Source organism: Brassica napus, chromosome C7 (genome assembly GCF_020379485.1).
Source record: "Brassica napus cultivar Da-Ae chromosome C7, Da-Ae, whole genome shotgun sequence".
NCBI classification, from domain to species: Eukaryota; Viridiplantae; Streptophyta; class Magnoliopsida; order Brassicales; family Brassicaceae; genus Brassica; species Brassica napus.
Genome location: NC_063450.1, coordinates 22,526,826 through 22,587,773, shown reverse-complemented (window position 1 = coordinate 22,587,773; position 60,948 = coordinate 22,526,826). Strand labels below are relative to the sequence as shown.

Genomic DNA, 60,948 nt, shown 5'->3' with positions numbered 1-60,948 from the left:
AATTATAGGGGAAATCGAAGGGGATGAGAGTTCTGAGGTTTAGATCCAAAAAGGTCGGGTTTTGCCTTATAATTCTGTTCGCAAACGCATCGATCGATGCGTTTTTTCACATAAACGCATCGATCGATGCGTTTATAAAAAAACATACAGGATTTTCCTAGAATATTCCGAGGAAGGCTTCAGATTTTGTTCCATCGATCGATTGTTCAATCCAATCGATCGATCACATTCTTACGGCTTTCGTCCATCTGGTGATCGATCGATGCGTTTTTCAAAACAAACTCATCGATCGATCCAAAAACACAAGTTCCTCGGAATTTCCTCGGAATATTTCGAGGGAATTCCGAGGAAGCTTTGAGATTTTGTTCCATCGATCGATTGTTCAATCCAATCGATCGATCACATTCTTACGGCTTTCGTCCATCTGGTGATCGATCGATGTGTTTGTCTAAACAAACGCATCGATCGATTTGTTTATAAAAAAACGTACAAGATTGAAACCCCAAACACTAGTTCCTCGGAATTTCCTCGGAATATTCCGACGGAATTACGAGGAAGACAAGGGTTTCCTCGGAATAGTCTGAGGAAATTCCGAGGAAATAGGGGTTGTAAACCGAAAAAAACGTTTTGCGGTTTGAATAACACCTACATAACCCTTATTAAGTGTCTTACGTTACTTATGAAGTCTAAAATTTGTTCCTTACCCCTTAATTAACACTTTTCCGATTGTATGAACGAAATCCCACAACACAAGAGAAACACTTAATTATACGTTTTAATGAACGGTATAGGGAATACTTTCAATTAGTTTTGAAATTTGTTATTTCATAGTTTATGCTAATCTATACAAAGAATCCTCAATGGTATACATTACAATTGTATAAGAAATGAAAAACCCCAAAAAAAATTGATGTTTTGAAACCCCAAACACTAGTTCCTCGGTATTTCCTCGGAATATTCCGACGAAATTCCGACGGATAGTAAATTATCCGTCGGAATTTCCTCGGCATATATTTTCATTTTACCGGGCAAATATTTCGCGAAAATTGAAATTATAATTCCGACGGATAATATCCGTCGGACCCTAGGTTTTATAACCACGAGCCACTTCTTCTTCCCCATTTCTCTCTTCCTCCTCTGCGCGACTCCTCTCTTTTTTCTCCGGCGATTTCCCCCTGAAATCCGACGATATCTCCGGCGATCTCCCCCTTTTCTTAGACAAATCATGTAAGGACCCTATCCCACTCTCTTAGGTTCTATTTGTTAGGTTTTTGTGGAGTTTTGATAGATTTTTGTTAAGGTGATTGGTTAGGACTGTGATTTTTGGTTGTATAATAGATTTAGAATTGTGATTTGGTTGAATAATTTGTTTTGTTGAATTGATTTATAATTTTTTTATAATTTTTTTTATTTTTTTGTATTTATAAAATCGATTTTAGTATATAAAATCAATTTTTGTATTTTACAAAACGATTTTTCTATATAAATTCGATTTTTTGGATTTTACAAAATCTTTTTTGTATATAAATTCGATTTTTGGGATTTTACAAAACATTTTTTAATATCTATACAACTTTTTTTGTGATTACAAACTATTATTTGGGATTTAAAAATATTTTTGTATTTTACAAAACAATTTTTCTATATAAATTCGATTTTTTGGATTTTACAAAATCATTTTTGTATATAAATTCGATTTTTGGGATTTTACAAAACATTTTTTAATATCTATACAACTTTTTTTGTGATTACAAACTATTATTTGGGATTTAAAATATTTTTGTATTTTACAAAACAATTTTTCTATATAAATTCGATTTTTTGGATTTTACAAAATCATTTTTGTATATAAATTCAATTTTTGGGATTTTACAAAACATTTTTTAATATCTATACAACTTTTTTTGTGATTACAAACTATTATTTGGGATTTAAAAATATTTTTAATATATATATATTATTAAAACTATTTTTTGTAATTATTGAACTATTTTTTATTTATCAAAACTATTTTTTTATTAGAACTATTTTTATATATTTATTAAATATTTTTAATATCTAAAAATCTTTTTTTTGATTAAATTATTTGAGACTTTAAAAAAAAAAAATTTATATATTTCTGTATTTATTAAATATATTTTTTTAATTTACAGGTCTCATGATGATCAGATCCGGCCTCGACAGCGTCGTGGTCGTGGTGGTACGGGGAGCCAGTCTCGGGATTCCAGCCATTTTCAGGATTCCCCTTCGCCCCACAGCTCCAACCAGACATCTCCCTCTGCTGCACCCGCTCCTGCTCCTCTCGCTCCCGCTGCTGCATCCGCTCCTCCTCCTCCGGGTCCTCCGGGAGTGATGAGTGTTGCGGAGTTGGTTCAACAGCCCGGTCGTGACCATCTTCCGTATCTCACTCCATATCCACATGGACAGGGTCAAACATGGTAATTAAACATTTTTTTCTTTAAATTTGGATTCATTATTAACCGTTTGTTCTTTTTATTAGGTTCAACCGATCCGGGAACGGGATCAGCGCATGGATCAACCGTATGATGTACTCGGCCCTCGACAGTGGACATCCGACTTTCACTCACTTCCCTACCGCCAAGCAGGTTCTGTGGTTTCGTCAGTTTGCGGTAAGTATTCTAATTTTTTACTTATATTTTTAATCTTTAATATAAATTTTCTACTAATTGTGTTTTTTTTCAGCAAGAGTTCAACTGGAATTCCGATGAGACGCTCTTTATCTATCACCACTTCGTCCATAAAGTTATGGACAACTATGGGAAGCAGATCCACGAGTGGAAGAAGAAGTGGGAAATCAATAAGGTTCGATTTAATTTATTAAGCAATTTTTTAATTTATTAAAATATTTTTAAATTTATTAAACTATTTTTAAATTTAATAAACTATTTTTTTTTTATTATTAAAAGGTCCCAAAGTCGATGAATGACACGGTCTGGAAGGAGTTGTGTGCGCATTGGGATAAGGAAGAGACGAAAGAAACTTCTTCCACCAACTCCACCAACCGCAGGAGCGACCGTAAAGGGAAGGACATCTACAAGCATAACTTGGGTGCTCAATCTATTGCCACTCTGGGAGATCGCATGGTAAGTTCAAACGTGTTTTCTTCAATTATTTGAGTTTCAGAATTTTAATTTATTATGCATTTCTTCTAATTTCTAATGTTTCTTTAATTTTTTTTTTTTCAAGGCGGAAGAAAATGATGGCGAACCAGTTGTTGATCTCGCCCTAATGAGGAGGGCGTATACCAACAAGAAGACCGGCCAGATTGATGACGGTCTTGTGAGGGACGTGGTCGACCTGGTCCAAACTCAGGTGGTAGACGAAGTGTCTCAGCTTCAAACCGAGGATGACGCTTCGACGGCTTCGACCAACTTGTCCCGGTTTCGAATCAACGAAATCGTTGAATCCGTAAGTTTTTTTTTTTTAAGTTCAATTCATTTATTTTTTGGTTGAAATTTGTAAATTTGGCTATTTTCTATTCAGTCGGTTCCAAAGAAGAAGAGACGTTTGGTCGGTTTGGGTCGTCGCACCCGGTCGGTTCCTCCTTCTTCTGCACCACCGCCTTTTGTTGATCCAGAAGTACTTACGGCTCAGTTGAAGGACAAAGATGATCGTATATCTTTGTTAGAGACCCAGATGGCGGCTCAACAGGCGGGCTATGAGGCACAGAGGAGGCTGAACTAGTAAATGATGGAGATGATGCAGAGGAAGTATCCGAACGAAGTGTTCCCGGACGTGCCAGACCTGTAGTTTTTTTTTTCCAAAAACTCGGAATGTTTTATTTTTATTGGTCAAACTTTGAATATTAATTAATATGATTTCAATTTTAATTTTAATTTCCTATTTTCGAATTTAAATTTAAGAAATTTTATTTTTTTAAAAAAATTAATTATATTTTTTACGCGATCGATCGATCCGTTTTTGGACATAAAGCCATCGATCGATCGATGATACAAAAAAACGTTCGGAATATACCGAAGGACAGGTTCCTCGGAATATACCGAGGAACTTTTCCCTCGGTATATACCGAGGGACGTTTCCCTCGGAATATTCCGAGGAACCGGTCCCTCGGTATATTCCGAGGAATATGTCCCTCGGTATATTCCTATCGATCGAGGTATATATATTCAAAAACGCATCGATCGATGAACGTCCGAGGAGATATCCCGACGAAGCTCTCCCTCGGTATATTCCGAGGACTTTTCCGACAAACATGGGATCCTCGGAATTTCCTCGGAAGTTTGTTTCCTCGGAATTCCGTCGGAAAATTTCGATGGATTTCCGAGGAAACATGAAATTCCGAGGAATTATTTCCGACGACTTGTTTCGTCGGTATGTCGTCGGAATAACGATATTCCGACGAAATTCTGACGATTTTTTTCCTCAGAATCCTTGCTGTTTTCTTGTAGTGGAGCGATTCATCGTCGATAGAGAGAGAGAGAGAGAGAGAGAGAGAGGCGGAGTGTTCGATCTAGACGAGATCAACTCGAGGTAGAGGATTGAATCGAAAGCGACATTAACGAGGGAGAGTGAAGAAATCGTCGAGGGAAAGAGAGAAAGGAGAAAACGCAACTCTTCTCTTGTTTTAACACGCGTCTCTCAAGACTCGGGTCTTCCTTCGCTTAATCAAGACTCGATGCTCAGAGGTAAATCATATATATGTTTTTTTAAATTATAATTATACCTAAGATCTGTCTTAAGATCCACCGTTAAACATGGTCTAAGCCCAAATGAATAAGAAAAATGTTATGTACTTGTTATGTGAGATTGGATATACTGTATCACTACATAAACATACTTGAAATTTATGCTCAACATTTTTTTTGGGCGATGACGATGATTAACTGAAACATTAAACAAGTCATCCGTACAGATTTTACTTGACATACAAAGTGATGGAGCTATCATATTGATGTTTGAGATGGAGTATCCTAATTCCTAAGTCTCTCCTACTCCGTCAGGTAAGCTCTTGCAGCAATTGTTGTATATTTCTTGTAGAGTTTACAACAATTTTGAAGGTTTATATATGTTGGTTACAATAAGTTTTTCTATAAGGTTAATAGCGAAATCTTTAAAGCTTTTCTAGGAATAATCGTGTCTTTAATGAGATTGGATTGTTTGAACACTACAGCATTTGAAAAGGGCCTGTGTCATGCGTCCCCACTTCCTTTAAGAAAAACAACAATGAATGGTTAAGTCTTAATCCAAAAAATGTTTTGGCCAAAAAATCATAACATAAATGAATCTCTTTTTTAAACCTAGAATTATGACACGGTTTGTCAATTGTAATTCTTTCAAATCTATTAAAAATCCCAATGGATTAAAAACCAGCCTTATGAAATGAATCAATGCAGAAACAAATAACCATAATCCGTAATTCGAAACCATCAGGCGTTTAACCGAAAACAAAACATAGAAAACGACAAAGATCCATCCGTCAGGAGCAAAAAAAGTGGAAAATAAAGAGATAGTACGCATCGACAAGACTTGTCCATCAGATCATAACAAACTCAGCCTTACCAACCGCCTGACAGCTGTCCGTTTCAACGTCCACCGCTAGTACAATCCCTGGAGAAATGTCCCGACTCTCCACAGGAGTAGCAGCTTCCTCCACCGCCGCCACCTCCTCTACCTCCACCGCCGTATCCTCCCCCTCCTTGGGAACACTCTCTCGCCATGTGACCTGGCTCACCACACTTGTAGCAGTCGCCTCCTCCTCCTCGGCCACCACCACCACCACCTCGTCCACCGTAACTTCCACGGCCTCCACCTCTTCCTCCGTATCCGTCGCCGCCAAAGCCTCCGCGTCCTCCAGATGAACCACGGCTGGTACCTTGGACTGGAGCGCCATCGGGTCCGGTCACCTCGATGGCTTTGGTACGGCCACTGTTGTTGTCGACCTCAACAAGGAACTCGACAGATTCTCCTTCAGCGAGGCTTCGGTATCCCTCAGATCTGATGGAGGACTGGTGAACGAAGAGATCTTCGCCGCCGTCTTCGGGGGTGATGAAACCGAACCCCTTCTCGGCAGCAAACCACTTGACCGAGCCCCTGCGCTTAGCACCGCCGTTGTCGTTTTCTCCACTCATCTTCTCTCTCTCTCTCTTTCTTTCTTTATTTCTTTGTCTACAAAACGAAGCCCTAGATACCTATTAACCCTCTATTTATATACTTCTTTAATGCTAATGACATCACCGTCCTCCAAAACTATAAAAGCCTGCTAATAGCCCATTAATAACGTAATGAGATGTAGCCCAAAAAGGCCCAAATACACCTCGTCGTTTAGGGTTTCATCTCTCCGAGTTTATATATAAACTAAACCATCATCTAACGCAGAATCTCTTCTCGTTGGCCGTCATGGTAATGCTTCAATCACACTAGTTACCATGTTCTTAGCTTGTAACGTGCTTCTATGCTTATCTTATTGTTTTCTTCTTCTTTAGGTGAAGTACTCGCAAGAACCCGACAATTCCACCAAATGTAAGAACACTTGCTTAACTGATTATTATCTAGCTTTCACACTGTTATTGGGTATCTATAGTGATTAATTTCGTTTCGTTCGGTACGTTCCTTTAGCTTGCAAGGCGAGAGGAGCAGATCTCAGGGTCCACTTCAAGGTAAATTTCTAGTGCTTATGTTAAATCTTAGAAATGAATCTGATTAGCGTTTACTATAGGAGATTAGGACAAAACCTGATTAGCAAAAAGCAGGGCTCTGTTTTTGTACGTAACAGAGTTCACGTAAATGTCAGGAACATCGAATTGGTCATCGTGTTTGGGTGAACCTACGTTTTTTTTTTAATATCTGATGGGTTCAGTTCATGATGGTACATTTTAGCTTCTGTTCTAGCTCAAAATATCAACTTTGTTAATTGTTGTATCAATCTATATATAGTAACACCACCCACACTCGTTTATTGAAATGATTATTGCTATAGCTGATTAAAAGTTTGCATTTGTAATATTTAAACATTACAATATGCTTACGATGTTTAAGGAAACGAACACTAGGTTCTTTTACTGATCTGGGTTAATCTGATATTGTGAACAGAACACTAGGGAAACAGCGCATGCCATCAGAAAGCTACCCTTGATCAAGGCGAAAAGGTACTTGGAAGATGTGATAGCTCACAAGCAAGCTATCCCCTTCACACGTTTCTGTCGTGGTGTTGGACGTACTGCTCAGGCAAAGAACAGGCATTCAAACGGTCAAGGTCGTTGGCCTGCCAAGTCTGCTCAGTTCGTTCTCGATCTTCTCAAGAATGCTGAGAGCAATGCTGAGGTGACTTTGAACTCGTTACTGTTGACTTTGTGTTACTGAGTTGGCGCTTCTTTAATTTACTAATAACCGATTGATTATTATCAGGTCAAAGGGTTGGATGTTGATGCCCTTTTCATTTCGCACATCCAAGTGAACCAAGCAGCAAAGCAGAGGCGGAGGACATACCGTGCTCATGGAAGAATTAATCGTATGTTCTCTTTGCAACTGCTTTTTATTTCCAACTTTTGTTTATTTTTCGCATTGTGCTGACTCTTTTTCATCTGCAGCTTACATGTCAAACCCATGCCACATTGAGTTGATATTGTCAGAGAAGGAAGAGCCTGTGAAGAAAGAGGTAATGTATCAATCTCAATGCCCAACCATCACCCGTTGATTGATATGCTTTTCTCATGTCGTATCTTGTTTAATTTTCAGCCGGAGACTAAGTTGGCCGCCAAGTCCAAAAACGGAGCCTCGTCTTGAGCCTAGGGACTGTAGTTATCGTGTGGTCACATTGTGTGATATATTTTGTTCACTTTTATTACTGCAAGACAACGCAGCCGATTAAAAAACTTAAGAATATGATTATTGAATTTTGGATAACAGAAGCGTTGACTTTATTTACAAATCATTACAAAATCGTGAAGTTAAATCTTCAAACGTGGCTCGGTGTGATTAAAGCTTTCAAACATTATTATCTGACAAATAATTAATCATTTTCTGCTGTTATAAGTACGTGGTGAATGTCAAGTCTCATGTTCCACGTTACAACAGTTGAATAAATGATGCAATAAGCGATCAATCCAAGTCGTTAATTAAAATGGACTTGTCGTCGCTGATTATACCCGGCTTGACGGACGACGTAGCGGCGCTCTGCCTCTCACGAATCCCGCGCTCAAACTTTCGTGTACTTTATCAGGTCTGCTGGCGGTGGAAGACATTCCTCATGAGCGAGCATTTCACCGCCGTTCGAAAGTTGACCGGAATGGTGGAGGAATTCATGAGTGTTTTGGTGGAAACCGTGCCTGGCAAGAAAGTGTACTGGGAAGTTTTCGACAGCTCGGGGAACAAACTGGGACAGATACCTAACGTCCCTGGGCCAATGAAGTGGGGATACGGCGTCACGGTGCTCGGTGGCGAGAAGATTTTGTTCATCGGTGGATATACGGGGATCCCCGGAGGCTGTGTGACCAATAGAAACACTCCCCTTGCTTCGGCTGATGTTTACGAGTTTGATCCTGCTACTAACAGGTCTTCTTCTGACTCTCTTCCATTAGTTCTCTTAGAAATCTGATCAATATGTGACATACATTTCTCTAAAGAAACATAGAGGTTATCTTTTCTTCAGGATTCTTACACAACTGTATGGTAGTAGAGTGATTTGAGTCTGGTGTTCAACTGATTTCTTGATATCTTGTTGTAATGATATAAACAGATGGGGGAAACTGCCGGACATGAACATTACCACGTTACAACTTTGCATTAGCTGAAGTGGACGGCCTTTTGTATGTGGTTCGAGGCTATACCAATGATGGTTATTGCCTTCTCAACTCTGATGTATACAACCCGGAAACTAACCAGTGGACCCTTATGGATTGTCCACAATTCAGAAATATCAGTGGCTTCGCATTCTCCTTCAATTCCAAACTCTACGCTATAGGTGGGAACAAGAAAATGCCAAGAATGGACACTGATTAAACTAAGTTTCTTACTCGTACATACATTATGATGTTCTTTTCAGGCAATGGATCATGCACCGTCGACATATATGACCCCAAAACAAAGAAATGGGAAGAGTTAGAGTTGGCGAAATCAATGTCGGTCTATTCCTACACTGTTGTGAGGAACAAAGTGTATTTCTTGGACAAGGACATGCCTGGACGTCTGGGGGTGTTTGATCCAGAGGAGAATTCATGGACCACGGTGTTTGTGCCTACGGTGGCGGGAGGTTTCCGGTTTGGAGTAGGGCAATGGAACAATAAGGTTCTGTTGTTTTCAAGGCTTTCTGTACACGAGACCATAATGAATGATTTTGATAAAGAGAAAGGGTCCAAGTGGAAATATTGTAGTCAGATTAAACCATCTGGTTCTCACTTGTTCAGCGTTCTCATCAACTTCTGATTTCCCCCTCTGACTTCAATCTTTTCTCTAGTGTGCGTACGTGCTTAACGTTTTGTGGCTGGGTCTTGTGTGTCTGGCAAATGCCCTCAACTTTGTCAACCTGATTCTTATATATGTTAGGTTTGTAATGTACCACTAAACTTGTGTGTGTGTGTATAAATCGTACAGGGGCGACTCGACCCTAATCGAAACGATTTCTTAAAATCCGATTAATACACGATTTAAATCAGTTTAAATTGTTTTCAATAAATTAAAATCGATTTGTATCCATATGAATTGGTCTAAATCTAAAAAAAGTAATAATGTTTGTAAAAATCCATAATTTTGCTTAATTGTTTTTTTTTGTTTTGTATATCTAATTTTGATAATTCATAAAATAATTTTATGATTAAATCTAAAAACTAAAATATCTTATATTTAAAATAAATCAATAATTCTTTAACGTTTAGGCTTCGTCTACCCCAAATAATCGGTCTAGTAGCTACTCATCTACAAAACGATTAGTTATAGCCTAGTGATTTTTTAAACATTGGCTTTTCTATTTTTCATTCTTGATTATAGTGCAAAATGTCTGGTCTTATAAGAGTTATAACCAGTGCTGATAAATATGGAAACGACAGCTGAAATGGGACCATAAGATAGGCTCGTTAGCCAATGGTGTGTTATGCATGAGATCATCTATGATACTAACACCAAGCCTTTTTACGATGATTAAAACTGTTAAAGGTTTGGATGTTGATGCCCTATTCATTTCTCGCATCCAAGGGAACCAAGCAGCTAAGCAGAGGCGTTCCGATTAAAAAAAAAACGTGAAGATATGATGATTGGATTTTGGATAAGAAAAGCGTTGACTTTATTTACAAATCAACGGAATATCATGAAATAATCTGAATTTGATTAGAGCTTACAAACATTAACGTAGAAATAATAAATCATCTTCAATTGTGCTTATTTATCCACGAAAACACTTGTTCAACGTAATCTAAGAGGTATCAATAGAATTCCTCCCCTTGCTTCGGGTGAGGTTTTCGAGTTCAGTCCTGCTACTAACAGTTCCGCCATCTGAATCTCTCTTCTATTAGTTCTATTGCAAATCTGATCAAATATGTGACATACATACACATACATCTTCTCTAAAGAAACATAAATCTTTTCTTCAACTGATTTCTTGATTATCTTGTCTGAATGATATCAACAGAAACCCTCCCCTTGCTTCGGCTGATGTTTACGAGTTCAATCATGCTACTAACAGGTCTTCCATTTGAATTTATCTTCTCTTACAAATCTGATCAATAATGTGAAATCCATCTATGCATCTTGTCTAAAGAAACACAGAGGTTTTCTTTGAACTGATTTCTTGTCGGAATGATATCAACAGCTGGAGAAAACTGGCTGACATGAACATACCACGTTATGACTTTTCATTAGCTGAAGTGAACGGCCTTTTGTATGTGGTCCAAGGCTTTAGAAATGGTGGTTATTGCCTTTTCAACTCTGAAGTATACAGCCCGCAAACCAACTAATGGAGCCTTATGGATGGTGAGTATTTACCATCAGCTGCTTTGCTTTCTCCTTCAAGTCCAAACTATACGCTTTAGGTAGGAACAAGAAAATGCCAACAGGGGACACTAGTTAATTAACCAAGTTTTTTTTTTTGAATTCTTACATAATTGATGATGATCTTTTCAGCCAACGCATCCAGCATCATGAACATATATGACCCTAAAACGGAGACGTGGGAAAAGTTAAGTTTGAAGGAGTTATTGTCGGTCAGTTCCTACACTCTTGTGAGGAACATAGTGTATTTCTTGGACAAGGACTTGACTGGACGTCTGGGAGTGTTTGATCCAGAGAAGAATTCATGAACTGATGACTTTGTGCCTGCGGTAGAGGGAGGTTACCGGTCCGGATTAGGGCAATTGAACAATAAGGTTCTGCTGTGTTTTCACGGCTTTCTGTACGTGAGACCTTAATGAATGATTTTGATAAAGAGGAAGGATTCAAGTGGAGAGATTGTGATCAGATTAAACCATCTGGTTCTTACTTAATACACGTTCTCATCAACTTCTGATTTCCGTGTGTGTGTGTGTGTGTGTGTGTGTGTGTGTAACGTTCTCTGGCTCCATCATTCGCTGAACGATGCCTCTGACGTTAATGGCCCTCTGTTTCCCGCTGCTCGGTTTGATTTCACAAAATCGTAAATTTAATTAGGAAAAGATACTTTATACTCTCGGTAAGTAATATTTTTTCTCTTTTTTATTGAATTATGATTATATATTTATATCAAGTCTCTTCCAAATTTTCAGATATAATAGATGAACACTAAGAGGACTACAATTTCATCCGTCTGGACATTGTTCTCGAACCAGATTTGTTATTATTGTTCTGTCTCTTTGTTTTTAATCCATCTCAAATACCTTTCTTGGTATATATGTCTCTATGTAATTTATTTACTTATTTCAGTTTTATTTTTATATGGGATGAAAAGGGTCAACACCTTAGAAGAAGAAAAGAATCAAAATCGCTACATGTGGTTTTGGATAGAAGATTATAAGTTTCTCAGGCTATTCCTTTTTCTATTTATTTATTTATTTATTTATTTTATTCTTCAGTTTTTATGTGAGAAATTTCCCTTCGACACGCTCTTAAATTTAGGTTTTAAGCGGTGAAAGTAAATATGAAAAGAATGAGTATAGAGAAATAACATGAATAGAAAAGAATATTTATTTTATTTGTTCAATACTAATTATGATAAGAAATGTTTGTGTTTACTAGTCTATTATTATAAGAAAATGTTGGTCTCTCTCCTGTGAAGACACCTCAACATCTACGTTAGAAAGTCGGAGGCTGAGAACGCGACACGTGTCCATACAAGCAATCCGCACCGTTTCATTAAACTATGTGTTTCGTGGACTTTTATTTGTTCTGGGCTTTAAATTTGTTCAATTCGGCGAGCAGGCAATAAGTGTCTACAATTGTAAACGCGGTTCTGAGCGTAGCTTTCGTATTAGGGTTTCCGATTAGCTCTTGTCAAGACAGAACCAGAGTTATAGAGATTCGTTTCAGCTTCTTCCCAACAATTTATACCAAGCGGTGGAACTCCGATTATAAAAGGTAAGTTTTCCTACTATTACAACTATCTCTCACTCTCTCTAAACAAGACAGTTAACGCAGTGATCTTCTTTTCCAATCTTAAGACCGAACGATACTCCTCCACCGTTCAAGTCCGGTACAGATTCTGGGAGGCCAGAAACGTCCCGGCGCGCCCAGAACGCATGGGAGTCGATATGTTGCTGCTTGATTCCCTGGTATGTTATGTTCCTCCGCTGTAGTTTGTTTTGTTCCTCCAGTGGAGTTCATAACTAGATTGTTTTTTTTTACAGTATCGACAGCGTTCTACAGCAGAAGACAGCATTCTAGATATCAGTCGCGAGTTTGAGTTTGTGGAACAAAGGTAAATATCCCTAAAGCTCTAATTAGTATGCCTAAGATATTTGATCCCTACTCGAGTTATATCGGAGACGGCAGATGGAGAACGAATGTTTTGCATTTCTGTGTTTTTTTTTTGAAAAAAATCATCTCACCAATCTTTTCCTGTAAATTTGAGAGTTTCATCTGTGGTGATAATCATGGATTTTAGATTAATTGGGTTCTCGTTTACAAGTATATGCGTCATTTATTCCATTCCAAGAGACGTGTACTCTATTTATTATCTCCGTTTGGTGATTTTAATCTTAAAGTTCTGTTTCAGATTTGATGATTGATACATTCAGTAAAAAAAAAATGTCTTAGTTTGAATAGTTTATCTTCAAGTTTGTTAGTGCTTTCAACTGTTATTTACAGTTTGAAGTCAAGGGAGTCTCTAAACTTTTTATTCATACGCTTTCTGCAGCAAAAGCTCCTGCAGCGCTTCCACCATCAAGATATGTGTTTTGTATTTTTAGGTCATGGGTTTTCTGCAAGTACTCCTCTACACAACAGCATCACGAATTGAGGGTTAGTCTCCTTTTTTAGGTGTACTTGAGAAATTAGAGAACCGACCGGTTAGTGAAGAAGCTTAAAGTCTAACACAAAACAATAAATTTGATTTCTGCAGTGTAATCTCAAGATGAGGTTGATGGTTCTGAATTGAGTTTTTCCATGAGCATCTTATATTTCGCACAAGGCATGAAAGTTTATGTTTTCATGAAAATCTTACTTACTCAGCTTTGTATAAGATATTGAAAACATGATCTGTAATTTGGTCCTCTGTGATTCCTTGAACCAACCTATTGGTTTTCGTTCAACCTCTGTCTTTTCCTGAGCTAAAACCTTATTTTGGCATTTTTTTCAGATTTATAGGAACTTCTGCCCGGAACATGGAAAACCTTGACAGTACACCGAGGCTGAAAGCTAGCTTCAATTTGTACAAAGAACGCTGGGGTAGAAACATCTGTCTCACATTGCACCAACTACATTCGGTGAGAATACACTTTCTCCTGCAGAATTTTCCTTTTCCTTTTGTGAACTAAGCCCTCAAGAAAAAGAAAAAAATACACAATGGAATCCATTGGTTTGATTCACTTTCGTACAAAATTTCTCTATTCTCTGTGGATTTGAAGGTTTTTTTTTTTTGGTTTAGCAAAGAAACTGATCGTAGCTTTGTTTTGGTTCCTTGACAGGGATACGACGGTTGATGCTTTAAACACCTTCGTCTGCAAAACTGGTACCGGGAAACATGTTCCCAGAGCTCTATTTATCGTTCTCAAGCCCACTGTTGCGGTTATGGTGCGTTGAAGTTTTGAGCTAGAGATCTCCCTCAAATGTCTCCATTTTTTCTTTCATAACCCAAAGTCGCCATTGCTCTTTTTGCAGGTCCACCTAACGAATCTAGAACATATTAATGAGAACCACATGCATTAAGGAACATAAGGAATTGGTAATGAGGAATCTGGCGAGCCAACCAGCAGCACGAAGAAAGGAGCAAAATGTGGTGGCGACGGAATCAGAGCAGATACACGTGTCACACATAATGTGTGATCTGTTTGGATAATGTCGATGTAAACATCGTTAGGATTCTGGTGGGATGCAAGCGAGTGTTAGTAAAGGAGAAAATTTTAGGGCTTAAATATTTGGTATCATGCAGTTTTGATATTCTTCCGTTTTCCTTCGGATTAACGAGAAAATCTTTTTCAACTCTTATTAGTTAGTGACAAACACTCGAGTTGCTATTTCTTTGTGGTAATTATTTTCAACCGTCTAGATTGACCTAGTCTCAGTTTGGTCTTTCATATATTTTATCTGTATTCTTATAACCTTATAGAAAGGTTGGTGATATTATTTTTAACTTTGGGATCAATATATATACGTTTGCATTTCTTATATAGTGTTCTAAATTTATAAATCCTCTCATAAACAAAAAAAAAATCCATGCAAACATAATCACTAGATTCGTATTATACATAAACTAAACAATGATTTGATGAAGTAATAAAAACTATGAACTAGAAAATTTACATGGAGAATTTCTAGATTCGTGTACTATAATTTTTACATGAACCATTTTCAGATTTAAAAATCCATGCAGACATAATCACTATGTGTTTCATGCAGACATAATCATCTTATAATTGTTTATTAATACATATATTTTCAAATTTTAAATAGAACATCGAATTATATATATATGACAAACAAAATAAATTATTGAAAACAGTGAATATTCAATTTTATAATATGAAATCATATTATAAAAATATCCAAAAGCTAAATCTCATGTATATGTCTAATTATAACATATTATAATATTTAAATAAAAACCCGCGTAGTGCGGACACAAATCTAGAATTCAAGTAACCTTTTAAGACTTCATTATAACATAAATACCAAAACAAACAACAACAATTGTTTATAATAGAAATTCCTAACATTTTCCCGAAGAAATATAATAACTTTGACACATGGTTCTTCTAAATTAAAACCTCATTCTCCAGTATTTTATAAACACTCGCAGAAAATGGTATTAGAAAACTCGATCTCATTTTCTTTTGATCGAATCCGATTGATTTATGTATTTTATAATATTATAAAACTGAAAAATTATAAAAGCTTACAATTCAGGATTAAAGCAGCAAAAATACTAAGAATTCAATTACTTTTAGTTTTATAGTTGAAATTTGGTATATGCAACATAATCATACTCACACACAACTTAACATAAGAGAAAATTGCGAAATTGCCAAAATACTACATTCATAATACCACTTTTCATGTTTACACTAATCACTTTTCCCATCGCTTTTAAAGAGGGAAAAAACATTTATAACATTAGGGTTAATTAATTTAGACTTAGGGTTTAGAGTTGAGGGGTAGGATAAAGTTTTTGAAATGTAAAATTTAGGATTCTAATAAATAAATAAATACTTAAAATTATATAAAAATAGTTTCAAAAGAATTTTCAATTTTCAAAAAGAAATTTTGAAAAAAAAATTCAAAAAAAAATTTTTATAAAAAAGTTCGAATTTGAAAAAGCGTAATTCGAAAACATTAAAAAATAATAATTCATTTAAATAACTATTTATTATATATATAGAGAAAATGGTATAAGAATCTTTTGTCTCTTAATGAATAAGATATTTTGAAAATGTCTCTTTATTAGTGGTAAATATGAAAATTCCCAAAAAAAAAACTTACACAAAATTATATATATTTTTTTAAACCCGGTCTATCAAATTCCGCGCGTAGCGCGGACCGACCATAGTTTCTTAGATTTAAATGAATGACAAGGAATTATATCTAACAAATATTCTTAATAAATAGTATAATTTATAAGGTATTAATAGGAATTGATTATTCCCATTAATTCCATATGTCACCATTTAGATCTGATGTTGAAACTAAGAGATTTTTTTGTCTGTATGGATATTATATTTATCGAGGAAAACTTTTATTTTTACTAATATCAATAACTTTGAAACCGAGCAGAGCTAGATCAATCTACCTCCATTTTTTTTTCCTTTCTTCTTCCCATCACATTCGCTTGGATAAGAAGATGACTATGCTGCTGCTGCTACTACTACTACTCTTCTTCAACATTCTTACTGAACGATGCCTCTGACTTCAGTGGTCCTCTGTTTCTGGCTGCTCGGTTTGATTTCACCAAACCGTGAATTTGATTTTGAAACTTGACTCGGTTTGATTATAGTCTACAAACATTAATATAGAAATAACCAATCATTCTCATGTTGTCAATATTACAAATCCCATAGTCGTCATCTTTGAAAGTAAACAGTTGACTATGATTAGTTTAGCAAGATATAACACTTGGTCAATGTATTCCACGTTACAACAGTTGAATATGATGATTACTGTTTTTTATATAGTAATTTTTCTGAATATAATAAATGCATGCAATGGACTTGGAGCATTAGAATCCAAGTGGTAAAGAACAAGTAAAATGGAGTCGTCTTCGCCGATCATACCCGGCTTGACGGACGACGTGGCGGCGCTCTGCCTTTCACGAATCCCGCGCTCAAACTTCCGTCTCCTTTCTCAGGTATGCCGGCGATGGAAGACATTCCTCAGGAGCGAGCATTTCACCGCCGTTCGAAAGTTGACCGGGAGGATGGAGGAGTTCATGTGCGTTCTGATGGAAGATAAGCCTGGCACAAGCGTGTACTGGGAAGTTTTCGATAGCTCTGGGAACAAATTGGGACGGATTCCTAACATCCCTGACCCTGGGCCACTGAAGTGGGGTTACGGCGTCACGGTGCTTAACGAGAAGATTTTGTTCATCGGTGGATTTACGGGGAGTATTGGCACTCCCCTTGCTTCCCCTAATGTTTACGAGTTCAGTCCTGCTACTAACAGGTCTTCCATCTGAATCTCTCTTCTCTTACAAATCTGATCAAATATGTGACATATTTGTTCATGTCGGAATGATATAAACAGCTGGAGAAAACTGGCAGACATGAACATACCACGTTACAGCTTTTCATTAGCTGAAGTGGACGGCCTTTTGTATGTGGTCCAAGGCTTTAGCAATGATGGTTATTGCCTTTTCAACACTGAAGTATACAACCCCAAAACCAACCAATGGAGCCTTATGGATGGTCCAAAAATCCAGGTCGCCATTGGCTTCGCATTCTCCTTCAAGTCCAAACTCTACGTTTTAGGTATGTAGGAACAAGAAAATGACAACAATGGGTTTAACTAAGTTTTTTATTTATTTATTTTTGAAATAATTGATTATGATCTTTTCAGACAATGGAACGACCACAATCGACATATATGACACCAAAACGAAGACATGGGAAATGTTAGAATCAGATGAATTAACGGCTGTTTATTCCTACACTGTTGTAAGGAACAAAGTGTATTTCTTGGACAGCGAAAGGCCTGAACGTCTGGGAGTGTTTGATCCAGAGGAGAACTCATGGACCAGGGTGTTTGTGCCTACAGAGCCGGGAGGTTTCCAGTCCAAATTAGGGCAGTGGAACAATAAAGTTCTGCTGTTTTTACGGGGTTCTGTTGGTAAGACCATAATTAATGATTTTGATAAAGAGGAAGGGTCCAAGTGGAGAGACTGTGATCAGATTAAACTATCTGGTTATCACGTCTACAGTGTTCTCATCAAGTTCTGATTCCCCCTTCGACTTTATCCTTTTCTCTAGTGTGTGCGTCTGGCCACAATTCCCCCTCAACTTTGTCAATGATATTCCTACATGTTTGGTGTGTAATGAACAAACATTAAGTTTTGATATGGTTTGTATTTACAATTGTTGGTTTGAATATTGGGCATGTGCAAAAAGTGATCTTTTGTTGCGAGTTGTACGAAAAGAGTAAGAGATTCTCAGAAATCATCAGGGGGTGTGAATCTCGCCCTTAAGAATGCAATTGCTAGTGACTATGAAACCATTGACTTGACCAGTCTGTGTTCAACTCATCATAGATAGTGTCATATAAATAAACAACGTGGTTAAGGATGAACCAAGTTGGTGCGTGCTCGTTGCAAAGACAAGTATCGTAGTAGCTGACAAAAAAAATCTTAAATGACAATAACAAAAGAAAGCACGATTACTCTTCAAAAATCTTTACTCGTAGCAGACGGACTCAACATGTAGAAACCATAACCCAACAACAAAATGTTCAAGAAGGAGACTTCATCTACCATTGTAAATTACTAGGCTTATCTTCCGCGCCTTACTCATTTTTTAGCCGCACTGGTACAGCTTTCTCCCTTGCTAAATCCCGATGCATCTGATGTACCACACGCCCTTAGAACAGCTTCATTCTACAAGAGAACCTCAAAAGTATTAAAACTACTAGTGTTGAAGAAGATACAAGGAAGCATATTAAGAGATATACAAGTTTTGCTAAAAACTATTCGTACTTTGGTTAACTATAACATTACTAAAGCTGAGATACTCTGTTCTTAGTTTGACAGAGAGATAGTAGAAACGTAAGGCCTATCAAGAACAAGATCTTGACAAGCATCAATGATTACAAACAACGCAATTGGCTTTTAACACACACAAGTTATTACAACTAATCAAACATGAGGAAATTAAATCATACAAAACTGAGCAAAACCTATTAACCAGTTTTGCAATGAACAATTTCAACAAGAAAGAAAAACCAATGAACACAGTCCTAATCTATCCTTATCCTAAATACTGAAGATTCTGATACATAAACCCTAGAAGATGGAGAAGGAGAGAGTTACCTGCCAAACGCGACGGAGGCGGGTTTTGGCATTGGCTTTACGAGTAGAGGTAAGCTTGATTCTCTTCCAAATGAGCCCACCGGAATCATGCTTCTTCACAATCTCCATCACCCGTGTTCCCCAAAACGCACCCATGGCCGCCGCCTCTCCTCTCCTCTCCACAGTAGACAAAGCAAAACAAAAGGGTCCCCTTGGATTAGTTTGAGCATTGGATCAGCCCATTTGTTAGTAGACTAGGAGGCCGGCCCATTTATAATTACAGACTTACCAAATTTTGCTAAATACTTACCATGTTAGACTGTCAGTTCCATATATATATATAGCATTTTGTGGACAACAATTGTGCCTAGTAGTTTCTATCTTTAGGTCCATTGTTAGTGATGAAAGATTTTGGAAACTAATTGTGTGTTGAGCAAGTTAGGTTAAATAACATGCTGTCTCATGGAAGTAAGAGACGGGTGGGTCTTACAATTAGTTAACGATGTGGAACTGTGAAGACAAAAAGGATTGAGGTATGAATGGGGTGTACTTTCATCTTTTAATCTATATATCTCGAATTCTCAATTCATGTTATCTACAAAAATAATCCACCGGAGAAAGAGCACTACTGTTTTTTAAAATGCTGAAAACAACAACAACAACAACATATGCTCTCATCTCAAAAATAACTCTTAGGTGAAAAACCCAAGACAATACAACAAGATACAACGCTCTTTGAATTTACCACGGCTTAAGGTCACCAACAGGACCAGCGGTCCAGTTCAGTACCTTCTCACCCGCTTTCAAGTATACACTTCCGTCATGTGGTAACTTCCTGGCTAACCCGTTTAGTATCTGATGGAACGCGTCCCCTGGCTGCGCCGGTTGAGGGAAGAGCATGGCTTGTTTCATCGAAGGATTCGCCAGCAGTCTCTGTTTCCTTAAAATCACTTCCGTTGGTATTGAGGTCAGGATCGTGTCTAGCTCAGGGACGTCTTTCTCCGCGACAAAGACTCCTATTTCTTCCCAGGGGATGGCGTCTGCGAAAGGTAGAACTATGTCGTCCGCTATAATAACTGGAATGCACCCAAACACAACCGCTTCAACCAGCCTCGGGCTCCACGGAGCCCATCCTAGAGGACATAGACAGAAGATGGATCTCTGCATGTCTTCGTAGTATGTTGTAGGGTGGTCTGTTGAGATGTCGAATAGAGGGTTGTTCTTGAAGTTTTCCCACACCGCTGCTCTTGCGCCTCTACACAAAGAGACAGAAGTTTAACATTCAGCAGACTTCAAAACAAATTTGATCCTACATGGAAGCTAGCTTTCTAATGAAGAATGGTTACCTTGCGTAATAGCCACCTTCTGGGTCGTTGTTAACATCGTAAAACAGACCACGGAAGTAGACAAAGATAGAGCGTGGAACGTCTGGAGGAATAAGATGGGCCTGCATCTTCTGCGGTGGTGCAAAAGGAGGAATAGTGATGGAGCCTTGGTCCAAACACACATGGTTCCTCTGACCAAACGTCTGAACCAAAGTAGCACGCTTGAGTAGCGGAAGTATCCCTCTTTCAATGGCCTTTTCTTCCTGTTTAACATCAAATCTCCACTCAAATCACAGCACTATATTCTACAATCTTATCCAATAAACTCATATGCAAATCTACCTGGTAATGGAAGCAAGCTCCGAAGTCATGAGGCACAACAAAGAAGTGATCAGCACCTTCAGTCTTATTCCAATAAGGCCAGTTCGACGAGATGAGCTGTATAGCGCTTCTCATCATACGCGGCGACTTAAAAGGCAATGGCAAGCCCGTAGGAGTGAGATCGCAAGTGGGGTAGATAGGAGAGTAGAACCAATCAGCTTCATCGGGGTTAAGCGTTCGGACAGGACTAGATAAAAGGAACCTGTGCATAAAGATCTCAGCGGCGAACATGTGGGTGAGACAACGAGGGTCCTTTTGAAGTAGCTTCTTGTTGTACTTGCTTGGGAGCTCGTATACGTAGACTTTAAGCTTCCCCACTGGATTGTCCTCCAATACATCACCAGCACTTCCTGCGAGGGTTTCAAAGATTCAACCTTTTTCAGCAAATCAAATGATATGTCAACGAATTTGAACAAGGAAAGCAAAGAAGAGGTACCTGAGATTCGCTCTGTTCGAACATTGTGTTGAGCGGAAGAAGCGGAGAAGAAGAGGAAGAGGAGAATGGCGGAGAGGGAGGAGCGATTCGTCATTGTGGGTGGGGCTGGTCTGCAGAGAGGAGGAGGAGGAGGAGGAGAAGGGATTTAAGGGAAGAGTATCGTTGAGAGGTCATGGGGGGAGTGGTTGACGAGTTTACTTCGAGATTAGGTTTTAGGGTTTTTTTTATTAAGGAAAGGGAAGAAGCTAATTTGAAAGTGAAACGGAGAAGATGATAGAAAACGAAATAGCTTCAAGTTACAGTTAAGTTGATTTTTTTTGCTTGTCCTATACGATTATGGTTTGATTAAATGTCCAATGGGCCTCATAAAACCTACTAGCCCATTGTATAGCATACGTCGAGCTCAACGGACTTACAAAACTCATTAGTCACTGATAATAGGTTTAGTTAGCTATAATACTTGTAACAAGAGCCGTTTCTGAAGCCCAAAAGGAATGAGTTGGGTTCCAAGTGCGAGTGATGTTAAATTGTTAATGACTTGTCTGTGTAATAATATCCTAGATGGTTTATTGTGTGATGCGATGCCAAGTGAAAATTGATTTTTTTAAGGATGTGTTTTATATGTGAAAAGAATAAAGAAAACTAGCCACCGACTTTTAGAGTTGAAAAGGCGTTGATCACTGCTCCCTTTGTCAATGATATGTAAACCATATTCTTGTGGATTGATTGATACCACACGTATCTAACATCTCAATCAATCCACAAGAATATGCAATCAATCATTACTCCATACGTTTTGGTCTCATCCATCGTCACAGTCTTGCTCCTCCTCCTCTCCCGCCAGCCACCGTCTTCTCTGTCATCTGTCACCGTTCTCGTTCGATCCGCCTATTGTTGGATAATTTCAAGTCTGCTGAAACTTAACATATTATTAGATGTTTAATATGTTAAGATAAACACAATAAGTAAACCTAGAAATAGAAAAATGAAGTTTATATTTATGTTAGATTTGTATTTTCCATATCCCACATGTTAAAGGGAATTGCTTTTCATATAAATAAAGATCTAATGGAGAGGTGTTCCAAAAAAATCAAAAAGATTAAGAAGAGATCTAAGAGAAACATTGAGAATTTTAGTACGTTTTGAGTAGTTTCTAAAGCTAATAAAGAAAAGTTGTTCTTTATAATTCTTGTGTTTCTAGAGATCTTTGAGATTTGTGTGGACGAATCGCACCACCAACGCCAGTAGATAATAGTGAGGCATTCTATCGGTTCAAAAGATTTTACACCGATAGAGGAGGAGAGGTTGCCTCAGCTAAGTTCAATCTAGGTTGCACCGATAGAGGAGGATAGGTTGCCTCAGCTATGTTCAATCTAGGATGCACCGATAGAGGAGGAGAGTTAGCCTCAGATGAGCTCAATCTAGTTTGTGAATAAAATTGGATTGAAGCTATGACAGGCGAGTTGAAAACTATCACAAGAAACAAGATATGGGAGCTTGTAGATAGACCGACTGGTTCTGAGAAGAAAAGAGAAGAGGATCGAGTTTGTGTGTTACACAAGAGGTTGCATGTGTTATGCCAGACACCAAGAGCATGGAATGTGAAACTTGATCAGGTTCTCAAGGAAATGAGATTTGAGAAGTGCACAAAGGAACCATCAGTCTATCGCAAGACTGAAGGAGGAGACATCTTGATCATAGCCATCTACGTTGATGATCTATTTGTGACAGGAACTTCGTTTAAGGTGATTAGGCAATTCAAGGAGGAGATGTCTAAGAAGTTCGAGATGTCAGATCTAGGTAAGCTAACGTACTACCTTGGCATAGAAGTGATTCAAGGAGCAGACGGAATCAGAATAAAACAAGAGAGGTATGCTCAAGGAATCCTGTGTGACACAAAGATGGAAGCGTGTAAAGCAACTCAAATTCCAATGGAGGCGAATTTGAAGATCTCAAAAGATGATGATGAACGAGAGATAGATGCTACCGAGTTTAGAAGAATCATAGGCTGTTTGAGGTATCTGCTTCACACAAGACCCGACTTGTGTTACGCAGTAGGTGTTCTTAGCAGATACATGCACAATCCGAGAGACTCTCACAGACAAGCCATCAAGCACATACTGCGGTATGTGAAAGGAACAACAAACTTCGGTCTGTTCTTCAAGAGAGATGGGTCAAGGAGTGTCGTTGGTTATAGTGACAGCAATCACAACATTGATCTCGATGACGGGAGGAGCACGTCAGGTCACGCATTCTATTACGGTTCATCACTGATCACTTGGACGTCGCAGAAGCAGCAGACGGTTGCATTGTCATCACGCGAAGCAGAGTTCATGGCAGCAACAGAAGCCGCGAAGCAAGCTATATGGATCAAGGAATTGTTGAGTGAGATACTAAGCAAAGAAGGCGAAAAGGTCAAGCTTAGGATCGACAACAAATCAACCATCGCTCTAACGAAGAATCCAGTTTTCCATGAAAGGAGTAAGCATGTACTCAAGAAGTATCACTTCATTCGTGAATGTGTGGAGAACGGGCAGATCGAAGTGGAGCATGTGCCGGGTGTTGAGCAGAAGGCCGACATCCTTACCAAACCATTAGCAAGGATTATGTTCAAGCAAATGAGGAGCTTAATCGGAGTTCAAGAAATTGATCTCTCTAATTCAAGTTGGAATTAAGGGGGTGAATGTTGGATAATTCCAAGCTTGTGGAAACTTAACATATTATTAGATGTTTAATATGTTAAGATAAACATAATAAAGAAACCTAGAAATAGGAAAATGAAGTTTCTATTTAGGTTAGGTTTGTGTTTTCCATATCCCACATGTTAAAGGAAATTGTCTTTCATATAAATAGATATCTAATGGAGAGGTGTTCCAAAAAGATCAAAAAGATCGAGAAGGGATCTAAGAGAAACATTGAGAGCTTTAGTACGTTTTGAGTAGTTTCTAAAGCTAATAAAGAAAAATTGTTCTTTATAATTCTTGTGTGTCTAGAGATCTTTGAGATTTAACCTATTCATTTTCTTATATAACAAAAATGTTTCACAGCTGAAGTTTGACTCTCTTTCTCTCTCTCTCCATTGGTTGTGGGTTTTGCAGAGAGAGGAGTTAAGATAGTGGAGTGTGCATGCGTGATTGAGTTACCAGAGCTGAATGGAAGGGATAAACTAGGAGAGACGCCGCTTTTTATTCTTGTTAACAAGAATAAACCTTAAGGAAATGGGGGTTTATTGAATATCAAAAATGTTAATTTTAATTTGACCGATCCTCTTTGTTGTTTTCAACTTGTCATAATTGGCTCAGGCTACAAATTTGGCATTTCTCATGCCTGGATCATTTGATTGTTTTCCATGGGAGGTTTACATAACACACTTCTTGGTTTCTTGGTTAATAGAAAACTTCTACTAAAATGAGATTTTTCTATATTTCAGGATATCAAAAATTTAACTAATGGTCTGACTACAAGTACCTATAAAAAGGGTTCCTAGACCCTTTAACAAAGATTCAATTATTCAAGACTTCGACTGTAGAATTAGATAGTCATTTGCTCGTCTTTACTGCATACTTCATGATTCTGTAGTATAACAAATAATCCTACTTAAATCTTAATAAAAACTAAATGATCTCCTATTCTAATCTGTGGATTCTTTTGTTGTTTTCATATACAACTTACACACATGAAATAATCTAAATAAATTGTTACTTTTTATTTTTCTTCTTTAAAAGAACAATCTAATTTCTTTTTTTTTAGAAACAAAGAGTGTGTTTGTGCATTTTTCCTCTTTTATTATAGTTTATTTCTTTATTGATTTTTTTTTTCCAATAACTGGAAGTTGATCTGGGTCTTAGCCCCAGACCGGACGCACCAGTTGTTGATACTAAAGCATAGCGTAAATCCGCATTCCCAACGGAAATCAAGTTAGGAGCCCACCGATTCCAAGCATTAAACCACTACCATCCCTTATATATTAAAACATGAGTATTAGAATTAATGCTTTCACACCAACTTGGACACGTGTCAATTACAGAGACACTCTCACAAAGAAATTACCTTATTTTCCGTTTCTATTTAATGCTTTTTCAGGAGACCGAGTTCTCTCTTCTTCCTTCGTACACACCTTTAACTTCAAACCCACTGTTATAAAAGAAACCTTCGGAGAACAACGTGGTGTATGACTCAGGAAACAAAGACCCAGTAAGTGACCAACAGTATAATCCACGGGAACGCTAAGGTTCGAAGCTCCCCACGACATTACGGGTGGAGAACGATATCGGATGACGGTGTGTCGATATTCAGAGGGTTGCGTGGAGGCTATTGCTATGAATGCATGTAGGGAGCAGTTAATAAAATGTTTATCAGAGGAGCTGAAGGAGAGATACTGTCTCGAGTGGTGGATCAAACTACTCTCTGCTCATGGTATTGATAACTACGCAAGAGTTATGTATGTGATGGTGAGAACAGGTGTCCGGTCTGAGAGTATCATTGCTTCTCTGACGCATTACTCTCGAGAATCACTAAAAGGTTTTGTTGATTGAACTGTCAGGAGTAGAGGGAGATCGTTGAAGCCATTGTAACTCTTCTGCTGAATGACGAGAGAGGATCAATCATCCCTCTCAGTTTCCTCTTTGGAATGTTAAAGATCAGAATTACAATTGACATATCGACACAACGTCATCCGATATCGTGATTCTCGAGAGTAATGCGTCAGAGAAGGGGAGATACTGTCTCGAGTTCTCATTGCTAGAGTATTTAACTATATCACCATGGTCATCACCATGGTTCGTTGCTGAAAGTGGGAAGGATCATGGATGCGTACTTGGCTGAGATCGCACGAGATCCATACCTGAGTCTACAGAAGTTCACAGCCATTATAGAGAGGTTACTTGATTACGCACATATGTAAGCCATTTTTTTTAAACACATGTAAGCCCTTTCAAATATAATACACATGTTAATTATTTCAATCCAAGTTTTATATGTTTTATTTCAAATGATGGTTTGAGTAGTATTTTGTTATGAGTGTTTGATCTGCATGGACCTTTGCAAATAAGCATTAGATGGCTCCTAAACTTTCACATAGCTGAATTTGGCAAAAACGTGTTCATGTTATATGAATTTCATGATAAGGTCATGTTGCTTGGTCATAGTGATACTTAGAGGTATCAAGCTCTGTCTCAAGCTTTGGTTTTACAGTATCGAGCTTGATTTCTTGAACGTTGTTCTTGAACGTTTCTTCTTCTTCTTTTCTGCCTCTGTGTTAGTAATGATTACTCTGTCTAGTAATGATTACTCTGTCTAACGTTGTTCTTGAACGTTTCTTCTTCTTCTTTTCTGTTGAAATTTTGTCTTCAATGTGTCAAACTATGATCATGATTGAACTATAAAGAGTATATAAGAGTATAGAGAGTCCAAGAAGAGATACGAAAACAGAATACGCTCCGAAGCTTGGTCATAGTGATACTTAGACTCGTGACAAGAATAAGCCAGTCTATGATCATGCTTGAACTATAAAGTGTATGATTACTCTGTAACGTTGTTCTTGAACGTGACTTCTTCTTCTCACATAACTTTGTTCTTTACTGTGTCAAACTATGAGCATGCTTGAACTATAAAGATTTTAGAAGAGTATAGGGAGTCCGAAGAAGAGATAAGAAAAGAGAAGATGATAATGTCCCAAGAAGAGGTAAAGAGTACTCTGTTACTGAAGAGGACAACATTACATGAGAACTCCGTAAATTCAGAAGAGATAAAGACTTGTGAAGTTATAAGATGATAACGTTACATGAGTTTTCTGTTATTCGACGTACCATTAGTTTGTTACGTGAGAACTCAGAAGTATTATGACAGTAAACCTTGAGGACTCCGTAACTTCAGAAGGCAAACAGAACGGAGAAGTTGTAACTTTTGATTTTGGGTTTACCGAACCGAACCGGTCGGTTCCGAATTGGAAATCCTATTGCAATCTCCGAACATAACCAAATCATTGGTTGCTGGGCAAGGCAAAAATATATGATAATCAACTAACATAATCAGATATGGTAATATAATTAAATCAGAATGTGCTGGCCAAGGCAAAAATATTTCATAATCAATTCGATTTTAACGGGGAAACTAAGTTACAAGCCTTAGGGTTTTACTCTTATATAAGACACACGTACGCAACCATTCATACTCATCTCAATAACGCAAAACCTAAATACTCTTCCCCCATTCTTCTATAATGGCTGCGATAACTCTTGTGTCTGATTTGAAACCGTTCAAGACTATGTGGAAGATTAGGGTTAAGATCATTCGTTTGTGGAAGCAGTACTCGGCTGCCGGTGGCCTAACCATTGAGATGGTGTTAATCGACTATAACGTAAGCATCATATACTGTTCATGTTAGTAATATTCAGTTCGCTTAATGTTTCATTGTCTAAAAGTTCAAAATTTGATTTGTTTTTTTAGGGTGTTAAGATTAACGCTTCTGTGAAAAAGGATCTGGTTAATCAATTTGATTCCTTCCTTTCACAAGGAAGTTCAAATATTCTCATTAACTTTTCACTCAACCCCTCTTGTGGTTCATACCAAACAACCATACATCCATACATAATTGGTTTTCTGTCGACAATACATGTGAGGAGTTGTGATGATTTTCCCGATGCCCTAACTGGCTTTGAACCAGTCAACTGCAGGGGCATTCTAAATAGTACACTCAATACGGACTATTTGGTTGGTAAGTTATCTAAATATGTAATTTTTTTACTAATAGGAGTTTATATTTCAATTGTACATATAACTCATAGATTTGTGTTTGCAGATGTAATTGGTCAGATTGTTGAGTTGACCCCAATTGAAGTAGCATCAGCAAATGGGAAAGAAACTCATAAATTGACTTTGGAGCTTCGTAATGAAAAGTATGACGCCTCTTTATATATTCTTATGTATTCATATGTCATGATTTAAAGTATGTTAAGATTTGATAATTTATATCTTATGATAGGGATGAACGGCTGCCAATGGTGTTGTGGGGTAACTTTGCTACCGATGTAAGTGATGCTATTCAAGGACGTGGTGAGAATGCCATCATTTGTGTTTTGAGGTTTGGGAAAATTAAAGTTTGGAAAGGTATTTTACCTCCTGTATATTATTTGTTTTCCTCATAAATAAATATGAATCTCTGTATCTTCTATACTAATTTAACCATTACAATTTTTTAACTGCAGACGAGCGTAGTGTTCTGAATGCGTATAACGTATCTGATGTGGAACTGAATCCATTGACACCAGAAGTGGAGGCCTTTGCGTCGTTGTAAGTTCACTTGCTTTATAAATACATATATGCTTATACTTAGTTTTAATTTTGGATGTTGTATTGTTCAGTGATTTATAAACGTTATTTTTTTTTAGGTTGCCGAAGGACGAACTTGCATTGGCAATTGTTGAAGCTAAACCACTAGCTTTGACTACTGGGGTTGGGGATAAAAATGATTTTCTGGTGAACACTCCTAGGAAGACCATCTCAGTTGGTTGAATCTAACCAGGGTCGTTGTTAAAACTTGATAAAAGTGTGTTTATTTTTATAATTCGGAAACATCTCTATATATGTTATAGTATACATCGTTCTAATGTGATATTTATTTTATTATGAGTATTCATCTAGGTTGAACAGTGTATTGTCATGTGCACAATAGCTGCAATTGAATCCGACATGGGCTGGTATTACTTGAGTTGCAAAGTGTGCTCGAAGAAGGTTTTGAATGTGCCGAATGACAACATCGACGAGCAAGGAGATGAAGATGAAATGGGATTCCATTATTATTGCGTCAAATGCAAGGTGAAGAATTCAAGGTTGATGCCAAGGTAATCATTATATAGAAAATTAAATCATGTTGTCGTTCTGTGGAGGACCATGCAATTCTTAATATCATCTTATTGATTACAAAATTTTAGATACAAGTTGCATTTGGTGGTGCTAGACAATACCGGGAATTCAAAATTCCTACTATTCGATGCTATTGCAATGCAGATACTAAATCATCTTTGCAATGAGCTGACTGGAAGTAATTTTGAAGAGGTAAAGTGGTGTATATCATATTATGACTGCTGAGTAACGTAACTTCTATTATGTATTCTAATATTATATATTTTTTATGTACAGATGCAAGATCCGGAGGATATTCTGTTGGCACTGAAAGATTTAGTTGGTAAGAACTATCTTTTCAAGATTGGCATTGAGAGATTGGCATTGAGAGAGAGAATTTTCTCTACAAGAATGGCACTTACAAGGTCTTGAAAATCGTCACGAACACTGAAATGATTACCGAGTTCGAGGAGTTCAATCAACCAAAGGTATTGTAGTATATTATATTTCTTACTTTCTTGATTTTATTACGGTAACTACCTCTCTTTTAACTGTGTTTTATATTTTTGTAGGGAGCTTTGACTACTTTGGCTATTGAAAACTCGGTTATTTCAGATGCACCAGAGGTAAAGTCATATATATTGTAGATAGTTAATAATATTGTTTTCCGGTTGATTTGTATATTTTAAAATTGAAAAAAATGTATTGCAGGGCTCCTTCATGTTGAATTATCAGTCTTCCCAGGAATGTGGGTAATGAAAGTAACTCCCGCTAAATGCCGAGGAGGAACCGTGATTTCCTTAGAGGAACACGTTGAAGAGAATTCAGTGACAAGGTATCCGTCTCGAGCTCGGATCAAGATTGAAAAGGCTGACAAAAGTGGCTGAAGAAAGGCTAATTGGGAGGCATTTTACAGAAGCTTTCGCTATGTTTTGATTTTTTTTTTTAAACAATGATGCAATTGTTATAAAAGGAACCAGAATTTTATTGTATCGCGGGAATTTAAATAAGGGCAAAATTTATACCCGTAGAATTTATAACACTGATAGAAAGAGTTTATTATAGAGAGAAGAGAAGAGTGAATGATGATCTTACAAATGATCGAAATCGATCGTATATATAGAAAAAAAATTTACTGTGTAAATAGTGCAGCGGACCCCACATCCTTTATATTTTCAACATATTCGGCGCTGTCTCTATATGACTTTCATAACACTCCCCCTTGGGGGCCGGTGTCACTATCCGCTCTCGCTTAACGTCTTTGTTGCCTCGTTAAAAACCTTTCTAGGAAAACCCAATGGGAAAAACCATAGCAAGGTAAAAAGAGTACAACTACGTAAGCTCCCCCTCGATTAAGCAGTCATATATCCTTCTGATTACGCATTCCAATGTTATGGACATGTTTTCTGAATACTGAAGTCGGAAGTGATTTTGTGAAGAGGTCAGCTGCATTGTCGCATGATTGAACATATCTTACTTCAATCTCTTTATTCTTCTCAAGCTCTTGCGTGTATGAGAAGAACTTCGGGGGTATATGTTTGGTTCTATCGCTTTTGATATATCCTTCCTTTGTTTGAGCAACACATGCCGCGTTATCTTCATATAGAATAGTTGGCTCCGTATTTTCGTCAATCCCACTGCTTGAACAGATGTGTCGGCTTATTGATCTTAGTCATACACATTCTCTACTTGCTTCATGGAGTGCAATGATCTCAGCGTGATTTGAAGAAGTAGCAACAAGTGTCTGCTTCTGAGAACGCCAAGATATGGCGGTGCCTCCAATTGTAAAAACATATCCTGTCTGGGATCGAGCTTTGTGTGGATCTGAAAATAACCTGCATCTGCAAAACCAATCATTTGACCTTTTGAACTTTTAGGATAAAACAAGCCTAAATCAGTTGTTCCTTGAAGGTAACGAAAGACATGTTTAATTCCATTCCAATGTCTTCGCGTAGGAGACGAACTGAATCTCGCTAAAAGATTAATGGCAAAAGATATGTCAGGTCGAGTACAATTTGCAAGATACATAAGAGCTCCAATTGCACTTAAGTATGGAGTTTCAGGACCAAGTATTTCTTCATTTTCCTCAGATGGTCGAAACGGATCATTTTCAACATTAAGTGATCTAACGACCATCGGGGTGCTAAGAGGAGTTGCTTTATCCATGTTAAAGCGTTTCAATACTCGTTTGGTATATGTAGACTGGTGTACAAATATACCCTTTTGAGAATGCTCAATTTGTAATCCTAGACAATATTTTGTCTGCCCGAGATCTTTCATCTCAAATTCTCCTTTCAGATAGTTTGATGCCTTTTGGATTTCGTTTTGAGTTCCAATAATATTAAGATCATCAACGTACACCGCGATTATCACAAATCCGGATGTTGTTTTCTTTATGAAAACACAAGGGCATATAGGATCATTCGTGTATCCTTCTTTTGTTAAGTGTTCGCTGAGACGATTATACCACATTCGTCCAGATTGTTTTAACCCATATAATGATCTTTGCAATTTTATTGCACATAACTCTTTAGGTTTGGAACTTAACGTTTCTGGCATTTTAAATCCATCTGGGATTCTCATATAGATATCAGTATCTAATGATCCATATAAATATGCCGTAACGACATCCATGAGACGCATTTCTAAATTTTCATTGGCCGCTAGGCTCATCAGGAATCTAAATGTGATTGCGTCCATGACAGGAGAATAAGTTTCCTCATAATCAATTCCTGGCCTTTGAGAGAAACCTTGGGCTACGAGACGAGCTTTGTATCTTGTAATCTCGTTTTTCTCATTTTTTTTTCGGACAAACACCCATTTGTACCCAACTGGTTTTACATCTTTGGGTGTGAGCACAATAGGTCCGAATACATTTCGTTTGTTAAGCGAATCTAATTCGACTTGAATTGCATCTTTCCATTTTATCCAGTCATGTCTCTTTTGACATTCATATACAGACTTTGGTTCTGGATCTTCGTTTTCTTCATTTATTTCCTTTGCTAAAAGGTATGAGAAAACGTCATCAATATCATCCATCTCATTTCGTTTCCATATCTTTCCATTATGGATGTAATTGATAGAAATCTCATGATTTCCTTCAGATTCAAGATGCTTTATATTGTCATTAGATTCACAATTTTCTTCGTCCAAAATATTTTCTGTTATTTTGGGAGTATCATGCTTTTCACATTCCTTACGTTTTCTAGGAAGTTTATCCTTTGAACCAATAGGTCTACCGCGCTTTAAACGTGTTCCTGATTCACGTGTATCAACTGCCGTTCCACCATTTTGTGGTATTTCAATACGAGCAGGAGTATTTGCAGCGGGTATATGTGATTTAGTTACCATTTTGGTATCAGCAAATGCATCAGGTAGCTGATTTGCTATATTTTGTAAATGCATGATACGTCGAACTTCTAGTTCTGACTGTTTCGTAGGAGGATCAAGGTGTAATAACGATGGTACACTCCATTTGATCTCTTTTCCTACTTGTTTATTGTCTCCCCCTAGAGTTGGGAATTCTTTCTCATTGAAATGACAATCGGCAAATCGTGCCGTAAACACATCACCAGTTTGTGGTTCTAGGTATCTTATTATTGATGGAGAATCATAGCCAATATATATTCCCAACCGTCTTTGCGGTCCCATCTTTGTACGTTGTGGTGGTGCTATTGGAATATAAACCGCACAACCAAAGATTTTTAGATGAGAGATATTTGGTTCTTTTCCAAATGCTAACTGTAATGGGGAATATCTATGGTATGCACTTGGTCTTATCCGAATTAGTGCTTCTGCATGCAAAATAGCATGTCCCCATACAGAGGTTGGGAGTTTTGATCTCATGATCAATGGCCTTGCAATTAGTTGCAGCCGTTTAATTAATGATTCTGCCAAACCATTTTGTGTATGAACATGAGCAACAGAATGCTCTACTTCAATCCCTGATACCATACAATAATCATTAAAAGCTTGGGATGTGAATTCACCAGCGTTATCTAATCTAACTCTTTTAATTGGATAATCTGAGAACTGTGCTCTTAATTTGATTATCTGAGTTAGAAATCTCGCAAATGCCATATTTCGAGATGATAACAAACAAACATGTGACCATCTACTCGATGCATCGATTAATACCATAAAGTAGTAGAATGGTCCACACGGTGGATGTATTGGTCCACAAATATCACCTTGGATTCTTTCCAAAAACTTTGGTGATTCTTTGTCAACTTTGGTTGGTGATGGTCTTATGATTAATTTCCCAAGAGCACACGCATCACATGTCATTTTATTACTTTGGTATATATCTTGGGTTTTTATTGAATGACCATGTGAGCTTTCAATGATTTTTCGCATCATTGTAGTGCCTGGATGACCAAGGCGATCATGCCATAATGTAACATCTTCTAGATTTCTTTTTATCACAAGATGTGATTCTATAGCATCAATATAAGTGTGATGCAATCCAGAAGGAAGTTCAGGAAATTTTTCCAGTACAAGGCCTTTGCCTGATTTTTCAGAAGTTATATACAAATACTTCTTTCCATTCTCAGTTGCAGACTGAGTGTTATACCCTTGACGGTATATATCTTTGAAACTCAGCAAATTTCTCTTAGAGTTTGGAGAATATAAGGCATTATCTATGGAAAACTTTGTTCCATTAGGCAACATAAAGTTCCTTGCCAATTCCTTCGATCAGGTCTGTAGGACCTGATATTGTGTTTATAGTCATTTTTACTGACTTTAAAGTAGAGAAATATCTCTTATCCTTCAGTATAGTGTGCGTTGTGCCACTATCTGGTATGCAAACTTCTCTACCAATTTGTTTAGTTGTTGTTCCATTTGCTTTCTTATCAATTTCTGTAACACATAGTTAATATCAATAAAGAAAATAAACTTTCATAAGTAAACATATTATGCATCAATAACAAGTACACAATAATTATACATTAGATATTTTGAAATACAACATTATTCTGAAAGTGAAATACATAATATTTTATGGCATCACTAGGCATTATTAAGCTTGATCAGTACAAGCACTTCAATTATTTTGATGAGTGGCCTCGTCGAAATCTCCCATAAAGTCAGAGGATTCGAGGTATGTCGATGTTGTACCCACAAGGTGTTCATTGAGATTTACTTCCTTTGCCTTGCCTTTAATAGATTCTTGGTACAATTGGCATAGATGCCGAGGAGTTCGACATACTTGAGACCAGTGTCCCTTCGATCCACATCTGTAACAGACGTTCTCATTTTTATGAGTAGGGTTTTCTTGGGTTTCTTTTCCTTTTACCCGATCAGATCGATTCCATGTGTTGGATCCCCTTCCTCTTGGGTTGTTACTCCTTTCATGGTTGCGGTTAAATCGATAACCACGACCACGACCAAAACCACGATTGTGACCACGGCCACGACCACGCCCACGATAGGAATAATTTCCTTTTTCCGGATTTTTTATATCCGTTGCATTTACCTCAGGAAATGCTTTGGTTCCCGTGGGTCGGGCATTGTGGTTTTTAATGAGGAGTTCATTATTTCTCTCCGCTATTATAAGCGCCACAGCGAGTTCAGAGAACCTCGTATACCCACAATTTCTATATTGTTCTTGTAGAACATAATGATTTTTGTGGAACGTTTGGTAAGTTTTCTCGAGCATTTCTGCTTCCGAGACAGGCTTACCGCAATAATCTAATTGCGCCGCTATTCTCAATATAGCGGAATTGTACGTTTCCACTTTTTCAAAATCTTGAAATCGTAGATTTTTCCACTCATCGAGTGCATGGGGGAGAGTAATTTTCTTTTGGTTATCAAACCTCTCCTTCAGAGCTTTTCAAAGATCTAAGGGATCTTTGGTTCTCGCATAATCATGCGTAAGATTTTCATCTAGATGCCTTCTCAGAAATATCACGGCCCTAGCCTTTTCATGAGAGGTTGATATATTGCCTTCTCTTATTGTTTCGAGTATTTTCTCGGAATCTAGATGAAGCTACATGTTTGTGACCCATGCCGTGTAGTTTGTGCCAGTTACTTCCAATGCCGGAAACTGAAGTTTCTCGATTTTTGCCATTTGTATTTCTAATGTACATAAATAAAAACTATTAGAATATTATTGATATTAAAAGGAAGCGTTTACATTAATCATGCAAGCAATTATAAGGAGAAGCGATGTAAAAAAAATTAAACCGATATTCATCTTAAATTCACTCGGAGTAAATTCTCCAACGAATAAACCATAAATAGAAACACAAATAAAAATGGCATATAAAAACAAAAGTGCGCGAATCATCTTTCTTGAAATGAAAAATCGGAGGAGAGCGATTTGAAATTTTTGAGAGAAGATGATATGTTTTGGATGATGAAATGGAGTGAAAATGAGTTGTATTTATAGATGAAAATTACTGTTCATGACCGTTGGAGAAAGGGGAAATTTTGAAAAAATTTCTTTGTGACCGTTGGGGTTAAATCGAATGCACTAAAAATCAGTCTGAAAATATCGTATTAAATGGTCAATCAAATCTATAAAATTTCATAAAAGAAAAAATTATGACAATGAAATATTTATGTTATGACAACAAATCATGCGACGGCTCAGCCGATCAATGCAGAGTAATAAATAAATTATACGGCGGCTCGGCCGACCAATTAATAATAAACAGAATATAAGGCGGCTCGGCCGACCAATAAATAATAAACAGAATATAAGGCGGCTCGGTCGACCAATAAATAATAAACAGAATATAAGGCGGCTCGGCCGACCAATAAATAATAAACAGAATATAAGGCGGCTCGGCCGACCAATAAATAAATTAAATTGCTAGTAAATAATATAGGCGGTATTCTGGCCATTATAACATGATATAAATAATAGTAGAGGCGGTATACCGACCATTATAACATGGTATAAATGATACAAATAAATTTTAACGAATCGCAGAGTGATCGTGCTGATAACGTGTTATAAAAGGAATCAGAATTTTATTGTATCGTGGGAATTTAAATAAGGGCAAAATTTATACCCGTAGAATTTATAACACTGATAGAAAGAGTTTATTATAGAGAGAAGAGAAGAGTGAATGATGATCTTACAAATGATCGAAATCGATCGTATATATAGAAAAGAAATTTACTGTGCAAATAGTGCAGCGGACTCCACATCCTTTATATTTTCGACATATTCGGCGCTGTCTCTATATGACTTTCATAACAGCAATTTGTTTTTGGGGTTTTTTTTTGTTTTCTTTTGAATTGTGGGAGATCTCTCTTTGCTACCATCTCTGTTATTCTTAAATTAATAGAAAGTATCTGTTTCATTAAATTTCTTTGTCATTTTTACATAATTTGTCGTATGCTAGCCATGGTATTGTTTAGTACGTTAAAAACGGATTTTTGCTTTATAAGCAGTCTATTCCTATTAACTGCATTGGTATAGTTATGAAATATGCGTTTAGCGAAAAAGATATCTCAATCTTGATCGACCAATGGTAATTTTTGGGATTATCTTTAGTATAATTAACTTTTTTTTCCTTCTGAAAACTAAGCACATTGTCATTGTTTTCTATAATAGTGTCTCTAATACGAATTACAGAGGCTTTCGCTATGTTGTGATCTTTTTTTTAACAATTATGTAATTTATTTTGGGGTTTTTCTTTGTTGTCTTTTCAATTTGTGGGAGATCTCTCTTTGCTACCATCTCTGTTATTCTTAAATTCTAAGTAAGAATCACAACAAAGAATTATTTTCCATAATAGTGGCTCTAATTCGAGTTGGACACTACGTACAACATTACCAATGTTCATAAATTTAAACAATTGATAATGCATAAAATACACTATTTTATAGTTCGAGCAAGTAAAATCAGTTTGGTTCATACCGTTTATAAAGTTATGAACCATATAATTCATATAACATGAATCCAAATAAGTACATATAGTCTTCAGGTTATGACCATAAAATCAAAAACTTCAACCATATTAACGTCGCCAATCTATATCCTCCTCATTAACACCCGAAACAATCAATCCAAAACTAACTAATATTCAAATTAATCAGATTCAATGCTTTTTTATCTTGCAAATTACAAATTTAATCATTTCATTCCGCACAAGGCGCGGATTATCACCTAGTAACACATTATTGCAGATAATTTAACGTAGGTTTTTTATTCTTAAAATATTAAAAAAAAATTTGTGTGGAAGCCCCCTTGCTCAATGGTTTGACCAAGGATTCATTAATTCTTATACACCAAGAGGTCTGGGTTTTAATTCCCGAAGAAGACGGAATTATGCGAATTAAAGGAGAAAAGGCTTACAAGAGATCTGCAGCATGACGCAAGTAGTACCGTCAAGCAAGGATCCCATATGGCGGCTCAGGTGATGCAATCAGGCGTGAATACTCGTAAGACAGGTAGAATTGGTGGCTGTAGAATCGTCTGTAATATTTCTCATAATTGTAATAGCATAATTATCCAGCGTTAAAAAAATATATTAAATTTTCTATTTTAATGGTTTGGAAAAAGAATGAACTGCTAAAACAAATAAATTCAATTTATTTTAACTTTTCTGCCACAAAAAACACCAAATGATAACAATTTCAGCAAGAAATAACAACAATAATACAGAAAATCTCTCCAATAGAATACTTGTGGAGAATAATAGAGAATATAAATTTGTAATCATTTCGATAATAGTTTTAAAAATTAAGTAATTACTAGAATTTGTAATTTATAATCAAAACTAGGACAAAAATGTTTTATTACATAGTTTCCAAAAAAGAAAAAAAAAATTAGATGTAGTTTTCAAAATTTAAATCATAAATAAAGCATTTTTAAAATTATTGCAAAGAAATATCCGGAGAGCCACCAGATGAGAAAGCGGCTTCCGCATCACCATAAGTTTTGAACACTCTGCTTATCTTAAAGCCATACGTTTCGCTTGGACACCACTTTGATTACACTTTCCTAAATTGATGGATATTTTCTCCAGATCTCCAGCTTTGCACAGACACATGAGACTCTGTTTCTTAGGAAAAACATGAACAAACCATCTTCACTTCATTTGTTACTCATAGCGATGCTCATAACCGCGACAATCACTTTGATGAGTCAAGCTACAGGTAACGTCCACCCTCTTATTCTAATTCCAGGAAACGGAGGTAACCAGCTAGAGGCACGACTGGACCGAGACTACAAACCAAGCAGCATCTGGTGTAGCAGCTGGTTAAACCCGGTCCGTAAGAAGAGTGATGGATGGTTCAGGCTATGGTTTGATGTATCAGTGTTATTGTCTCCCTTCACCAAATGCTTCAACGAACGAATGATGTTGTACTATGACGCCGATTTAGATGATTACCAAAACGCCCCTGGTGTCCAGACCCGTGTTTCTCATTTCGGTTCGACCAAATCACTTCTTTACCTCGACCCTCGTCTCCGGTATAGTACCTTCAAACATTTAGAACATTTCTAATTCCACTGTTTTCATAAAATAAGAAAAATGCTTTACGCCTATTCCATTTTTAACTAAAAAAAAAATTATTCTATAGAGAGAATAATTCATTTATTTTTTTGTTTATCATTCTATTTTTATTCTCAAATAGAGTAGTAGAACCCATCCCATTAAAGATATTTTATTAGATTTGTTGGGTGGCGTTGGTACATAACTTCAACCGGTATGAATATTATATCAGATTGGTAATAAGGTGTCATTTGGTGCAGAGATGCTACATCTTACATGTCACATTTGGTGAACGCTCTAGGCAAAGGATGCGGGTATGTTAACGACCAAACCATCCTTGGAGCTCCATATGATTTCAGGTACGGCCTAGCCGGGTCGGGCCACTCGACCCGTGTAGCCTCACAATATCTACAAGACCTCAAACAGTTGGTAGAGAAAGCTAGCAGCGAGAACGATGGAAAGCCAGTGATACTCCTCTCCCATAGCCTAGGAGGCCTTTTCGTCCTCCATTTCCTGAACCGTAGCTCCCCTTCATGGCGCCGCAAGTACATCAAACACTTTGTTGCACTCGCTGCGCCGTGGGGCGGAACCGTTGAGCAGATGAGGACGTTTGCTTCTGGAAACACACTCGGTGTCCCTTTTGTTAACCCTTTGTTGGTCAGGCCGCAACAGAGAAGGTCCGAGAGTAACCAGTGGCTACTTCCACATTCCAAAGTGTTCCACGACAGAACTAAACCGCTTTTGGTTACTCCCCGGGTGAACTACACAGCTTATGAGATGGACAGGTTTCTTGCAGACATTGGGTTCTCTGAAGGAGTTGTACCTTACAAGACAAGAGTGTTGCCTTTAACAGAGGAAATGGTGACTCCGGGAGTGCCGGTGACTTGCATATATGGGAAAGGAGTTGATACGCCGGGGGTTTTGGTGTATGGAGAAGGAGGGTTTGATGAGCAACCAGAGATTAAGTATGGAGATGGAGACGGCACGGTTAACTTGGCGAGCTTAGCAGCTTTGGAGTTGGTTCACGAAGTTGAGAGTTTGAAAACCGTAGAGATTGATGGAGTCTCGCATACCTCTATACTTAAAGATGAGATGGCACTTAAAGAGATTGTGGAGCAGATAAAGATTATTAATTCTGGATTAGCTAAGAGTAGACGAGGACAGTCAATTATTCAGGTTGAAAGTAAGTAGAACTAGTTTGTTTTCGTTATATACATTAAATGTTGTCTAAAGTGGTAATGATCTTCTCATTCAACAACTGAAACAAAATATGTGACTGTGATCCAAAGTACACTGGATTAAGACAATGAACTTCCACAAACATAATCAAAATGATAAAAAAAGAAGAAGATAAAACGTATGCACATTTCTCTTGGTAAAAGAAAAGGTAAAAACATACTATGGCAGATTGCATCCACCTTTAACCACACAAAAAAACAACAAAAGAAACCGGAAACTACATCAAAAACGAAAACAGATATAAAATTGTTTCTTCTGAACCAAGTCTTAGATTTTTGCTGATAATAAAAAAAAACTAGAAATCATACACAAACCGAATCATAAAAAAGATTATAGATCTTTAAGCGTTATTCTTTTTTTTTCAGAATAGAGATAAATCCAAGTTAAAAAGTGATTTTTTGAGACGGTTTAACTCATTAAAAAGGAAATAAAGTAGAAAGGAAAACCAGTGGTTGTATAAAACATTATAAAAGGAGGGCTAATGTATTCTCTTTTGGTTCATTCACACATTCAACAACGCTTTCTGATTCAGCTGATTTCAAGATTTGCTTCTAAAACTTTCTTTCTTCGATAAATATTTGTGATCACTCGTGTTATAATGGCGACAAGAACGAGAATTTTCAGCTTCGTGTTCATGATGATGAGCTTCACGGTTCTCTTGGGTTGCTGCTGCTCGGCTAGGATCTACAAAGTTGGAGACTCCAAAGGATGGACTGCTAAGGACGATGTCTATTACGCTTGGGCCGAGACCGACCATAAGGAGTTCCACGTGGGAGATTCACTGATCTTTGAATACGATCCCATCATTAATGACGTGACTCAAGTTTCTGGTGCTTTGGAATACGAGTTATGCGACTATTCTTCTCCACAAGCCGTCTATAACACAGGACACGATATCGTGACTCTCACGGAACCAGGTTTTCACTACTTCATCACCTCAAACCAAACTCAATGCGTACTGGGACAGAAGCTCGACGTTCTTGTCATCCATGACCCATCACGTCCGGTTCCTCCACCACCACCGAGCAAGATACTTCCTGTCGGAAAGACCTACAAGGTCGGAGACTCGGAAGGATGGAAAGTCTATGACAGTGACTTTTATAACAAGTGGAGCGAGGGGAAACAATATCAAGTCGGAGATACTTTGCTTTTCGAATACGCCAACGAAGTAAACGACGTTTATGAAATCATCGGTGATCTAGAGTTCATTACATGCGACCCAACATCTCCTGTAGCCGTGCACAAGACAGGACACGATCTTGTTAGGCTGACCGAACCAGGAGTTCATTATTTCATAACCTCACAGTCGGGTTATTGTGAGGCTGGACTTAAGCTTCGAGTGGTGGTGGGGCCACTAGCCAAAGCTGTTTCTAACCCTAATTTTCCCAAGAAAATGGACTTGTCAGCTATGGAGCGTCTCAACAACTGGTTACAGACTTTCAAATCCCATCATTAACCCATCTGTTATCTTATTTGGTTTGAGCTTTTTTAACCACTTTGGAGTTATTGTGGTCTCTCTCTAGTCTCGTTTAGCTTCTTTAGTGCTTTGTTTCGAGAGTATATTACCATTGTTGTAGAATTTATTTGTTTCGAGAAGTATTCAAGAAAACGTCATGTTTGGTTAAACATAACTGAGCCAACAATATAACTCGACTACACTTGTGTGGTTTATCTATCTAAATTCTTAAGGCATGTCTTTCGTCTCCTGTAAGGCTAGTTGCTCACTACTTTATGTTTCTTTTAGATAAAGAATATATACTGATGTATCTAGTATAATATATATTATTTATTATATATACAGCATAACGTCTCTAACTCATAGCAATTGAATGTGATGATGCTATAAGCTACATATAGACGAGTATGGTATGCATGAGCATGGGCATGAGCCGCCAAAAGTCAACATATATAAAAAAGAGCATTGCTTTCCGAAGTTCTTAATGTGTTAAACATCCCGAGACAATATCTAAAAAATAAAATTATTATTATTTTATTTATATGTCTGTATTTTAATTTTCTTTAATCAACTGGAATTCTATTTAACTGATACTTTAGAGATTAGAGGAATAGTAAGTATCTAAACCTCTCTAAAATAAGAACTTTTCATTAGTCTCTTTTCTACATTTTTTTTAATTCATTTATTTTTAAAGATCAGAACCTTGGTGGAAACTATCGTTAAAGATGCTCTAGAGGGGGTTGATTCAGGAATTAGGAATTAGGGACCAATATACAGTGCAACGGTGCAATTTCCCTGATGTAAAACTAAATTGTTATAAAAATAAAAAATAACCTAACACTAAACTGTAGAGACTAAACAATTAATCAACTAACTTAAAAAATAAGTACCCTGAAAATGAAATCATACATCCTAAAATAGTCTACCAAAAAGTTATTCGTAGCTCTGATCATTTTATGTCTTCTTATTTACTATGGGGAAGGTCATTCCAATTAAACTATACTGCCATTTCAGTTCACATCGTGCGGAATATTCATCAGCTAATGCAGATGTTAGCAACTATATTGTCTGTAGACTATGTGTTTGATGCTTCAATGACTCATGCATGATCAACGAGCCGGTTTCAAGTCAACAAACAAAACGAGCATCATATATTCTCAAGTTGTACAAGTATTTCAAGAAGAAGAAAAAACATTGCAATAGGCCAATAGCTTAAAATCTTTATTGGGTTTCATGTAAGCGTTATATAGGGTATCCATCCGCCTCAGTCATTTCTAACTTCAGCTATTACTGACAAGCACCTCAACTCTGAGATTGATAGAAAGGGTTACATAGACTAAGATTCAGCAGAGGAGGCTGCGTCATCTTTGTGCTTAATCATGCCCGAGTCCACAAGAATTGGAATCTCTGCAGCAAGCCATGGAGCGAGACCCAAACAAAGCGCATGTGCTATACCAAACCTAGGACTGCATAAACAAAAAAAGCCATTCATCAATGCCAAGAAAACGAGAAATGGCTGCTCATATTCGTCATACAAATGGATCGCATAAAAACCCAAGCTTTGGTTGGTTTCTCATTTATAAGAATTAGATGTCAACTCAAGACAATAACCACTCATTTCAACCTGTACAAACAGCTTAATAGTAGAGTTTCCCTACCTAACAGAAATAACATGAACAACAAACCAATCTAAGTAACATCTTAAAACAAAATCGACAACAAACCAGACTAAACAGATCTTAAACAATCATGCTTCTCCAACAATGGCAATGCAGTCAGAAGCATAATAAAGTTAACATCGACAACAACAAAAAAAAAAAAAAACAGACTAAACTCTGAACTAAAATATTGCATGATTCTCTAACAAAGTCAGGAGCATAACAAAGTTACCAGTTTTTAGCCCAGAGCGGCTTGAAATGCACAGTCAGGCAGATCTTCCCACCTCGATACATCTACAGAGAACAAACACAGAGGGATCGGAATAAAGACAAAACCCAATTGAGCAAAAACCACAGAAAGCCCTAACCTTTTGGGTTTTGCCGTCGATCTCAGGCAGCTCAAGCTCGGGAGCAGTGGCGGGGTAGGTGACAGGGATGTCGAATTGGAGATCGAACTCGTATTTGAGGAGGTTGTGAACGTACCAACACTTGCCAGTCCAACGCGTACCTTCGGGATTAGCGGCGGAGATGCGGAACCAGTCGTTGTCGTTGGACTTGTTCATCTGGGTATACGCGATCAGAGACTTGTACTCCTCTTTGAGCCTCTGTTTCCATGCATCGCCGTCTCTTGGCCCCGCTTTTGTCGTCAGAAGAGGGATTCGCGTTAACGTCGACTTCGTGCTCGGATCCCATCCTTCCATTGTTTTCTCTCTCTCTCGGTGATTTGGAAGTGAATTTTCAACCCTAAATGTGTTTTCTTTTGCTTGGTCGGAATTGGATGCTTTGATTCTGATTCCTCTTTAGCTTTTGTCAGAAGAGCATCGGGACCATAAAGAATAATAAATGTAACCGAGAAAGTCAAACCGGTTTTGAATTATGCGATTTGGTTAACCTTTTTGGTTAACACCTTTTGTAAGCTCTTGGGTTGATTTGGTTTGGTTCTATGTATTAAATACTGAAAACCGAACAATTTATTCGTTTTTAACATTAGACTTTGGATTTTTTTGTTATGCTTACTAGTATGTGATGCATGCGTCTAACCAACTACAGTTGGGGCGGTGGCTATGGAGGCGTGCCCTCTTGTTTTTTGTATGTTGGTTCTTGGTTTGGTGATATTGCGACGAGTCTGATTGGGATGGATCTAACAACCTCAAGATCTGGCCATCGATCATTTGAGTTTTCAAGGAAGTCGAAGCTCCATTCTAAAATGTATAGCGCTTAAATGGGCAATGCGTTAGGAACTCGTTTTTTACAAAATGGTTTTGGAACATTTTCGGTAAGTTTCTGAGCGAAGACGTTCGTCAGAATAACTGAATGTTTGACACTATGACACTACGAAGTAGTGTACTCGTATATAAAAATCGGAGTTGGTTTTGAATAAAAAATGGAGATCCAGTGTGAGTGTTTTATAATTTATAAAACTTTAAATTTGGCTAAGTATAAAACCTAGCAAATATCTCACAATGAATATTTGGGTTTGAATGTGGATTTATACTTAAATCTTATTCATGAAAATTTTATATGTTTGTTTTCATATAAAATATAACCCATTAAAGAAAATGTTATTGGTGTTTGAATTTAGTCAAATTTACAATATTTTTTCTTGAATGTTAACGTTATGAAAATGGTCAAAAGAATCAATATTCTTTATGACATTTGTCGTGATTCAATGCTCCACTTATGATTTAGTGTTGGGCCCTTTTTGTTGAGTATAAAAGGGAAGCAAGTCATATTCTCTAAAACACATATAAATACGATCAACAACAACAAAACCAAGATCCTCCACTTGAATATTTTTTTTAGTTTTTGAGTCTAAGAGTACAACACAAAATTAGGTTCGATAGATTCTGTTTTTCGGTAATGGTAAACAGAAACAATGATGCAGTTGTATCCTGGGAATCTGAGCACTATGAAACCGTCACACTACGAGTCATTTAAAAATTTAAGGAAAGAGATTAACCATCTCGACTCTGCAATTCTTCTTTATTCTTTTATTTCGGTATTGTAATTTTGATTTATGTTCTTATTATTCTTTACAAATATCAGTTGTCCTATGGTAGTAAAATAAAGTTCCTGCACAATGTCGACCATTGAGGCATGCTTTTGATTTTGTTTTCACTTTAGTATATCACCCTGACATAATTACGAGAGCATGTTCAGCGATTTGCAACACATAGTCCGATCTCTCACAAGCTGGATTTACTATAGAAGGAATAAAGACAGAGGTAATATTCAAATAATCTATATTATAACAGTTGAGTTTTTGATCACTCTTCAGTGCGCCACGTCAGCGTTTTGTGGACTCCACTTTTAAAAAGTGTGAAAAAATGTCAAGTTCATAGCTTGAACCCGGGTTATTGAGATATAAACAACAACATTTATACCACTAAGCTAAATGACACTTTGTATATTGATGGCCGAACCTAATATATATTTATCTATATTATAATAGTTGAGTTTTTGCTCACTCCTCAGCGCGCCACGTCAGCTTTTTGTGGGCCCCACTTTTAAAAAGTGTGAAAAAATGTCAAGTTCATGGCTCGAACCCGGGTTATTGAGATATAAACACCAACATTTATACCACTAAGCTAAATGATACTTTGTACATTGATGGCCGAACATAATATATATTTATGAAGGTCGGAAGCCCTTACTTCTTCGGCTTTGTCTGAGAGTCGGGCCTACAAGTGTGTTATGAGTTTCATTTTTAAATGAGATTCATCACATTATATGAAAAAAATCTCAAGTTTGCAACAATTTTAGTTTTCCCATATTGTAAATTGTTGTCGTTTAACATGAGTTTGAGTTCTTTTCATCATTGTCTCAAACAAGTCTGAGTTACAGAGTTGCGCCGTGTGTCTGTTCGTAATCTTTTTTTCACCGGTGAACTCTTCATGTCCACATCTTAAATCGCTTGATCATAAATGTTCCTGATTTGTAGCCCCTCTGTAAACCTTATATATATGATTCTCATCTTTGATGAACCCAATCTGCATCTCCACAAAACTCATTGATTCCTCTTATATTTAACCATCTTCTAGAAAATGTTTTTCTCTGCCTCTCCAGTTCGTTAAACCGGTGTCCCGGCATCCGTCACTCAACCTTCGAGTGACTCCATCTTGGCCGTAGTAGTCATAACATAGCTTCTAGCTTCCTCTGCATCTGGGATTCCCTGAACTTCAAGAAAGACATGGAGTTTGTGGGAATCACGGTTCTCTTCCTTGATGAAAAGGTAAGTTAATTCGATCTATCACACTTATTTAACATAATTGTTTAAATTGATTTCTTGATTCTTTGTTGAATAATATTATTTGCAGATTCCGTGATTCATGGGTTTACTCCCGTCGGACGTGCTAATCATTACAAGCCATCTTTGAAAGCAGGTTCCATTGTGAAAGTCGATCGTTTTGAAGTTGCTAGGTGCTCAAACATGTACAAGATAACTGATCATCCATTCTTCATTGGTTTCATCTCACTAACCATTATTGATGAAGTCATCATGGGTGCTCCTGAGATCAATCTCCAGTCAAGATTAGACTGTTCGAAATCTCCAAATGATTGCGAACACAAACCTAGAACTCCCATGTATATTATCATATTGCAACTGAGTTTATATTATGTTTCGATATCATAACTGATATTTAAACTCGCGGATGTGGTTGGGCAAATCTGTTTTGTCCAGGTCTCTGATCTCACCAAAGAAACAACTCGAGTCGTTATCCGTCTCCTCATTGATCCGTAAGAAACAATCAACACATAATTCCCTTTATATTACTGTCTATATTGTGCTAACATCAATAATCAAAAATATTTCATACCCAAGATTTGTGGTCGTATATTTATCTCACTTACTTATCAATCTAATTTTACACAAATCTTTATTTTACAGTTTAAAAGAAACTACAATAACACAAACAATCAAAACACCAAAAACTAGAATTCCAAAAAAGACGAATCATTAATGATCACCTCTCTTTTTGTCTAATCTTACAAATAAAGTTCAAAACAAATATACCAAACCAATTAACTCAACTAAAACTCAACGACACATATATTGAGCCAGCTAAACAAATACAAAGTACAGGGCCAGCCATTTAACAATTTACAAACTTACTTTCGCAGATGCTTACGAAGAAAATGAAGATGACAACCAAGATCAGTGAAATTACCTAAACAAAAAAACAGAGTAGGTTACAAACTCTAATAAATACAACTAACAATGATTTTTGTTTACATATTGCCCATCAAATTAAAGAGAAACAAAACACAACCACACCAACAGATACAAGAGACAATCCCAACAGATACAAAAGCGGCAACAACATCTCCACCTGCTCACTCCTCTTGTCTTATGAAAATAGCTTACATGCTCAATGTCAATAGGCCAATGCTATTGTCTTCTTATGAGAAATACATATATTCGTTTTAAGGCTCAAATACTAATTGTCACTCATTTTATAATTATTTATACAAGTTTTCATGTATTTGTTTTAAAGGTCCGGTAAAAGCAACAAGTGTAAAAATAAAAATAAACATATAACCAACATAATAAGAATAAAAAAAAATATTACTTAATACACACAACTTACAGAACTAAACTGGAGAAAAAATATCCAGAAACAAAAAGTACTATCAACACTCTTAATATAATTTATGTAATCTCAACAGTACAAGTAACAAATTAAAAAGACAAACAAACAATAAGTCTCAGTGACACAACAAATAACACTACAAACTATATCAATCACATTACTAACACAGTTTAGTTCTTCATGAGTGGAGAACAGTTCATGCACAGTTCATCATCACAACTCTAACCTTATAACAATAAAAAACTTAAAAAACAATGATCAATCCAAAACGTTAAATTCCTAGCTACAATAACCCTAACAAATATTGAGATGAAACAAGAACTCTGTCCACAACCCCGCGCTTGCGTGGGGGCAATGCTCCTAGTCTATATTATAGTAGTTGAGTTTTTGCTCACTCCTCAGCGTGCACGTCAGGTCTGTGAGCTCCGCTTTTAAAAAGTGTGAAAAAGTGTCAAGTTCGTGGCTCGAACCCGGCTTATTGAGATATAAACACCAACATTTATACCACTAAGCTAAATGATACTTTGTACATTGATGGTCGAACCTAATATATATTTATGAAGGTCGGAAGCCCTTACTTCTTCGGCTTCCTCTGAGGGTTAGGCCTACAAGTGTTTTATGGGTTTCATTTTTAAATGGGATTCATCACGTTATATGAAAAAAGCTCAAGTTTGCAACCATTATAGTTTTTCCATATTGTAAACTGTTGTTGTTTAACATGAGTTTGGTTTTTTTCATCATTGTCTCAAACAAGTCTGAGTTACAGAGTTGCGCCGTGTGTCTGTTCATAATCTATTTTTTCTCCGGTGAACTCTTCATATCCTCATCTTAAATTGTTTGATCATAAATGTTCCTGATTTGTAGCACCTCTGTAAACCCTATATATATATGATTTTCATCTTTGATGAATCCAATCTACATCTCTGCAAAACTCATTGATTTTTCTTAGCTTTAACCTTCTTCTAGAAAATGTTTCTCTCTGCCTCTCCAGTTCGTCAAACCTGCGTCCCGGCGTCCGTTACATAGCCTCTGGCTTCTTCTTCTTCTGGGATTCCCTGAACTTCAAGAAAGACAGAGAGTTTGTGGGAATCACAGTTCTCTTCCTTGATGAAAAAGTAAGTTAATCTTCGATCTATCACACTTATTTAACATAATTGTTTTAATTGATTTCCTGATTCTTTGTTGAATAATATTATTTGCAGATTCCGTGATTCATGGGTTTACTCCCGTCGGATGTGCTAATCATTACATGCCATCTTTGAAAGCATATTCCATTGTGAAAGTCGATCATTTTGAGGTTGCTATGTGCTCAAGCATGTACAAGATAACTAATCATCAATTCCACATTCGTTTCATCTCACTAACCATTATTGATGAAGTCATCACAGGTACTTCTAGGATAAATCTCCAGTCAATATTTGACTGTTCAAAATCTCCAAGTGATTGTGAACACAAACCTAGAACTCTCAGGTATATCATCATATTGTATATGGGTTTATATTATGTTTCGATATCATAACTGATATTTAAACTCGCAGATGTGGTTGGGAAAATCCGTTATGTCCAGGGCACTGACCTCACCAAAGAAACAAATCGAGTCGTTATCCGTCTCCTCGTTGCTCCGTAAGAAACAACAACACATAATTCACTTTATATTACTTTCTATATTGTGCTAACATCAATAATCAAAAATATTTCCTACCCAAGATTTGTGGTCGTGTATTTATCTCTCTTACTTATTAATCTAATTTTACACAAATCTTTATTTTACAGCTTAAAAAAACCACAATAACCCAAACAATCAACACACCAAAAACTAGAATCTCAAAAAAGACGAATCATTAATGATCACCTCTATTTTTTGTCTAATCTTACAAATAAACTTCAAAACAAATAGACCAAACCAATCAACTCAACTAAAACTCAACGACACATACATTGAGCCAGCTAAACAAAAACAAACTACAGTGCCAACTATTTAACAATTTACAAACTTACTTTCGGAGATGGTTACGAAGAAGACAAAGACGATAACCAAGATCAGTGAAATTACCTAAACAAAAAAGCAGAGTAAGTTACAAACTCTGATAAATACAACTAACAATGATTTTTGTTTACATATTACCCATCAAATAAAAGAGAAACAAGCACATCCACACCAGCAGATACAAGAGACAATCCCAACAGATACAAAGGCGACAACAACATCTCCACCTGCTCACTCTTTTTGTCTTATGAAAATAGTTTACATGCTCAATGTCAACAGGGCAATGATATTGTCTTCTTGTGAGAAATATATATATATTCGTTTTAAGGCTCAAATACTAATTGTCACTCATTTTATAGTTATTTCTATAAGTCTTCATGTATTTGTTTTAAAGGTCCGGCAACAAGTTTAAAAATAAATAAAAACATATAACCATCATAATAAGAATAAAAAAAATTATTACTTAATATACATAACTTACACAACTAAACTGAAGAATATCCAAAAACAAAAGGTACTCTCAACGACCTTAATATAATTTATGTAATCTCAACAATACAAGTAACAAATTAAAAAGACAAACAAACAATAAGTCTCAGTGACACAACAAGCAACACCACGAACTGTATCAATCACATTACTAACACAGTTTAATCCTTCGTGAGCGGAAAACAATGCATACACAGTTCATCATCGCAATTCTAACCCTATAACAATAAAAAACTTGAAAACAAGGATCAACCCAAAACGCAAAATTCACAGTTACAATAACCCTAACAAATATTGAGATAAAACAAGAATTCTGTCCACAATGCTCCCAGTATAATCTAGTAATCAAGTGAGTAATCATTCTGGAACAGGCAGTCAACCTCCAAAAGCCATTAACAGTTCTCTTGATGGCATTTTGCTTCCTTCTCTTTGAATTATTATTATTATATATATATATATAAAGGCTTACTACGACTGCATAACTTATTGGCAGCCTATACAATGGGCATGCTTCAGTTTATAAACCTTGACTTTTAGTGGGTTGATTTGCTGACACTTATTTTCATCCTAAATATCAGATAACTTCAACAATTGGTCTCCACTGTCTGGAACCTCTGACATGATGTTTCTGTTTTATCAATTTTCTGAAGCTCAGAGACTTATTTCTCTATTCTTCGCTTTATGAAAAAAGGTTTGCTCCAAATGCTCAAAATATTCTCATTGTTCTGATATGATAAATACTGTAAATCTTTTCCAGAGATGTCAGAGCTCGAACCAGAGTGTTTGGCACAAAAAAAACCATTCAGATATCTTTTGAGCTGGATGCATCTCACTTACTCACATTTTGGGACAATCCTAACATGACATTCTGTAAAATCGAAGAACGATTAATTGTTGAGCTATATCTGCACGTCTTTACTAACGTAATCTTCATCCAGAGACAGTAAGATGCATGGCAAACTGGCATAGAAGCAAATCTTGAGCGACCATTCACTTTGAAAATACTTGTAAACGTTTTAGACACAAAATATGAACAATTATGCAATGATTGTGAACGACTCCTTACTTTGTTCATTGTTGTCTGGACTCAGACCGTGTATTGGAATACCTCCAAAGGAAAAAAATATAATTCCATCCCATACTAAATACACAAAAACATACCAAATTTTCATGGTCTTGAACTTCACCTTTTTGCTTATAAGTTCCTGAACACCTGAGACTTCAAAAGTTCCTGAACCCTATTAAATCTTTACCAGTCAAAAGTTGTATCTTGGGAACTATCTCACAGTTATGACAGCTTCGAGATTCTTCTGCATCACCCACCCCTGTGGGTAAGGGACATCTAGTGCATCCAAGTGAAGATGCCAGTTCAGTATCCTCGAGCAAGCTGGTGGAACACTTTCCATGTCGCTTTCATCTGCTACCACCTGCTCTATAAATGTTGTCTCCTGCTTGGAAACACACACCATGTCATGTATAAGAAGATTACAAAGACGGTTCACTGGGCACCAGAGATGAAGAAAAAAAAGTCATACTTGGAAACCTTCCTTCACTGTGTCTAGTTGGCGGGTTGGATGTGGAAAAGGACGTTTCCACCTTTTAGGGTCCCAGAGTATGGTGCTGTTGAAAGCAAACCCTGACATATCCACATGGAACCTCCGTAGTCTTTTACTCTTTTCATTAGTGTGCCATCCTATTACTTGACTTCCATTGCATACTGGCCCTTCAAGGATGGCCTTGTTTTTGCTTGGCGCAAGCATTGCAACAGGCCAAGTTCCAAATCGCCTACACATATGAGATAGATAAGCATAACAAACTAAACTGAGAGATATATACTTCCAAAAGAATATAAGCTTTTGGATATCAAGTTATCAGCATCTACACTACGCAGAGAAGTTCAACAAAGCCCATTCGAATAACAAGAAATGAAATATTTTCTCAAACGAACAAGACTTGAGCACATGGAAGACCAAGCAGCAAAGCAGAGAGAACAAGAATAGAGGCAGGCGGCCAAAAATTTCCAAATTTTGTGTAGAAAACTCATACAATCATCAGTTTCAACATCAGATTAACAAGCGCATGCTACAGAAATGTTTATATTGGGTGTCGAAACACAGCACCAACAATACTAGGATCACTAAGACTGAACGAAACAAGGCACACAAGATGCTAATAAAAGAAGTGTATACCAACAGAGTTCTGCTAGACTAAAACTGAAGCAAAACCTTTAAACACGAACCAAATCAACGATCTAATAACTCTATTTCTCACAAGTTAACAAGCAAAAGTGATCATACATTCCATCCATTACCACAAGCAAAGATAAAGATCCACTCTTTCTGACTCACCTAATCTCTCTCAAGCTCTGAAACAGCTCAAGCGAGTAGACATTATCATCATCAGCAAAGTAAACAATCCCATCAAGCTTATGCAACTCAATATGTTCCAACGCAGTATTCCTCTGATGAACACCTCTATCCTTAATACTCGTCATATTCCTCTTACAAACCAAGTGTCTATACATCACCCCAGTCTTCCTCAGAATCTCCGAAGTCTCAAACGACGCCGCATTGCCCTCCACCACTATCCACAACACAGGAGGCTCCACTAGCCTCAGCGTCTGAGCAACTCTGTTCAAGTAATACCCCTGCATCGCTCGATTGTACGTTGGTGTCACCACAATCACGAGCTTCCTCGGCACAACTAAATCGAAATCCTCCTTCTTCTTCTCCTCCGCCACGAAACTTACTCCATCTACGCCTACCTCTTCCCGTTTCACGCTGTTGGGAGGTTTGATCTCGAAGTTGGACCGATCCGTACCGTTGATGTCATCGATTTGACCGAACGGTGTCATACCTAAGAGGAATCCGATGAGAAAGAAAGCGAGGAATTGGTACAACGGTCGCCGCCATGGACCTCTGCGGGAGCTTTTGGGATCAGTCGTCGCTGTGAGGAACGAGAGAAACTGCGAGGAGTTGTGTTTACTGGTGCGGGATGAGATAGAGGAGGGGGAGAACGGTGCGCCTCCGTTGTCGAAGGCACGATCGTGGTAGAGCGGCGAGAGAGTTCGCCGGATTGAAGCCATCTCAGATTATGGTACACCTCACATGCTCCAAATCATACATCGAAAAGAGATGGGGAATCAATTTCGCGGAGATCAGTAACGGAAGAGCACCGATTTGTAGGATTTGAAGCTCAAGTCGGAGTTAGTACTATCGTGGGCTGTACAGTCTAACTCGCCGATTTGGATCTGTCACCGCCGAGATCTGGAAAGAGGGCTGGAGAGAGAGAGAGAGAGAGAGAGAGAGTGGCAACGAAATGAGCACGCGGATTCGTGGGACACGTGGTTTGATTATGGCTAGGAAAAACATTGTAAAATGGTAGAGGTAAAATAGAAAAAGCTAATATCATGAATATATTAGACATTTTTTAATAAATTAATAAATTTTAAATCGTTTTAATATAATTTTAAAATATAACATAATTTTATAAAACAATAAGATGATAATTTTAAAAAAAAATTCAAAGCAAATATATATACCTATTATATTATAATTAATAACTAATATATATAATACACATACAAATATGATAACAGTCATTCTTTAACACATATAAACCAATGTAAACAACTCTATGAATATATACAAAGATTATAGTATTTGTTTTTATTTACAGACATTCTTTAATTATTTTAATAATTCAAAAAGTATTATTCTATCATTTAACATTTAAAAACATTTACATAATACTGATTTTATATATCAAATAATCAAGTAGAACAATTATAACACTTAATTAATATATATTTTTTTAATTTATATATTTAGTTGATATGTACACTTTAATAACAACAACCATCAGTATTTACATAAAATATATTAAAACATATGAATTCAGCAATTTTTATAAATTAATAACTATATTTTTTAAATATTATAGTTCAAACATTGTTAATTTAGAAATTTATTGTATCTTTAGTCTTGACAGAATAATACAGAATGAAAAATGAATATGTATATTATTAGTTATATTAAAGATAACTAAATTTTATTTAAAATTTTCAGTTATTTTTTTTTTTTGAAAATTGATCTTCTTGTTAATTTTTGTCATATAAAGTATAAATTAAATGATCATGTACTCTTTAAGAAATCAAGATCTACCCAAATTTGGCAAAATATACAACACCTTGTTTAAGTCGTACTAATGGCAACTTTGGCAAACTATTTATTTGATGTTGGTCAAATGTATGGTACATCAATCATCAAAATGAAAAGGACATGGATGTGATATTCCTTTCTTTAATTATAAATGTCGTGAAAGTTTTTAATATATTAGAACATATTAGTAATGTCCGCCACCGTTAATCACTTAATTCAGCATTACATCTGCTTTTTCGGTCAGTGGGTTTTATCTCTCTAGCGGCTAATAGATCATTTTAATGGTATTGGAAAACATTTGCCGATTTTGGACAATTATATATCCATCCTGAACTACTCCAACTTTATGCATTTAGAATAATAAATGCATACATTTCAAATACTATGCTTTAGTTTTGAATTCTAGTATAAAACCCCACTCTACACATTGGTTTATACCATACCAGTTTAAAATGACTCGAGATATAATTTTAATTAGATGAATTTGTTTCTGAAATTTTTTTGCAATGAGTACAATACAAAATTATTGAAATGTCTTAGTTGAACAGTTTATTTTTTTTTTTATAAAAACTTATCCTCTTGTAAATTTTTGTTATATATTTCTACAATAAAAAGACAGTTTATTTAATATTTACTTGGCTCGGTGTTGTGAAAAGAAGATAAGTGATGTAGAGAAGTGTTGAGGAAGATTTTATCAACTTCGACCTAAAAAAATTGAAAAATCAACAAAGAAACTGCAGGGAAGCATCAAACAATGTTAAAACAGCCATGAGCAAGTGATGTGGTGAGAACAAATAGAGATTTGAGATTGATGAAGTTGAATCTAAAAAAAGAATAGCAATTGAGTAGTCAGTACTTTAGAATGGCTAATCATAATTTCAAGCTCATATCCATTATCTAATGTACTTCATCGAAAGCTCTGGCCCATAACTTTAGAACGATAATCAATACTATTAAAACATAAGACTTTTTTTGAGATACCTTCATGTTTTAACAATATTTACAAGACAGTACCACTAAATTATTTTTAAGCTATGATTTTAATTAAATGTTTTTTTTTGTTTTTTCCATAAATCGCAAATAACAATCTCCTAATTCCGTGTGATCTTTTTCCACTTCTTTAGTTAATTTACAAAGTGTGGTTATAATTTAAATATAACTTTCCTATCCTTGCTATATGAATTAATATATATCGAATGTTTAAAACCTTTGGTTAACTCGGTTTTTGTAAATTTGTGCGCGCAGACCAACTGCGTATCTACGCTTTAGAGCAAAATGTACGGAAGGCAGAGAAAGATAATAATAATTACATAGAGCTTTGATTCAAACATGGGAATACAAGGTCAAAGAATCAAATGAGGATTGAAAATGTTGGTCACACAAAACCTACGACAACATGCTCCTCGAGCTACAATATTTTATACACGAACTTTGTGTTTTAGTTTGTTTGCTTGGTTTTGATTAGATTATTTACTTTGGCTATAATTGATGATATTATCAGAATTCTTTTCTCTGCAAGCTTCAACACTAACAATTACTTATTCAGATACAGACGAAAATATAAACTACCTATGGTCTGTTTTTTTTTTAAATTCATGACTTTATTTAATAATATTAAGTTAAAAATTTTAACAGTTGGGTATAAAAAATAGCATCTTTTGAATAAACTTTTATATACAAAATTCCAATATTTTTATAAAATAACGAGATTGACGATAAGATTTTGTTGTTGTAACTTAATAGATCTCGAAAACCAAAAATAATATATTGTTGTAACTTAATATATCTCGAATAATCTATATCCCTAGAATATTCCTAATTATAAATGATTTTAATATGTTTACTATCCTATTAATTTTCGAGCAATAAGAAGTATATAAATATCGAATCAAACACAACAAATATAATCATTCTAAACCTTCAAACTCTCTACCTTAATCTACACTTATGAATTCCATTATCAAAACCAGCAACTTGAGTGATGTTAAGACTTTCAAATATGCACGGAGATTCCAGGTTATTGTGGTTCATATACATGTAAGTCAAACAATCTCGAAAATGGTTATTCTCTTGAGATGGTCTTAACAGACGAAAATGTAAGCTATATTCACTACCTATCGTCTATTTTAACTATGTTTAATATATGAACTTCCCTACCGTCGTTTAGATGGATTATGTTTCATTTCTCTTTCTTGAATCTATTTAGTATCCTGATCTGCTTTTTTCAGGCTTTGCTTTTGTTCAATGTGCTTCATCTATGGCTATAAATAGATTTCTTTCATATGAGTATCGGTCTTTGCTCGGCTTATGAGTAAAGTATCTCTGTTTGGAAAAAAATTTAATGGATTTGGAGTTGCTTTTTTTGATCCAGGTGAGAATCAGAGGCTGGCATTCTTCGATGGGAGCGGTCCGACAATGTGTCTCTCTTTAGATCTATCAGATTTTCCTCTGTTTTGATCTCTGGCGAGTCCAGTTCTTCAGTCCAAAAGCATTTATTACGGGCAAAAGAGATGTTGCTCTGGGAGTACATGGTTATGGAGGATCGTGGCTTACGGAAGAGATGAAGACATCACCAGTGGTTCGATTTCAGGGAGGAATTCCCGTCAGTAGACCAAAACAAATTTGTTTGCCACGTAACAAGCTCTATTGTTAGTGGTTCTCACGTGTTTTAAAAGCAATTCTGGCCTCTAGACTTAACAACTTTGTACTCTCTTTTTTTGACACATAGCAACTTTGTACTCATTTCCTGGATTTTGAGCTTTATAAAATGATATGTTGACAAAAAAAATGAAAAAAAATGTAAAATATGATTTACCTACAAGCGATCGAGCTATACTTTTCTGTCTTTTTTTCACATTTACTCATGATTAACATTATTTATATTATAGTTTCTCATAAACCTTCTTCTCTATTAACTTTATAGAAACAATGTTTCTTTCCGCAGACTACAATGATATATAAACATACTTTTCAAAATTTTATACATGAGGTAACAGTGGTTTCCAACTTATTTGAATCTGTTGCTAGATGAAATGAGTAAGATGATAAATATGAACCATGAGTAATCTATACAACCAATCTTTCACAGATATATTTCTATCATTGTTAGCTTTCATATTATTACAACCAGCCCATATGGTTTAAGCTTTGATCAGCCAGCAAAATTAAATATATTCTCATATTAATATCAGGTGTAAATATGGAGACATGTTTGAAACTCCACGAATTTTGTTAGTATCTTAGAAAATATTACCATCCACAAAATATAGGAACTTCCATAATCTCCTACAATATATATCCTATCAGTATTTTGTGCAGTTCAAGAAATCTATTCGTAAGCTATATGTATTATAAATATGGGAAATTGCATCCTATGACTACAAAATAAAGTGTAATTAAGAATCTAGCTAAAAAATAAAAGCTCTCTAGTATTTCTACAATATATACTATATCGCCCTTCCTTGGCGGTTGAAAAAAGCAAACAAGTTTCCTTTCGATTTTTTTACTCTATAAGACATTTTTCGTCTTATGTCTTACACCTTTAGACACTTTCCACTGGCTAGACACATTATGCATGTCGAATGTCTTTCATACCCCCAAGTTTGACCAGACCAAACTAACATAACCAGAGACAACTAACCATGATTATGTTCTCTCCTCTCTACTCTCTACTCTCTACTCTCTCCTCTCTCCTCTCTCCTTCAAAACGCAGATCCACTTTCTCTTTCACAAATTCTCAACCCTAATTCCATATCTCTCTTCAATTCTGATTTCAAATCTCAAATCTACTTTTACTTTTCCAAATCCCCTAATTCTAATTTCAAACTCTCTCCTTCTTACTAACTCAACATTTCTCTGGAAAATTTTGTTTTTCTCTGTGTTTTTTTTTACTTTCTCAATAATAATATCACAAACCTCAAAAATTCATAGATCTTTCTCTCGGTAATTTTTAAGAGCTTGTTTCTTTGACCAAACCAACTCTACCTCCCAATCTATCTTTGAGCTCGATCCCTTGCGCTCACTACAACATAGAAACGTCAAGTTAGCACCAGGTTTGTCTTTAATCCTTAATGTTTTCCTTTGATTTTGATTTGTAGAAGATGAGTTGATGATGACATCTTTTTGGTACCATAAGACACGAAGTTTTGGCCTGAAAACTATTTCATAATTGCTTGTTCTGTGTCAGTGAAAAGGAGATGTGGAGGAGCAAGGGGAAGAATAAGACAAGAAAGTTGCGTTTGAATGTGTGACGACGGCACCTCTCTACTTCAGCGGAGGACGACTGAACCTGTGCGACGACAAACACAGAGTAGGGCTGGAATCGGAGAAGTTCATGTAGCTGATGATGTCAACGAGTTTGATCTGCTGCTAGTTGGTGATTTGGGTCATGCTAGAGACTGAGAGCAACAATGGTGAATTTTCAGTTTTTTTTAATTGTGGTCTCTCACGTTTTGGTTATTCACGCTTTCACCCAATATTTTTAAAATGTGCAAAACATTTTCTTGATTTAGATTGAGATAAACATATCCACATCCGCACCTCACATTTTGGTTTGAGTCATTGTCTCCAGACCTTTGGTTTCTCTTTCAAGTAATGAAAACACTTTTGTCTACAAATTTTTATCTACATATGTCGTCCACATCCACATATTTAGTTCATGTCCATGTCGACATATTTTTTTTGTAAACATTGATATATATACATATATGATATATATAAAATGATGTCAAAAACAGAAAATTATATATAAAAATTATTGTAATAGTATATTTATTTTATAACTCTTAAAAATTTGAAATAAAATCAATTGAAAACATTAGGTAGTATAAACAATAATAAAATAAATAACCAATCATTTCTTTTTTAAAAAAAGATCTCATCCACTAATACAGACATTAAAATACAATTGAAAACATTAGATGTGTACATGTCCACATTTTTTCTATATACACGATTATTTTTTGTTGATATGATTTTTTCATATTTAGATTGCAAAAATCTACTAAAATGGATCTAAAAATGTAAAGAACAAAAAGATAAAATTTATGATATCAAAAATTTATTTAGTTATATACTTTAATATGTTAAAATAATCACATAAAGATATAGAAAAAATTGATAAAGTAATATTTAAAAAAGAAAACATATCATATGATCATATCCATCCACAATAGTTGGATGTACACAATTACAATGTTTCTATCCACAACTTTTTTGTCCATTTTTTCATTTGTATACATATCAAAATGGATATCAAATTATAGAGAATAAAAAACATAATTTAATATATCAAACAAATTTGTCAAATATATCCTTAAATTTAAAATAAACAAAACAAACTAAAACTAGATAAAACAAACAATAATAATTAAAAAAAGAAAGAAACATGTTTTTTCATTTGGTTTGGTTTGAGGAATAAAGTACGAATAAAAAAAGTGACGCAACTACTATAGTTAAAATTGATCTCCACAAACTTGATATCATTTTAAAATAAAAAAAATCCAACCAGCTTCTTCTTTCTCTTAACTTAACGTAAGGGTAATTATGTACAAACACATAGAGGAAAAGGAAAAAAGGTATAACTCTAACAGGAAGTGCCTTGACATGACAAAAAAAGAAAAGAAAAAAGTGTCTGAATACATAACGCACTCTTTCCTTTCTTTATGGGTCACCGTCATAACGTTTCCTTTAATCACTGTTGTCTTCTTCATATTGACCACCACTGTTTCACCAAATACCACTTCTTCATTAGCACTTTTTCTTACGTAACCACCACCATTTCAATGTAAGCACCATCATCTCCTCCATAATCATATTCATCACTTGGCCACAATTAATGTATCCACTACCACTACGAAAGCCAATTAATAAATCTGAAAAGAAAATTTTGATTATTAGTCACCGAAGATCTTTAGTCGCTTTCTTAAATGATGACGATCAAACCGGTAGAGATAAAGACTGAGATGAATCTTTCGGGCATGCTAATAATTAATGATATGATGATCACCACCATTTCTTGCCGCCATCTCCTTGATATCAGTCACCATTCTGCCGTAATCACCACCACTTGTTTGTATTATAATTTTCTGGTTGTACTATGCTATTTAAACAATTTGTGATATGCTATTTCATTTGTTACTATTATACTTTAACAATACTTCATATTATGTATTTTGCACAATATTTTTTTTTAGGGTTTAGTGATTAATGTTTTGGATTTAGTTTATGGAAGGTCTGAAGTGACATTGGGATAAGCATTATCTCCTTCTCTCTAATCATAGATATTCCAAAATTTGAACAACATGTACTATGCTATTGCGTTTGTATTCTATTTTGATACTATTTCATATTATGTAATATGTGCATATTTTGATATTTGAGTTAGAGTTTATATTTTTTTTTAGGATTTATTGATAAGTGTTGTGAGTTTAGTTTATGGAAGTTTTGGGTTTACGTTGGGGTATCCATTACCTCATTCCTTGCAATCATAGATATTTCAAAATTTAAACAATATGTACTATGCTATTTCGTTTGTTACTATTCTATTATGACACTGTTTCATATTATGTACTATGTGCATATTTTGATATTTTGGTTATGGTTTATATTTCTTTTTATGGTTTAGTGATTAGTGTTTTAGGTTTAGTTTACGGAAGGTTCGAGTTGATGTTAGAGTAAGGATTGCCTCTTTCCCTGCAATTATATATATTTTAAAATATAAACAATATGTATTATACTATTTGATATGTTCCATTCTATTTATAATGTGTCTTTCATCAACCCACACTAATTATGTCGGTGATCACCATGAGCACCACCACAATCACCGTAATCTCTCTCATGAAAG

General features: G+C 36.2%; 10 protein-coding genes, 1 non-coding gene and 1 pseudogene across 12 annotated transcripts; 7 read left to right on the top strand and 5 right to left on the bottom strand.

Annotated features, from left to right (window-relative positions):
* Positions 1 to 4,990: 4,990 nt before the first annotated feature.
* LOC106425440 (cold shock protein 2) lies at positions 4,991 to 6,110 on the bottom strand. Of its 2 annotated transcripts, none has more exons than XM_013866173.3 (2): positions 5,542 to 6,110; positions 4,991 to 5,188 (listed from the first exon to the last, which is right to left on the bottom strand). In XM_013866173.3, exon 1 carries the CDS (start codon positions 6,108 to 6,110, stop codon positions 5,565 to 5,567), a length of 546 nt encoding a protein of 181 aa, XP_013721627.1. In that variant the 3' UTR covers positions 4,991 to 5,188; positions 5,542 to 5,564. The 2 variants fall into 2 exon arrangements, with proteins under 2 accessions (XP_013721627.1, XP_013721628.1); XM_013866174.3 differs by having other exon boundaries at positions 4,991 to 5,184.
* A 120-nt stretch (positions 6,111 to 6,230) lies between these two features.
* LOC106425384 (60S ribosomal protein L17-1-like) lies at positions 6,231 to 7,886 on the top strand. The gene is made up of 7 exons (XM_048762445.1): positions 6,231 to 6,381; positions 6,465 to 6,501; positions 6,598 to 6,638; positions 7,072 to 7,302; positions 7,387 to 7,489; positions 7,569 to 7,636; positions 7,717 to 7,886. Exons 1-7 carry the CDS (start codon positions 6,379 to 6,381, stop codon positions 7,762 to 7,764), a joined length of 531 nt encoding a protein of 176 aa, XP_048618402.1. The 5' UTR covers positions 6,231 to 6,378; the 3' UTR covers positions 7,765 to 7,886.
* On the top strand, positions 6,722 to 6,855 carry LOC125591011. Its single transcript, XR_007327000.1, has one exon. It is a non-coding gene; the product is annotated as a small nucleolar RNA snoR74 (small nucleolar RNA).
* A 125-nt stretch (positions 7,887 to 8,011) lies between the features above and the next one.
* On the top strand, positions 8,012 to 9,606 carry LOC106425426 (annotated as a pseudogene).
* A 6,310-nt stretch (positions 9,607 to 15,916) lies between these two features.
* On the top strand, positions 15,917 to 18,173 carry LOC106425363 (putative F-box/kelch-repeat protein At1g27420). Its single transcript, XM_013866099.3, has 3 exons — positions 15,917 to 17,250; positions 17,332 to 17,555; positions 17,644 to 18,173. Exons 1-3 carry the CDS (start codon positions 16,838 to 16,840, stop codon positions 18,021 to 18,023), a joined length of 1,017 nt encoding a protein of 338 aa, XP_013721553.2. The 5' UTR covers positions 15,917 to 16,837; the 3' UTR covers positions 18,024 to 18,173.
* Positions 18,174 to 18,342: 169 nt separating this feature from the next.
* BNAC07G11490D lies at positions 18,343 to 19,331 on the bottom strand. Its single transcript, XM_013866087.3, has 2 exons — positions 19,106 to 19,331; positions 18,343 to 18,673 (listed from the first exon to the last, which is right to left on the bottom strand). The coding sequence occupies exons 1-2, from the start codon at positions 19,238 to 19,240 to the stop codon at positions 18,587 to 18,589; spliced, it is 222 nt and encodes a 73-aa protein (XP_013721541.1). The 5' UTR covers positions 19,241 to 19,331; the 3' UTR covers positions 18,343 to 18,586.
* Positions 19,332 to 19,631: 300 nt separating this feature from the next.
* On the bottom strand, positions 19,632 to 21,496 carry LOC106425347 (probable beta-1,4-xylosyltransferase IRX10). Its single transcript, XM_013866082.3, has 4 exons — positions 21,227 to 21,496; positions 20,752 to 21,140; positions 20,431 to 20,672; positions 19,632 to 20,339 (listed from the first exon to the last, which is right to left on the bottom strand). Exons 1-4 carry the CDS (start codon positions 21,318 to 21,320, stop codon positions 19,826 to 19,828), a joined length of 1,239 nt encoding a protein of 412 aa, XP_013721536.1. The 5' UTR covers positions 21,321 to 21,496; the 3' UTR covers positions 19,632 to 19,825.
* Positions 21,497 to 27,446: 5,950 nt separating this feature from the next.
* On the top strand, positions 27,447 to 29,824 carry LOC125590492 (replication protein A 70 kDa DNA-binding subunit A-like). Its single transcript, XM_048764076.1, has 11 exons — positions 27,447 to 27,584; positions 27,674 to 27,785; positions 28,026 to 28,122; positions 28,209 to 28,333; positions 28,432 to 28,516; positions 28,615 to 28,729; positions 28,868 to 29,067; positions 29,158 to 29,281; positions 29,366 to 29,449; positions 29,641 to 29,694; positions 29,780 to 29,824. Exons 1-11 carry the CDS (start codon positions 27,447 to 27,449, stop codon positions 29,822 to 29,824), a joined length of 1,179 nt encoding a protein of 392 aa, XP_048620033.1.
* A 7,949-nt stretch (positions 29,825 to 37,773) lies between these two features.
* On the top strand, positions 37,774 to 39,827 carry LOC106425458 (lecithin-cholesterol acyltransferase-like 1). The gene is made up of 2 exons (XM_013866191.3): positions 37,774 to 38,498; positions 38,781 to 39,827. The coding sequence occupies exons 1-2, from the start codon at positions 38,101 to 38,103 to the stop codon at positions 39,709 to 39,711; spliced, it is 1,329 nt and encodes a 442-aa protein (XP_013721645.2). The 5' UTR covers positions 37,774 to 38,100; the 3' UTR covers positions 39,712 to 39,827.
* Positions 39,828 to 40,045: 218 nt separating this feature from the next.
* On the top strand, positions 40,046 to 42,098 carry LOC106425381 (blue copper protein-like). The gene has a single exon (XM_013866117.3). The coding sequence runs from the start codon at positions 40,358 to 40,360 to the stop codon at positions 41,213 to 41,215; it is 858 nt and encodes a 285-aa protein (XP_013721571.1). The 5' UTR covers positions 40,046 to 40,357; the 3' UTR covers positions 41,216 to 42,098.
* Positions 42,099 to 42,343: 245 nt separating this feature from the next.
* On the bottom strand, positions 42,344 to 43,691 carry LOC106425460 (ubiquitin-fold modifier-conjugating enzyme 1). Its single transcript, XM_013866194.3, has 3 exons — positions 43,242 to 43,691; positions 43,106 to 43,167; positions 42,344 to 42,681 (listed from the first exon to the last, which is right to left on the bottom strand). Exons 1-3 carry the CDS (start codon positions 43,572 to 43,574, stop codon positions 42,552 to 42,554), a joined length of 525 nt encoding a protein of 174 aa, XP_013721648.1. The 5' UTR covers positions 43,575 to 43,691; the 3' UTR covers positions 42,344 to 42,551.
* A 7,216-nt stretch (positions 43,692 to 50,907) lies between these two features.
* On the bottom strand, positions 50,908 to 53,305 carry LOC106425449 (probable beta-1,4-xylosyltransferase IRX9H). Its single transcript, XM_013866185.2, has 3 exons — positions 52,290 to 53,305; positions 51,477 to 51,726; positions 50,908 to 51,389 (listed from the first exon to the last, which is right to left on the bottom strand). Exons 1-3 carry the CDS (start codon positions 53,024 to 53,026, stop codon positions 51,219 to 51,221), a joined length of 1,158 nt encoding a protein of 385 aa, XP_013721639.2. The 5' UTR covers positions 53,027 to 53,305; the 3' UTR covers positions 50,908 to 51,218.
* Positions 53,306 to 60,948: the final 7,643 nt, after the last annotated feature.

Excerpts from the sequence above, each read along its gene's own strand:
- LOC106425460 (XM_013866194.3), bottom strand. The coding sequence starts at position 43,574 with ATGGAAGGATGGGATCCGAGCACGAAGTCGACGTTAACGCGAATCCCT. Across the intron at positions 43,168-43,241 it reads TCGACGGCAAAACCCAAAAG|ATGTATCGAGGTGGGAAGAT; the intron begins GTTAGGGCTTTC and ends TGTTCTCTGTAG. Across the intron at positions 42,682-43,105 it reads CCGCTCTGGGCTAAAAACTG|TCCTAGGTTTGGTATAGCAC; the intron begins GTAACTTTGTTA and ends TTGTTTATGCAG.
- LOC125590492 (XM_048764076.1), top strand. The coding sequence starts at position 27,447 with ATGGCTGCGATAACTCTTGTGTCTGATTTGAAACCGTTCAAGACTATG. Across the intron at positions 28,334-28,431 it reads GAAAATTAAAGTTTGGAAAG|ACGAGCGTAGTGTTCTGAAT; the intron begins GTATTTTACCTC and ends TTTTAACTGCAG. Across the intron at positions 29,695-29,779 it reads TTATTTCAGATGCACCAGAG|GGCTCCTTCATGTTGAATTA; the intron begins GTAAAGTCATAT and ends AATGTATTGCAG.
- BNAC07G11490D (XM_013866087.3), bottom strand. The coding sequence starts at position 19,240 with ATGGGTGCGTTTTGGGGAACACGGGTGATGGAGATTGTGAAGAAGCAT. Across the intron at positions 18,674-19,105 it reads GCCTCCGTCGCGTTTGGCAG|AATGAAGCTGTTCTAAGGGC; the intron begins GTAACTCTCTCC and ends GTTCTCTTGTAG.
- LOC106425449 (XM_013866185.2), bottom strand. The coding sequence starts at position 53,026 with ATGGCTTCAATCCGGCGAACTCTCTCGCCGCTCTACCACGATCGTGCC. Across the intron at positions 51,727-52,289 it reads CAGAGCTTGAGAGAGATTAG|GCGATTTGGAACTTGGCCTG; the intron begins GTGAGTCAGAAA and ends TCATATGTGTAG. Across the intron at positions 51,390-51,476 it reads CAGTGAAGGAAGGTTTCCAA|GAGACAACATTTATAGAGCA; the intron begins GTATGACTTTTT and ends GTTTCCAAGCAG.
- LOC106425381 (XM_013866117.3), top strand. The coding sequence starts at position 40,358 with ATGGCGACAAGAACGAGAATTTTCAGCTTCGTGTTCATGATGATGAGC.
- LOC106425384 (XM_048762445.1), top strand. Across the intron at positions 6,502-6,597 it reads ACCCGACAATTCCACCAAAT|CTTGCAAGGCGAGAGGAGCA; the intron begins GTAAGAACACTT and ends ACGTTCCTTTAG. Across the intron at positions 7,637-7,716 it reads AAGAGCCTGTGAAGAAAGAG|CCGGAGACTAAGTTGGCCGC; the intron begins GTAATGTATCAA and ends TTTAATTTTCAG.
- LOC106425458 (XM_013866191.3), top strand. The coding sequence starts at position 38,101 with ATGAACAAACCATCTTCACTTCATTTGTTACTCATAGCGATGCTCATA. Across the intron at positions 38,499-38,780 it reads TACCTCGACCCTCGTCTCCG|AGATGCTACATCTTACATGT; the intron begins GTATAGTACCTT and ends CATTTGGTGCAG.
- LOC106425347 (XM_013866082.3), bottom strand. The coding sequence starts at position 21,320 with ATGACGAATCGCTCCTCCCTCTCCGCCATTCTCCTCTTCCTCTTCTTC. Across the intron at positions 21,141-21,226 it reads TCGAACAGAGCGAATCTCAG|GAAGTGCTGGTGATGTATTG; the intron begins GTACCTCTTCTT and ends AAACCCTCGCAG. Across the intron at positions 20,673-20,751 it reads GAGCTTGCTTCCATTACCAG|GAAGAAAAGGCCATTGAAAG; the intron begins GTAGATTTGCAT and ends GATGTTAAACAG.
- LOC106425440 (XM_013866173.3), bottom strand. The coding sequence starts at position 6,110 with ATGAGTGGAGAAAACGACAACGGCGGTGCTAAGCGCAGGGGCTCGGTC.
- LOC106425363 (XM_013866099.3), top strand. The coding sequence starts at position 16,838 with ATGGAGTCGTCTTCGCCGATCATACCCGGCTTGACGGACGACGTGGCG. Across the intron at positions 17,251-17,331 it reads TTCAGTCCTGCTACTAACAG|CTGGAGAAAACTGGCAGACA; the intron begins GTCTTCCATCTG and ends TGATATAAACAG. Across the intron at positions 17,556-17,643 it reads GTCCAAACTCTACGTTTTAG|ACAATGGAACGACCACAATC; the intron begins GTATGTAGGAAC and ends TGATCTTTTCAG.